The following is a 70,561-nucleotide window of genomic DNA, read 5'->3' as shown; positions in this document are numbered from 1 at the left end:
ATGTGCTGAGGCTCCGGGAGAGGGGCGAAGATGGGGTTGGGTCGGGCTGGGGCCGGGGAAGGAGCCTCAGCCATTCTCATGGGGGCTCCTGCAGAGCCTGGAGCCTGGGGCAAATTTCCCCACTTGTCCCCCTCTCTGGGCAGCCCTGCACTCCACCAGCCGCTCCGCTCTGCCAGCTGTCCCGTGAGCCACTCCAGCTGTTCCCACAAACTGCTCAGCTCCGCTCTGCTCACTGTTCCATGGGCCACTCCAACCATCCTGCAAACTGCTCCGCTCTGCCAGCCGCTTAGCAATATATCCTCAGGCTCCTCCAGTAGTTAACACAGCACTCAGTGATCTCAGCTCAATAAGTTTAGCTCTCTTAGCAATTTCAGCTTGTTGTAGGGGAGCCCTAGTGCTGGTGCACCATTGGCCCAAAGTGAGTTCAGCTCAGCAGCCTCTAGCTAGACTCCTGATAGAATCAAAATTGGCTCTGCTATTCAACAGTGGAGAGAGGAGAAGGAGAAGGTGTAATTGGTGTTCCAGACCCTCAAAAGGGGCCCATGCCATCAGGTACACATACCTGCCCCCAACCTGTCTCAATTTACTGGGTTTTGGAACCCACGTCCCTTGTCTAAAGAGTGCTACTTAGTTGATGGTGAGATCCTCTGTCATAAAACAGTTTCATAGTCCTTCATTCACATAATCAGGGCAACAACACTTTATTCCTCCTGCCCCAATAACAGAGAAATTGGGGATCCCACTGCTGTCAAAGTTACCATTTTGGGCTGCCGTGGACTCATGCTAGGCAGGTTGGGTGTGCCTATGCAAACAAGATCAGCCCCTGAAATTCTTTTCCACACTCGCCATTATTCACTACCGGATGTCAGTAGTTTGCTTACATCCTCCCTCACAGCCGAGAATTTGTCATCCCGACAAATCACATTCCCTACTATACCAACTCACTGGTCCCCTCCAAAGGGCCTCAGATAGCCCACTTTAGCTTCCACAAACCTGTGTGCTAAATGTATTGGTTCCTCACTAGTCACCCCAGGTGCATCACAAGTTAACCGTTTCACTGGTCTTTTTACCCTGTCTCACCTATTGAGAATCTCTGTTGCTGTGGCAGGGGGGACATCCTCTTGAGCGACGGATGGAGAGATGGTATTGCCTTCCATCTGTCAGCTATCTTGTGTTTGCCAGCAATACCCAAATTTTGCAGCAGGACTCTGTCCCCCGGCTGGAGGCCTTGCAGATGTACCCTAGCATCATATCGATGTTTGTTGCGGTCTGCGTTCTTCCGCACCACAGATGTAGCTAAGTGATAAGCATTCCACAGCTTTTCTCTTAGTCAGGATACATATTGCTGATGAGTTTCATGGCTATCTCCATCCTTGAATACACAAAAGCACAGGTCTATGGGTAATCTTGGTTCTCGCCTGAACATCAAGAGATATGGGGTGACTCCCGTAGCATCATTCTTTGTGGTGTTTTAGGTGTGCACCAGAAATGCAACATGTTGGCTCCAGGTTGCCTTCTGCTCTGGTTGCAAAGTCCCCAACATATCTAATAGAGTTTGGTTGAACCTCTTGGGTTGAGGATCACCTTGCGCATGATAAGGTGTTGTCCTCAACTTTTTAATTCCTGCTTTCCTCAGCACCTCCTTCAAAGTCTCGTCCCTGATCCAAATGTATCCGGGCTGGGAATCCATAAACTGAGAAATATTTTTCCCACAGTACTCGAGCGACAGTGGTGGTCCTCTAATCATGTGTGGGATATGCCTGCATATATCACCTAAAATGGTCAGTAACTACTCAAATGTTCCCAATATTCCTCTTGTCTACTTCTAAGGACAAGAAATCAATGCACACCAGCTCCAGAGGTTTGTTGCTGGTGGTGTTCTTCAGATATGCAGCCCTCGTGGGCAGAGTTTTCCTTTGAACACATTGAGCGCAGGTCTCATATTTCCTGCGAACATCTTCAGCCATCCGGGGCCAATAGAACCTACTGTGGATAAGTTCCAAGGTCCTCTCCAGCCCTAAATGTCCAAAGTCATCATGCAGGGACCTCATGGCCTCTGTACTCTTTCGGCAGCACTAGTTGAGTCCGTTGCTTTTGTAAAGGGTCTGTGGTCACGCGGTGTAGCACTCCCTGAATCAGTTTTAGTTTGGTCCATTCTCTCAATAGTAGTTTACCCTCCAGGTTAGGTGGGACAACCACAGCTGGGCCTCGCCCCTCCCTTTTGGCAAGTAGTGTATCACGAACGTCATTATCTTGAAGCTGGGCTTCCTGCCAGTCAGCCGCATTGAGCATGGGCAAGGGAGATTGGTCCAATGATATACAGTTCACTGAAGCAGAAGGCACGCATTCAGGGGGCAGGCCCAAAGCTTCTGCAGCACATCCATGAAGGCTCTCATGGGTCTCTGGGGTCTCGGCGACTCACACTGCAAATAGCTCTCACTCCATCTGTGGGTATCACAGCAACTCCTGGTGCCTGTGGACACCTGGACAATGCATCTGCATCTACTTTGCTTCTCCCTGACTGGTACTGAATGCTGAAGTCATAGCTACCCAAAGCGGCCACCCATCTTTGCCCAGTAGCATCCAGCTTAGCACTTGTTAACACATAGGTCAGTGGGTTGTTGTCTGTCCACACCTGGAACTGAGCACCATACAAGTTGTCTCGAAATTTCTCAATGATGGCCCATTTCAAGGCCAAGAACTCCAGCTTGTGGGTGGGATAGCGAGTTTCACTATCAGACAGTCCTCGGCTGGCAAAGGCTACAGGTTTACGTTTGCCTTGCACCTCTTGGTATAGTACTGCTCCCAGACCCTCCAAACTGGCATCAGTATGCAGGATAAATGGCTTGCTTGGGTCAGCAAAGACCAGGACCAGAGGATGAGTTAGGCAAGTAATGATTTCTCGAAAAGCCCTTTCACATCTCTCATCCCACCATGGCCCAAATGGTTCAAAGGGGCCATAGTTTCTCTGCATAGGAGACCCCTTATTCTTGGTCTTAGATTTGTTCTTGCTGGACTGGTTTCCCCTGGTAAGATCATTCAGAGGTTTTACAATTGTAGCATAGTTTTTCACAAATCTGCGGTAGTAGCCACTAAACCCATGAAAGGTTTTGATTTCTCTGTAGTAACTTGGACATGGCCATGTAGTGAGTGCTTCTATTTTATCGGGATCAGTACTCACACCCTCTTGGGACATGATGTGACCCACATACTTCACCGAGGTCCTGCAGAACTGGCCTTTGTCAATTGAAAGCTTCAAACCATAATCCTCCAACCTATCAAGCACTTTAAGAAGTCTTTCTTCATGCTCCTCTAAGATTCTTCCAAACACAATCAGGTCATTCAAATAAACTAACACTTGCAGTAAATTCATGTCTCCCACAACTTTCTCCATAAGACGTTGAAATGTGGCAGGTTCTCCAAGAATCCCTTGGGGCACGCGTTCGAACTGATAAAACCCTAATGAGCAGATGAAGGCTGTCTTCTCCTTATCTTCTTCTCCCAGAGGGATCTGGTAGTATCCACTCCGAAGATCCAACACAGAGAACCACTGGCTTCCCAGCAAATAGTCTAAGGCATCTTGGACTCGTGACATTGTGTACTAGTCAACCACAGTACGGTGGTTTAGGGTGCGGTAGTCAATACACATTCGGATTTTCCCATTCTTTTTACGGCCCACCACAATGGGTGAGGCATATGGGCTGCAGGACTCTGTGATGATGCCATTCACAGCCAGCTCCTGAAGATGTTGTTGCACATCTTCCATCTTGGAGAGAGCAATCCTCCTAGATCTCTCCCTGAAAGGTTGAGAGTCATGTAGTCTGATGTTGTGCTCTACTCCTTTTACACATCCCACATCCCACTCATGCAATAAGAACACTTTGGATCTTTCACAAAGGCCTGGTCTACACTTTGGGGGGGGTCAAACTAAGGTACGCAAGTTCCGCTACGCGAATAGCATAGCTGAACTCGAACTACCTTAGTTCGAACTACTTACCCATCCAGACGCCGCGGGATCGAAGTCCACGGCTCCCCCGTCGACTCCGCCACCGCCGTTCGTGGTGGTGGAGTTCCGGAGTCGACAGGAGCGCGTTCGGAGTTCGATATATCGCGTCTAGATGAGACGCGATATATTGAACTCCGAGAAGTCGATCGCTACCCGCTGACCTGGGCGGGTAGTATGGACGTACCCAAAGTTTCCTCCTCAGGTGATCTTTCCACTCCTCGGACAATGGTGAATCTCCAAAGTCAAACTTTGCTGGGTCTATTGTCGTAACTTGAGTCTCGCACTGGGGTTTTACAATTGATTCATGCTCGAAGAGGTCTTCTATCTTTTGTCCTTGCTTCACAACAACATCTCGACTTGTTTCATTAGCAATCAGTATAGTCACTTTTTCCTGGGCTTCAGCAGGTAGGGTTATGACTCCACTGGGGACCAGCACTCCTTCCGGGAGCTCTCCTTCAACCGGCTGCTCTATCATTGCTAATGCCCCTTTACTGCCTTTCAGCCTGGTACTCATGACAAGCACCTCTTGCTCTGTCCTTGCAGGCACTACTAAGGGGGTTGTGCCCATGTACTTCAGTGCCCCAATCGGTAGCTCAGATGTCTCTTTTTTAGCGCTCTCAATCTTCCTATAGGCTTCAGCACAAAGTGTATGGATGATCAGAGTATTCAGGTACTGGTCCCCAGCCCGTCGTCTGCAGTAATCCGCAAGCACCTTGAAGAGACTGGAGTTGGTCCCTATCAGCACAGACACATCAGAGGTCCCTTTAGGGTCAGGACATATTAAGGCTGCTCTGTCTACCTCTTCCCTTACCCCAGCAACATCCTCTGGGAATTCAAGGTGCACTATGACATACCCTTCGTAGGGGTATACATCCATACTGAGGCCATACAGACCAATGCCAGTCAGTGGCTGTATAGGCAGGTGCCTAAGCATCTGTTGATGGAATGACTGAAATATAATAGTCACTTGAGATCCAGTATCAAGCACGGCTTTACACTCCGCTCCTTCAATCCTCACTGTGACCTCTGCTCGAGGCCCTATCAGTCCTGCGGGGATCCCAGCTGGACGGCCTTTTCTGGGGGAATCTTCAAATCCTGCAGGCCTGGGTGGTCCCCATCCCCAGACCTTCTGGCAGCTACCGGATCTCTCCCAACTGATTCTCAGCTTTCCATACACTAAGGAGGAGTTTTCTTCATTATGGCACTTGGCAGCACTGTGCCCATCCTGACCACATCAGTAGCAGAAGAATTGTCCTTTCCACCTTTGCCTGGGTGGGAGGGTGGCTCTAAATGCTGACTTCATCGCCACAGTCTGAGGCTTCTTGTTCCTGGAAATCTTAGCTCGGTCAATGGTGCTTTGCAGCTCACCTATCCATTCTGTCAGGACCTGCATTTGTTGGGCAAGTTCCTCTGTGGTGCTCACCATCAGTACACTGGCCATTTGCAGTGGCGTTGTGCTGGCTGGCTGCAATGTTTGAGCTTCCCAAAACTCGCTGGCAGCCTGCCTTTCTTCCTCCTCCCTGACCTCCTTTATCAGCTAGGAGTAGCTTGGGGGATGTTCCTACCGTTCTCTTAGCCAGAGATAAAGTAGAATCGGGTTCTGATACTGAGTCCCTCTTACAACTTGAGCCAATCTGGTCCGATCCATCTGCACAGCAGTTACTGCTCCCCTCATGACAGCTCGCTGAAGCAGTCTCTCCAGCCTCTGTATATAGGCTGAAATCTTCTCGCCCCTTTGCTGTCAGGAATTAAGGAACTTACAGTAACTGTCTTCAGGGCCCTCTATGCTCCCAAAGGTATGATCAAGGGCCTCTAGGCAGTCCTTCACACTGATCCCAGGGTCAATGAGCTTTAGAATGCGAATCACATCTAATGCTGGGCCACTAAGACTCTCTATTAGACATCTTCACTTTTCTACATCGGGTACGGCCCACTCCCGCAGCATTTCAGTGGTATGCTCCAACCAGGGTTCAAACTCCTCTTCCCCACTAAATAACCTTAACTTACGACAATAGTTTGACGTAGCATAGGCCAACACAACCTTTGCCCCAGTGCTTTTGTCCAATCATTGGCTGAGGCTGCAGCCCCTGAGCTAGAGGCTGCAGGACCGGGGCCCAACAAACCCGACATATTAGCCATTATACAAACAGTAATTGCCTCAAAATATAAACACAATTGTTTCCCAATACAGTGGAACACTCAACAGGTGCTTGCGAGGGGTACTGACCCAGGGATCCCGGACAAGCCCAAAATGTAACCCTTCTGCCCCTCTGAGGTGGCAGCAACAAGGGCCGGGTTCAGTATCTAGGGGGTTCCGTTTCAATAACGCAATGCAAAACCGGCTCGAGCCCCCACCCAGTGACCTGGGACAATTACATACCACCCCCCCGGGCACCTCTAGGAGGCAATACTTCCCATCTCACAAGCACAGAGTCTGAGTGTAGCAAAATCCTTTTAATAAAGGAGGGAAACAATGGGCTAGTCTACACTTACCTGCCGGGTTGACGCGGTGAGTTCGACTTCTCAGAGTTCGAACTATCGCGTCTAATCTGGACGCGATAGTTCGAACTCCCCGTGCGCTCCAGTCGACTCCGGTACTCCACCGCTGCAAACGGCGGTGGCGGAGTCGACCTTGGAGCCGCGGACTTCGATTCCACGGCGTCTGGACGGGTGAGTAGTTCAAACTAGGGTACTTCGAATTCAGCTACGCTATTCACGTAGCTGAATTTGCGTACCCTAGTTCGACCCCCCTTCTTAGTGTGGACCAGCCCAATGTGGCATTTTGTTGGGGAAACACCACAAATAGGATTCATAACAAACCATGAGCAAAAGACCCACCAAGTAAGTTTTGGCAGTGTCCTTTTCCCCTTTGGGTCTTAAGTCCAATCACCTCAAAGTCCAACAACCCAAAAGTCTCAGTCCCTGGTCAGTGCCGCCCCAGAGTTCAAAAGTTTGTCTGCAGTTTTACACACACCCACCCAGCCTGGGTGGAAATGGGGGGGGGGAGTCACACAGGGTGTTAAGGGGCACCTTACGTGGTCCAAGGCCAACTGCCCCACCTCTCCGTGGAGTTCTGCTGCACCCTTCACCATGAATGGCTCCACTCCACCAGCAGCTCCGCTCCTCCAGGGGATGACACGGGGGCACCCGGGGATCCCCCCTTCCTTGCAATTCCAAACTTCATAGGGGGATCCCCACCCCCACTCCCAAGACCAATGCACCCCTACTGCAAGCATCTCAGCAAGGACAGGAGATGTCATTACCAGAGGGGGACACCAGCCTGGGGAGAATCTGGAGAGAGGCTGGAAGAGAAGAGAAGAGAAGAGAAGAGAAGAGAAGAGAAGAGAAGAGAAGAGAAGAGAAGAGAAGAGAAGAGCAGAGCTCTGGGAAGGGGATGGGGCCGAGTGGGATGGAGGGATGTGGATTGGGGTATCACTGGACAGACACACAGTGGGATGGGGGCCAAGGGAGGTCATTTACCCAGCAGAAGCAGAAGGAGAGTTAGTGCCATGCTGAGCTGGTCACTCTGAGCTGGGAGCTGGGGTCTCAATTCAGCCACTGGCCCCGTCTGGGCACACGGACGGTTATGGGCCCCACCCATCTGTTGGAGGCAGAGGAAGCCACAGCCTCATTTGCAGTCACCACTCAGCTGGGCAGCCGGACAGGCAGCAGCAGCTCAGGGAAGGAGGGGCTGAGGGCAGCTGACCACTAAGTTCCCTTCCCCTAAAACAAGAAGAGAAACAAGCACCTTGTACTTCGGTGGAAGGTCCTGAGTGAGACACAGTCAGCCAGGCTGGACCGAGCGGAATCACAGACCGAAACCATCTCAAACACAGACCAGGCCTTGCTACAGCGAGTACTCACCTCTCAGCTGCACGTTTTCACTTCCATTGACTTGTAACTGTCTCTGGCTTGGACTCTTCTCTTGGCATCACTGAACCCAGGGCCTGTTGTTAATGAACTTGGGTTATTTCAATCGAAACCAACCCAGGGCTGGGTTGAAATTCAAGTCACTGATAACTCCAGTTAATGTGGCCAGCAGCTGTGGACTGTCTCTTTAAAGGAACAAGCTGCCCTTATTATTTCTCTGGATGCTCCCGGAGAGGGCTGGACATTTCCGGGCAGATGGTTCAGGGGAAATTTGGGCTGGGCGGTGTTGGGGTCCCATCATTCACCCCATGATGAAGAGTTGAGCCCTAAGCCCAAATGACCAAGGTTGGTGGAGACCAGAGTGTGACGGGGGTTTACCAAGTAGGCTGCTGCAGTTGGAGTTGGCTGTTGATCACACAGACACTCAGTACACAGTTGTCTGCTGGCCGGGAATGTGCAGACACGGAGCTGCAGCAGCCGAGCATTTCATGGGACCCAGGGTTACAGGGCAGGTGGTTTTGGATCAAACCCCAAAGTGACACCCAGCGCTTCCATGCAGCCTCTCCCTCCCCACACTGTTGTCTGCATAGAGGCTTTTGCACAGTCAGTGACCAGTGATCCCAGCCAACATAGACTCATCCACCTCCCCTAGCATAAGACACAGGAGCTCTTGTACAAAGTCACAGGACCGATATCCATGAGCTCAGCAGAATGAGATTTATGTGCCCAGTCAAAGTGGAGGTGGGAATTTTGGGGATGAGAATTACACATGTGAAGAGCCAGTGGGTATTTAACGACCAGGAACGTCATTAGTTTCTATGACCAATCCAGCAGCACGATGCGCCCTAAGGAGACACTCACGCCCCTTCCTGATGCACAGCGCCCCCCTAGCAATGCACCCAGCATGGCAGCCAGCCCAGCCTGCCAGGGGAGAGCGCCCTCTGCTGAGCCCCTGCCCTGCTCCTTGCAGCACAGCACCCTCCAGTTAATGCACTGAACACGGTTGGGGTCACCCAACCTTGCTGATCCTTAGAGATCGGAGTGAATCACAGCTCACGAGGCAGGGCGCGTGAAATGGAGCCTGGGGGGATGATGACTCTGCATTGCTACTTGCATTTGTGTCCTCCAGGATGCTCCCAGGCAATGCCCACAAGGCTGTAGGACAACAGTGAAAATCTCTGACACCCTCCATCTCTGAGATACTCCACTTGTTTCACTGAAGTTCATGATGGAGAGTTGTCTACAGTTCTGACTCAAAGGGGGGAGAGATGTGACGAAGCAGGGGGGTTTCTTTTTTTCACTGGTTTTCATGCAGAGGGTGTGGGACTCGGTTTCCCTCTGTGTTACTGGTTGAATGAGGTGGTGGGAGAGGGAGTTTGTTGTTACAGAGGGACAGTAGTTGCACTAGGGACCCCGGACCAGGGCCTGGAGAATGGATTCTCCAGCGACTGGTGACCTGGTGACTGGGTGGCTCAGCTCAGAAGTCGCAGCTGGTTCTGACCAGTGGGAGGACAATGGGCTGTGGAGAGAGGACCCCAGTGACCTGCCCAGCTGGTTCCAGCCAGTGGGGAAACAAAGGATAGATGAGAGGAGAGGCTGAGAGGAGAGGAGGCCCAGGAAACTTGGGGGAAAGTGATATCGGATGCCCAGCTGGAAGGAGGGGGCTGCTGGACTGGGGAGAGAGAGCAGCCAGAGCCCCTCTGGATGCAGGAGAGACCTAGATATGCTGTGCTGTGGGTTGCTAGGCCTGAGGGCCCAGATTCAGCCGTGGGAAAAGGCCGCTCCCCTCCGCACACCCGGCACATGAGAAACCGGTGTCTCTCCAGCCCACAAGCTGAGCGGTGACCACGCCTGAGACTGTGACTTCCTTTGCCTCCAGCAGAGGGGAGGAACCTGTCGCCCCCCTTGCACCCAGATGGGGCTGGTGGCTCAGCTGAGAACCCAGCTTCCACCCCAGAGCGACCAGCTCAGCATGGTGCTAACTCTCCTTCTGCCTGTGCTGGGTAAGTGACCTCTCTCGTTCCCCATCTCTCCATCCGTTAATCTGTCTGGTGATTCCCCCATCTACGTCCCTCCAGCCCCCTACTCCCCCCATCCCCTCCCTGGAGCTCTCACCCCCTCTCGTCTCTTCTCTTACAGCCTCTCTCCAGATGCTTCCCAGGCCGGCGTCCTCCGCAGGTAACGACATCTCCTGTCCTTGCTGAGATGCTCGTGGTGGAGGTGGGGTTTGGACAATGGGGGTGGTGGCACGGATCCCCCTCCTCTCACACTGTGATGTTGGCCATTCCAAAGAAGGAGGGATCCCCGGGTGCCCCCCGTGTCATCCCCTGGGTGGGTCAGGCCGCCCCATTCACAGGTGTCTCCTGTGGAACCTGCAGCAGCAGCAGATCCACTCCAGAGTCACGTCCGTGGGGTCGGAAGAGCGACCCCAGCTGATGGTTGTTTGGGGGGGTCCATGGGTGGGTCCAGCCCAGGCCATAGGGGAGAAGATGCCCCCATCCCCATGGGAGCTACCCAGCCCCTCATTGGCAGCCTCGGCAGAGAGAGCGAGGGCTGGACGGGCCATGGAGACTGAGCACCCACCTCCCCATTTCACTGAGTCCCCCTGGTCAGGGTCCCATTTGGGTGGGGCTGTGTGTGGGGGGGAGCTCTCTCTGCCCCAGCTCTGGGCTCCCACACAGGACTCAGGGCCAGGGGCACAGACCCCGCACCACCCAGCGGGACATTAAAAACAGGTTCTGCAGAAACCCCAGAGTAAACACGGTGGGTTGAAAACTCCCCCCTCCCTTCCCCACATCCGCCTGAGCTTCCTCATTTCTCTTTCTCTTTGAAGCCTTCTAGCTACTGCTAGGCAGCTCTGATGGTCAGCGGCTGGGTTCTCCCCCCTCTCCTGTCTCTACTGCCCGGATAGAGAACTTGGGGTGAATACCCTGATGCGAATGGGGGTCTTGGGGTTGAAACATTTGCATTAACAAACCTCCCCCCTTTTTGCAACCCCCTTCTGCCAGGAGGGAAAGTGGTGGATCTTGGGGTGCCCCAGGTAAATAAAGGACCCTTCCCACCCCAGCTCCGCTCCTCATGCCTCTAATCCCTGGTGAGAAAGGCAGATTCTCACCTTGGCTCCTGCCCTTCTCCCTGAATTGCTTCTTGCAACTGTCTAGTCCCACCCACCCTGTCATCTCCTCCGCGCACAGGACAGAGGAGCAGCAGATTTGAGGTCAGTGGGAGGATATAGGGGAGAGCAGGCTGTGGGATGCGGGGTGTTAAGTTTCACAGATGGGGGGAGGTGTTAAAGGGCGGGTCCCTCTTATAGTGAGAGACTCCAGGAGCTGGAGGTGTTTAGCATAACAAAAAGAAGGTCTAGCAGTTCCTAGGTGGGAACAAAAATTGGACAATCGATGGTTCTTCAATAGAACAGACAAAGATCAAACATGGCCCAATGGCTGGGAGCTGAAGCTAGACAAATTCAGACTGCAAATAAGGGACAGATTTTAACAGTGAGAGGAATTAACCCCAGGGGTCATGTTGGATTCTCCATTGGTGACAATTTCTGAATCAAGCCTGAATGTTTCTCTCAGAGATCTGCTCTAGGTCACAAGGGAATCACTTCAGGGAAGTCCTAGGGCCTGGGTGACACAGGAGGTCGGACTCTGTCAGGGTTCTCTCCCCATTCTGAACTCTGGGGTACAGATGTGGGGACCTGCATTAAGACCCCCTAAGCTTATTTCTACCAGTTTAGGTTAAAAACTCCCCAAGGCACAAATCCTTCCTTGTACCTTGGATTACATATCACTGCCACCACCAAGTGATTTAAACAAACATTTAGGGAGGGCCACTTGGAGCCCTATCTCCCCCAAAATATCCCCCCAACCTCCTACACCCCCTTTCCTGGGGAGGCTGGAGAATAATCCCCCAAGCCTCTACATCCCCTTTCCTGGGGAAGTCTGGAGAATATATCCTCACCAATTGGTACAGGTGAACACAGACCCAAACCCTTGGATCTTAAAACAATGAAAAATCAATCTGGTTCTTAAAAGAAGAATTTTAATTAAAGAAAAAAGGTAACAGGAGTACCTCTGTAAGATTAGAATGAAAGATAATCTCACAGGCAATCAGATTCAAAACACAAAGGGTTCCCTTCTGGGCAAAACTTTAAAGTTACAAAAAGAAAACCAGGAATACCCTCCCTCTCAGCACAAATTCACAAGCCAAAATAAAAGTAAATCTAACGCAGTTCCTTGCTAAATACTTTCTAACTCTATAGGAGTTGGATCGTTTGCTTCTTTGATCTTGCTCCGGCCAAAGCCGCAGGGAACAGACTGACAAACAGGGCCGGCTCTAGGTTTTTTGCCGCCCCAACCAAAAAAAAATGTGGCTGCCCCCACCCCAGCCCTAGGCTCCCCCCACGCATCCCCCTGCTGCCCCAGCCCTGGGCTCTCCCCCACCCACCCACACCCCATGCCACCCCAGCCCTGGGCCTTCCCTCACCCACATGCCCCTGCTGCCCCAGCCCTGGGCTCTCCGACCCGCACCCCCCTGCCGGCCCACCCATGGATTCCCCCACACACACACCCTGTGCCGCCCCAGCTCTGGGCTCCCCCTTCTCCCCACCAGCATCCCCACCCACACACCCCCTGCCACCCCAGTCCTGGGCTCTGCCCGCTCCACCAGCACCCCCTGCCACCCCAGCCCCGGGCTCCCCCCGTCCCCATTTGCACCCTCCTTCCGCCCCAGCCCTGGGTCACTGGTAACTCGCTCCCAGGGCAGGTCATTCAGCAGGAATTTTGGATGTGCACAGAACACTGACAGGATTGGTTCCCATATGGTTACAGAGCTGTAGTAAAGTGGAACAATTTTCAGCTTGTGTGACTGGAGGATATCTGGATGCATATTATAAATGAGGAAAAGTTGAGGTGCCTTTATTATTCTTTTGTTCTGCTCTTTGTTTCTATGGGGAATTTGCCAGTGCAATATCACTGTCTTCCTTTTAAACAAACAAACAAAAAGGCAATGGCTGTTGAAAATAGCAATTCCAGTCCTAAAAACCACTGGGAAGCATTTCTTGCTAAATTTTATCCTACTTTTTCTACAGCTAATTACAGTGGATCAGTATATTTGATTTGGGAGAAATGAAGTAACAGCTGCCCAAATTTAGCTCGAGCACTCCTGAATTTTGAGGCGTTCAAATCTGGAAGGCAGGTGCTAGATTCCCTTTCTGAATATTAGCTATATCTGGAAAGGAAAAGTCAATTTCTGTTCCATGGCTCAGAAGTGGAAATCCTCCTAACTGCCTGGTATTGTATCTAAAACTGCCCAGGTCCAGAGTCTCCCCTCCCTTACTTTTCATTTTAAATTCTAGTGGGATCCACGTACCTCCCTTGCTACGCTTCAGATAGAGAGGAGCACTGTCCATTTAGTCCACCCAATTCCTTCTTTGGGAGCTGCAAGGTGAGGTCACACCAGTATCCCTAATCCTGTCTGGGGAAGCCTTCTGAAGGGAATATCTGGGCCAAAGCCTTCTACTCCTTGGGCACACTTGTTCCCATTCACAGTGCCACCCCGCTCTAGCAGGGAGCGCTCCATTCACAGCAAGCTGCAGCATAAGGTTTCAGCTATCATATTCCCTCCCCTTCCCTTTCCTGTTGATAGCAGCCAAGGGAATGCTGGGAAATGTAGTTCTTTCCCTGCTCCAGGGCTGGCTCTATAGGCAGGGAGCTAACCAAAGAACTACAGCTCCCAGGCCCCCTGTTGGTTCTCAGCTCCCAGGCCGGATCCCTGCCAGCTGCCGCACCTGCAAATGGGCTGCCCCAAGCACTTGCTTGCTTTGCTGGTGCCTAGAGCCGCCCCTGTGGACAAAGTCTTTCCCCCTCCCCCCTGATTTGAAAGTTTCTTGTCCCCTTATTGGTCCTATGGGTCAGGTGCTTGAGCTTCTTAACCCTTTATAGGTAAGAGGATTTTGTGCCTCTGGCCAGGAGAGACTTTATAGTACTGTATACAGAAAAGTTGTTACCCTTCCCTTCACATTTATGACAGACTCCATGATCACAGTGGTCCCTTCTGGCCTTGGGATCTATGAAAAGATCCCATACGGAGAGACAGAGAGAGAGATGGACTGCGGTTTATGTGCTGTCATGTATTTCCCAGTGTGGGGGGAGGATGCCAGGAGGTGAGATGATCCTGGTTTGTGATCATGTCTGTTCAGGACTCATTTCTGCCCCCTTCTCCTCATTCCATCATGGCCTCTCTCTCTCCACTGACTCCGCTGCCTCTGTTCCAGCTCACCCGCCGGTCCCCACGCTCTCTCCCAACCAGGGATAAACAGTTTATCTCATAGGGGCAGGGGTTGCCGTCAAGTGCTTGTCTCCTCGACATGAGCAGGTTTTGGGAGACAGATTCTTCTATCCAAAAGAGCAGCAGGATCCCAGTGGTAGTCCTCAGCCCTAATGCAGTGGATCCCACACAGAGAGGCCCTGTCTCCAGCTGGGTAACATATGGGCACAGTGCAGGGTTGGGGCTCAGTGAGGTACAGGAGTGCCAGGTGTTTCCCACAGAGAAGTCTCCAAACCCCTGTAATTTCTGAGATGAATTTGACCTGGAAACATCTGCCCCTAAAATCACAGGTCCTTCCAAAGATTCCTTCCGGGTGTGACCCTTCTTTTAAATCTAACACTGACCCCTGTTTTCCAGACCCTCTCTGGCCCAAACTCTCTCTCTGAGCACTGATGTCCCTGGGTACCTCTCTGGAGAGCCTGTTTCCCTCACACACAGGGCTGCCCCTGGGGTCACTAACTTGCAGGATTCCAATGTGCCAAGCTCTGCAGCTCCTGTTACCCCTTTTTGTGCCAGTGCAGGGTCAAAACCCAGCATACGGAGGCAGGTTTTGGGGATTGGAAACCCTCCCTGGGCCCATCACTCCTCATCTGTGCAAATGCTCCCTGAGATGCGAAGAAATATTAGTTTAAAAAACAGCCCAGGGCCCCACTGGAACCGGGGGGCTGGTTTCAGAGTCTTTGCCGTGAATGAGCAAGATCCCAGCTGGTGAGAATCAGCAAAATCTCCAAAAGAGTCTCTGGGTAGAGCCAGATGAATGTAAATGAGCCCGAGCTCCTTTGGAGTCACTGTGGTCAGATAACAGCTGGTGTGTGTGACGGTCCCCAGGGGGTGCCCAGGGCTCAGGGGCACGTCGCTACCACCTGCCCTTAGTGCAGGGAAGCCTGGTCTGTGCCTGCTGGGGGCAGCTCCCTGACACCCCCGGCCTCAGCCGCACAAGCCCTCCCCTCCCAGCCCCTGCAGGCTGAGCTGGCCCTGGGCAGGAGCTGCCCCCCTCAGGTACCAAGGAGGGGCACTGGTCCCACTGGGTTCCCCGGCAGTGAGATCTCTGCTGCTCAGTGTTTGCATGGCCCGATGGAGAAGTGGTCCCTGGGCACTGAGCTGGGGCTGGCTGGGGTCTGTGTCCAGGAACCCTCCCTCTTCTGCTCTTCACTGGCCCTTCCTCTGCTTCTGTGTCACCAGTCTCAAAAGTAGAAACCATCTCCTGCCCCAACTCCCTTGTCTTTTCCAGACCCACTCCCAGCTCCCAAGCTCACCGTGTCCCCAGAGTAGCCTGTCTACGTAACTGGAGAAGCTGTGACCCTGACGTGCTCAGCTGCCAGGGTGTCCACCGTGTCCAGGGTCCAGTTCATCAGAGACTACCAGATAATTCACTTCAAGGAACTCCCCTCACCTCAGTACAGATACTCTGGCTTTATTGGAGTGTCAGGGGGGTCTGGATTGCAAGCTGGAAAGTAAAGCTGTGTATCCTGGGAGACAGTTTCTGGGCGAGAAATCCCATCGGAGAGGAGCCAACCCATCTCCATCACAGTGACAGGTGAGACCCCCCCATCTCCTGCTGTTTGCTGTCCCTCTGGCGGGGTCTCTCTCCTCCATTCACGGGGTGAGACACCGCCTAGTCACTCAGCTTGTGACAGGGCACCCACCGGGTCAGTGTCACTCCCTGGCTCTCTGGATCCTGTGGTGGGTTTTCGGGGGCCCTTAGTGCTATTTTAAATGTTGGGGGATCCAAGGCAGAAGTAACATTTGAAAACTTGGAGACGGTTATTGAAACAAACCCCAAATCTCCCCCTTTCTGGTCAGTGTCAGGCCCTGGTGTCCAACACGCCGCGGGGGGAGAGGGTCCCAGCTGATCACTAAGAGGGCACTGCTGTGGGGGAAGCTCGCAGCCCTGTTCTCCTGGCTCACAGAGGACCCAACTCTGCAGCTTCTTTCATGATTATCATGATTATCTTTCATGATTATCATCAGGAGATGGATCCGTTTCTCTTGTTACCCGCTGCTGTCACCAATACACCAGGATCCCCTACTGCCCATGTCTTTGGGAGACAGAGGTGCACCCTGAGGTGCTCGGACCCCAAGGGTGAAAGCACCATAAGATCCAAATTCTTCTCTGAAAGCAGGGATCTGATCTGCAAAGAGGTCCCCGGTCCCAGTGGAGTGACCGGCTGATGCTCACACCTGAGACAGGGACCACCCGTCCCTTAGCCCTGCTGTGCACTGAGAAAACTATTCCAGCCAACAGATCCCACACCGGGAGGCCCTGCCTCTGTCTGGGTAAGATGTGAGCACAGTGCAGTGTTGGGGTTCAGTGTGGTACAGGGGTGCAGGGAGTTTCCCACAGAGAAGTCTCCATCCCCCTCTAATTCCTGAGATGAATGGAACCTGGTAACATCTGACCCCTCACCTCCCAGGCCTCCCAGAGATCCCGGCCGGGTGTGACCCTTCTTCTGTATCTAACACTGTCCCCTGTTTTCCATACGTCTCTGCAGCCCTGTCCCTCTCTCTGAGCCATGATCTCCCTGGGTACCTCCCTGGAGAGCCTGTTCCCCTCACGGGGGCTGCCCCCAACATCACAAAGCTTCAGGATTCCAATTGGACGTGGTGGGGTCATGGAGCATCTCAGCTGGGGCCTCAGCTGGGACTAGCTTCCCTCAAACTTTGAATGTCACAGAGCCAGGGGGGCTCTGGGTCATGCACCTGCTCATACTAGATACGCCCGTCTGAGTGGGAGAGCCCAGCAGGGAAGAACCAGCCCCTTTCCACCAGCCCAGGGGAGGCGGCACTGGGCAGGGAGATTGGGGTGGTGTGTGGGTGTTAGGGACTTTGTTCATGTATCTGCCCGTCCTCCTCACTTTGTGGAGGTTCCCCCCTCGATCTCCATTCCAAACCCTCCACCACCCCACGCTCTCTCTTGGCTCTCTGCACCCCATCTCTATCCGAGGGGAGTCAGTCACCCTCAAGTGCTCGGCTCCCAGGAGTGAGAGGGCGACAGTATACAGGTTCCTCAATCACAGAACACAGCAGATCCCCAAAGGAGTCTTCAGCCAGGGCACCTCAGTGATCAACATGACTTACTCAGCAGAGAGCGTGTGTGATGCTCCCCGGGGATACCCAGGGCTCTGGGGCGTGTTCCTGCCACCTGCTCTTAGTAAGAGGAAGCCTGGTCTGTGCTCGCTGGGGGCAGCTCCCTTTCTGCCTGGTCTCAGCCGCACAAGCCCTCCCCTCCCAGCCCCTGTAGTCTGAGCTGGCCCTGGGCAGGAGCTGCCCCCCCCCCACAGGTACCAAGGAGGGGACACTGGTTCCTCTGGGTTCCCCACCAGTAGGATCTCTGCTGCTCAGAGTTTGCAAGGCCCGGTGAGGACGTGGTTCCTGGGCATTGAGCTGGGGCTGGCTGGGGTCTGGGTCCAGGATCCCTCCCTTTTCTGCTCTTCACTGTCTCTTCCTCTGCTTCTGTGTCACCAGCCTCCCAAGTAGGAACCGCCTCCTCCCCCAACCCCCTTGTGTTTTCCAGCCCCCCTCCCTGCTCCCGAGCTCACCGTGTCCCCAGAGCAGCCTGTCTACGTAACTGGAGAAACTGTGACCCTGACGTGCTCAGCTATAGGGGCGCCCACCGTGTCCAGGGTCCGGTTCTTCAGAGACGGTCTGGAAATCCACTCCAAGGAACTCCCCTCACCTCAGTACAGTTACTCTGAATCGATTCGACTGTCGGGGGTGTCTGGATTGCGAGCCGGAGTATACAGCTGTAAATCCTGGAAGACAGTGTCTGGGCGAGAAATCCCATCGAAGAGGAGCCCACCCATCTCCATCACTGTGACAGGTGAGACCCCCCATCTCCTGCTGTTTGGTGGCCCAGTGGTGAGGTATCTCTGCTCTGTGCCTGGGGTGAGACACAGCCCGGTCACTCAGCTCCAGACAGGGCTACCAACTGGATCAGTTTCAACCCCCTAAGTCTGGTTAGTGTCATTTACTGAATCTCTGGCTCCTCTAGCGGGTCTTTGGGGTGGGAGGGTGTCTATAGTGCTGTTTTGGGTTTCAAGGACTCCGAGCCAGCAGTAACATCTGAAAATTGGGGGCCGTCTCATGTCAGTGTCAGGCCCTGATTTCAGACACACCCTGGGTGGGGTGTGGGGAGTTGGGTGCCCCAACAGCGGGGAGAGGCTCCTAGCTGATCAGTAAAATTTGTTACTTAGAGGACAAAGCTGTGGGAGAACTTTCAGCCCTGTCACAAGTCATCTAGTTCTACACCCTCAGCCGTGCAGCTTCATGCATAATTGTTATCAGAAGTGGGATCAATCTCTGATGTCACCCTAACCCCCTACCAGCACCAGCTCACCAGGATCCCTACAGCCCATGTGTATCAAGGGGAAGGTGCTGCCCTGAGGTGCTCGGGCCCCAGGCATGAAAGCACCATTGGGTACGAATCCTTCTCTCAAAGCAGGGATTTGGTCTTTGAAGAGGTCCCTGGTCCTAGTGGAGTGACCAGCTGATGATCACAGCTGAAACAGAGACCACCCATCCTGTACCCCTTTTGGGCACTGGGCAACCCTGTCCATCCATTGGCCCCAGTCAGAGATGTCTGGCCTCCTGCTGGGTAACGTGGGGCACAGTGCAGGGTTCCAGCTCAGTGAATTTCAGGGGTGCAGGGAGTTTCCCAGGGAAATTTCTCCATCCTCCTCTAATTCTTGAGATGAATGTAACCTGGTAACCTCTGCCCACCAGCTCCCGGGCCCTTCCAGTGATCCCTGTCAGCCGTTACCCTTCTTCTGTATCTAACGCTGACCCCTGTTTTCCTGACCCCACTGCAGCCCCATCCCTCTCCCTGAGCCCTGACCGCCCCTGGTACCTGCCCAGTGAGCCTGTTTCCCTCACATGCTGGGCTGCCCGTGAGGTCACAAAGCTGCAGAATCCAATTCAACATGGCAGCAGGATGGAGCATCTCAGCTGGGTGCTTATCCAGGGGCAGGGTCACTCACCCCTTGAGAATCAGAGCTCTGGGGTCTCTGGGTCATGCACCTGTCTGTACCGGGTACCCTATCCAGCCGGGAGATCGAACCTGGGAAGAACCAGCCCATCTCCATTGGCCTGGGTTCGGTGGCACTGGGCAGGGAGATCGGGGTGGTTTGTGTCTGTGTGTGTCAGGGACTTTTCTCATATATCTCCCTCTCTCCTGTTGTGGGGCTCCCCCTCTCTATCTCTATACTAGACACTGCACCTCCCCCCACACTCTCTCCAGACCCGCTTCACCCCATCTATATTTGAGGGGAGCTGGTCACGCTCAGGTGCTTGGGTCTAAGGAGTGAGGAATCAATGGGGGATATAAATTATTAAATCAAAGAAGGGGACAGATTCCAACGGGGTCTCCAGCCAGGGCACCTGGCTGATCAGCACAACTTACGCAGCAGACAGCGAAGGGCACACCTCTGTGTACTGGAGAGTGGAGCGTGGACGTAAGCTCCCATTTGAAAGGAGCCCTCCTGTCCTGGTGTCAGTGATGGGTCAGACCCCATTTCCACCTGCGGGTGGGTGAGACATGAGAGTCATCACTGGGAAGGACCCTTCTCCATCCCTTCCCAGCTGCAGCCAGGAACTGTGCTGCTCCAGCCCCAGACCATGATCCCAGTTCTCCCAGTGCCCCCTGCCTCTCCCCAGCCAGACTGCCCAGAGACCCATTACCAGAGCCTGAGACTTTCTCCTCTCCCCTCTGCACTGACCCCTCTGCCCCGGATGTTCCTCTCCACAGAACAATCGTCTTCCCCTCCCTCTGCTCTCCAGACCAGCCCCCAGACTCCCTGCTTTGCCCTTCCCCCAACTCATTGCTCTTAGGCACGGACCCCGCAGCCAAGGAAGGGAGTTGAACTCTGCCATGGCCCCCATCTCAGCCAGGAGGGGCCAGCCGGGGTAACAGCTGAGGCAAAGAAACCAGAGCCCCAGACCTGGATAATCCAGGCCAGTCAATGGATCATAGATCATACTTCATAGGTTGCCAGGCAGGCCTGGCTTTAGGCCAATTCAACCAATTCCCCTGAATCGGGCCCCGCCCCTAAGAGGGCCCCGTGCCAAGCCCCAGGACGGTGTACCGCTGTACCGGGGGGGCCGGCTTCCCCAGGGGGAATTTAAAGTGTGTGGGGCTCCCAGCAGGGGCTGGAGCCCCAGGCCCTTTAAATTGCCACCAGAGCCCCACTGCTGGAGCCCTGGGGTAGGGCTGCGGAGCTCTGGGGGCTATTTTAAAAAGTCCGGGGCTCCCATTGCTTCTACCACCCTGGCCCTTTAAATAGCTGCCAGAGCCCCACTGCTTCCCCAGGGCTCCCTCGGCTATTTAAAGGGACGGGGCGGTAGAAGCAGGGGAGCCTTAGGCCCTTTAAATAGCCCCAGAGCCCCGGGCTGCTGCTGCTACCCTGGTGGGGGAGGGGAGAGGAGGGGGCACTCACTGTGCAGGGTGGGCTGTACCCCCTGTATCTGCACCCCCTGCCCGCACCAGCCCCCCACCCCCTGCCCTGCCTGCACCACTTCCTGTCTGCAGCCAGCCCTGCACCCCCTGCCCACAGCCAGCCCGTCTCCAGCCAGCGCCTGCCGCACCCCCTGTCCTTCCCGCAGCCAGCCCCTCACCCCGTGTCCTGCCCTCAGCCAGCCCCACACCCCCTGTCCTGCCTGCACGAGCCCCTGCCACACACCCCTGCCTGAAGCCAGCCAGTCCTGCACTCCTCTGTCTCCAGCCCTGCCAACCCCTGCTGAACCCCCCTGCGGCCCTGCCTGAAGCCAGCCAGCCCACCCCACACCCCCTGTCTCCAGCCAGCCCCGCACCCCTTGCCCTGCCTGCGGCCAGACCCTACCGCCAGTCAGCCCCTGCCCTGCCTCCAGCCAGCCCTATGTCCATTGGTGCCCTGCAGTTGCCAGGGCAGTAACCCTGCACACCTGCTTCAATGAGGGGGGCAGGGAGCAACTGGGACCCACACATGTGCACACCCCATATAGGGTGACCAGACAGCAAGTGCGAAAAAGCAGGACGGGGGTGGGGGGTAATAGGATCCTATATAAGAAAAAGACCCAAAAAATCAGGACTGTCTCTACAAAATCAGGACATCTGGTCACCCTAGCACACCCCCAGGGAGTGGCGGGGACCCACCCATGTAAAACAGAGCTCATTTCTAGTTCAGGCCCATCTTTTTAAAAAAGAACTTTAGGTAGAGTTAACGTACATCTGTATTTTCCTGGGCATGTCAGGCTTTTTGGTTCTTAAATTGCCATCGGGGAGGAAAATATGGATGTATGGTAACTCTATTGGTACCAAAAATACATACTGTGGCACATCCCTTAAATCAGAACTTTTTATAGTGAACCAGTTGCTAAAAAATGAAAGGCATTTTTTACAATGTTTTTTTTTTTTTTTAGTCATCCCTGCCGGGGCCCCGCCGAAATATTTGAATTGGGCCTCACACTTCCTAAAGCCGGCCCTGTTGCCAGGCCAGAAAGGACCACTGTGTTCATCTTGCCTGACTTCCAGCATCGCACAGGCCAGAGAACTGGAGCAGGATGAGCGCTAACATCCCTCTAGCCCTGTCACAGGTCTCACCCCCACTCTGAACTTCAGGGTACAGATGTGGGGCCTGCATGAACACTTCTAAGCTCAATTACCAGCTTAGATCTGGTCTCGCTGCCACAATCCAGATTTCTGAGTACCTGGAACACTCGCTTTCCCCAAAAAACCTTCCCCTCCCTGGGTAGCCTTGAGAGACTCCTCCACCAATTCCCTGGTGAGTCCAGATCCAATTCCCTTGGATCTAAAAAACTGGGGGGGGGGGAAATCAATCAGGTTCTTAAAAAGAAGGCTTTTAATTAAAGAAAAGAAAGGTAAAAGCAAAAAAAAATCCTCTGGAAGACAGCATAACAGCTAATCTCACAGACAATAGATTGAAAACACAGGATGTTCCCCTGGGCAAAACCTTAAAACTCACAAGAATACCCAAATTTGATAATTCCCCTAATTGCACCAAGACAAGTTACAAAAGAAAATAAACATAAACCTATTTATTCCTATCTAAAACTTACTACTCTGATAAGAGGCTGGTTCCTTGATCTTTTTCACTCCGGCTGAAACTGAAACTGACCCTCAACAAAGGAAACTTCCCTCCTTCCTTTTGAAACATCTTGTTCCCCCATTGGTTCCTCTGGTCAGGTGTCAGCTAGGCTAGGTGAACTTCTTAACCCTTCACAGGTAAAAGAGGCATTAACCCTTAACTATCTGTTTATGACAGGCCCAGTATCTCTCTCTGAGCCCCGATCTCCCCAGTTCCCCTCCTAGATAGCAGGTTCACTTCACAGGCTGGGCTACCCTGGGCATCATCAACTTGCAGGATTCTGATGGGACAAGCTCTCCATCTCCTGTTACCTCTCTTAGTGCCAATGCCGGGTCAATACCCATCATATGGGCAGGGGTGGCTCCAGGCCCCAGCACGCCAAGTACGTTCTTGGGGCGGCGTGCCGCTGGGGGTGCTCTGCCGATCGCCGGGGGGAGTGGCAGGCAGGCAGCCTTCGGCGGCATGCATGCAGAGGGTACGCTGGTCCCGCGGCTCCAGTGGACCTTCCGAAGCCGCGGGACCAGCGGACCCTCCATAGGCACACCTGTGGGAGGTCCACCGGAGCCGCAGGACCAGCGGAGCGCCCCCCACGGCATGCCACCGTGCTTGGGGCGGCGAAATCTCTAGAGCTGCCCCTGCACATGGGGTCAGGTTTTGGGGACTGGAAACCCTCCCAATCCCCGTCACTCCCCGTCTGTGCAAACATTCCCTGCGATGCAGCACAAACATTAGTTAAAACACACCCCAAGGGCCCAGTGGGATCAGGGGGCTGGTTTCAGAATCTTCGCCATGAGAGACTGAGATCCCAGATGGTGAGAATAAAAAACCCCTCGGAATGAGTCTATGGGTTCAGCAAGACCAATGAAAGTGAGCCTGAGCTCCTTTGGTATAAATGGGGCCAGATCCCAGCTGGTGTGTGTGTGATGTTCCCCAGGTGGTGCCCGGGGCTCAGGGGCACCTCATTACCATCTACCCTTAGTGCAAGGAAGCCTGGTCTGTGCCTGCTGGGGGCAGCTCCCCGACACCCCCGGCCTCAGCTGCACAAGCCCTCCCCTCCCAGCCCCTGCAGGCTGAGCTGGCCCTGGGCAGGAGCTGCCCCCTCAAGTACCAAGGTGGGGACACTGGTCCCACTGGGTTCCCAGGCAGTGAGATCTCTGCTGCTCAGTGTTTCCATGTCCTGGCGGGGACGTGATCCCTGGGCACTGAGCTGGGGCTGGCTGGGGTCTGTGTCTAGGATCCCTCCCTCTTCTGCTCTTCACTGGCTCTACCTCTGCTTCTGTGTCATCAGCCGCCCAAGTAGGAACCGTCTCCTCTCCCAACCCCCTTGTCTTTTCCAGACCCCCTCCCAGTTCCCCAGCTCACCGTGTCCCCAGAGCAGCCTGTCTACGTAACTGGAGAAGCTGCCTTATCCAGCTCTCAACCAGCCTCGGCAGAGGGTGTGGGATCGCCAGACGCTCTGGGCCCTCCCTATCTACAGAAATATCTGAGCTGGGGCATTAGTAACAGAGATAAAACAAAAAACAAGTCATGTCCTGGTGACGCCGGCCTCCTTCTGATCCCACATCGAAGCCCCATATACAGGGCCGGCTCTAGGTTTTTTGCCACTCCAAGCAAGAAAAAATTTGGCTGCCCCCATCCCAGCCCTGGGCTCCTCCCTATACCCCCCTGCTGCCCCAGCCCTGGGCTCTCCCCCCCACACACACACCCTGCCGCCCCAGCGCTGGGCTCCCTCCTTCCCCCCCAACACTGCCCCCCACACACACCTCCTGCCGCCCCAGCCCTGGGCTCCCTCCCCCACCTGCATCCTCCTTCCGCCGCAGCCCTGGGTCACTGGTAACTTGCTCCCAGGGCAGGTCATTCAGCAGGAATTTTGGATGTGCACAAAACACAGACAGGATTGGTTCCCATATGGTTCCAGAACTGCAATAAAGTGGAACAATTTTCAGCTTGTGTGACTGGAGGATATCTGGATGCATATTATAAGACTGTCTTTCATGAATGAGGAAAAGTTGAGGTGCCTTTATTATTCTTTTGTGCCACTCTTTCTTTCTATGGGGAATTTGCCAATGCAATATCACTGTCTTCCTTTTAAACAAACAAACAAAAACAGGCAGTGGTTGTTGAAAATAGCAATTCCAGTCCTAATAACCACTGGGAAGCATTTCTTGCTCAATTGTATCCTATTTTTTCTACAGCAAGTTACAGTGGATCAGTATATTTGATTTGGGAGAAATGAAGTAACAGCTGCCCAAACTGAGCTTGAGCACTCCTGAATTTTGAGGTGTTCAAATCTGGAAGGCAGGTGCTGGGTGTGTGGGGGGGAGGCTGTGGGCTCCGTGGGGGAGCACGACAGCACGTATGCAGCAGTGTGTCTGGTGCTGTCCGGAGCCAGACACACTGGTCTGAGTGGCACGGTAAGGGGGCTAGTGGGTTGGAGAAGGGGTAGGGAGTTCCGAGGGGGCAGTCAAGGGACAGGGATCGGGGGGGGGGGTTGGATGGGATGGAGGTTTGGGGGGGTAGTCACAAGTCTTAGAGGCACAGACACAGGGACATCATGTGCATCACACTCAGCAGTGATGTTAACTTGCTGGTTCCATTCAAGCTTCTCTTCTCTCTGCAGCTCAAAGCTTCTTCTGGGTCCGTGAGCTGGTGGTAGGTGGCTCTTTCTTCCTCATTAATGGTCTCATCTCCCTCGTCTCCCACTGCTGCTTGTAGATTCAGGTAACTGGCTTCCTCTGTGAAGGGGGCCCTTCATTCTGTGTCTTGGATTCTCTCCACAAGGTGACCCATTTGATTTTCAATCTCTCCCCTTGAATTATAGCCCGGAGGGGGAGGTTCCAGTGAAAAGTCCAAGAGTGAGCTCTGGGAAACATCCACAGGGTTTGAAAGGATTTTAGGCACTATGAATGCTTCAGCAACCAACCAAAATGCCGCAATATCTGGGGTGGGGCACAGCCGCTGTTTCACAGCTGCACAACCCTTGTGCACATAATTTGCTTGCCCAGTGTGAACCCAGGCACCCCTGTATTCACACCCTACACACAGCTGCAATGACCTATACAAACTCTGCCTTCTGAGGTATCATTTGAAAATCCCACCACACTGGTCAATAATATCACTGTGGAGCATAGGTGAGAACGCAGCAGGTGGAGATATGGCCGACCGCTGTGAGTCGGTTTTAAAGTCTGTATTTGAACACGGGGGAACCAGGTCTGCCCAGGGCTTGAATAGAAATGAATCCGGGTGGCCAGTGACAAGAGAATTAGGATGTACATGGGCGTTAAACAAAGCCATTGAGCCACCAAGACAGGAGGTGACGACTCAGCTATCGACGGGGTGGGAGAAGGCATCCCCAGGAGACCTTCCTTCCTGAAGCAGCCTCAATGAACACAGAGTGACCTGCTCTCCTGGACTATTGAGAGAAGGGCAGTGAACCCCAAATTCTCTTCCTCCTAAGACAACAAGGGAAACCAGCACCTCACACTTCCCAGGAAGGTCAGGATCGAGAGCCAGTTGGACAGGGCTGACAAAGAATAATCGGAAAGTGAAATCACCTTCAACGCAGACTGTGCCTTGCTGCCTTGAGTTTCAGCCTTTCAGCTGTTATGTTTTCCCTTTGATTTACTTGTAACCATCTCTAACTGGGTTTCTTTTCATTTGGAATCTCTTAACCTATTGCCTCTAGTTAATATACTTGGTTTATTCTAATCTAAACCAACCCAGGGCTGGGTTTGAATTCAAGTCACTGGTAACTCCAGTTAACGTGGAGAACAGCTGAAGTTTGTCTCTTAAGCAGAGCATATGACCACAATTATTTCTCTGGATGCTGCAGGAGAGCGCTGGACATTTCAGGGCAGACGGTTTGGGGGAAATGCAGATGAGGGAGGGTGTTGGGGTTCCTTGACTAGCAATTACCGAGGCTGCTGGGGACCAGGGCATGGCGGGATCTACCAAGCAGGCTGCTGGAGTCAGTGTTGCTAAACCAGGGCTGTTAATCATAGACACTCAGTAAATGGTCGTCTGCTGGCCGGGAATGTGCAGACATGGAGCTGCAGCAGCCGAGCATGTCAAGGCACCCAGGGTTACAGGGCAGGTGGCTTTGAATTTAACCCCAAAATGTGACACCCCCCTGCTGTAGGGCATAGCGGCGTTTGCGCCACATCAGTGAGCAGCGATCCCAGCCCACATCAACCCATCCAAAATCCCCTGCTGTAGCACACCAGAGCTGTTGTAAAAAGGCGCAGACCTTTATCCACGAGCTCAGCAGAGCGAGATTTATGTGCCCAGTGGAAGAGGAGGTGGGAATTTTTGGGACAAGAATTACACATGTGAAGAGCCAGTGGGTATTTAACGACCCTCCATGTCATTAGCCTCTGTGCACACCTTCCGTGAGGTGACAAGTCCAGCAGAACAATGCACCCTAAGGAGACACTCACGCCCCGTCTTGAAGCACTGCGCCCCCTAGCACTGTGCAGGGCATGGCAGCCAGCCCTGCCTGCCAGGGGAGAGCAGCCCCTGCTGAGCCCCTGCCCTGCTCCCTGCAGCACAGCACCCCCAAGGCAATGCACCGAGCATGGTTGGGGTCACCCAGCCTTGCTGAGCATGAGAAATTGGAGTGGGTCACATCTCACATGGCACAGCCACAAGGGCTGCAGGACAACAGTGAAATTCTCTGGCACACTCCATCTCGGAGACACTCCATTGGTTTGACTGAAGGTTCATGATGAAGAGTTGTCTCTGGTCCTCCCGTGTGTTCTTTTCAGGCAGCCAGAAGGGGGACTGGGAACCAGGCTCCTGGGTTCTATTCCGGGCTCTGGGAGTGGTGTGGAGTCTCATGGGTTCGAGCAGAGGGGAGCTCAGAGTCAAAATGCCTCTGTTCTAGTCCAAGCTCTGGGAGGGAATTGGGCTCTAGTGGGTTGGAGATGGGAATTGTGATGGGTTGGATCACAGAAACCACTTGGGGCTGCCAACTGATGTGCCAAGACTACTTCTGCCCCTGCTTTCCTGCCCTGCCTGCTTGGGACTCCAGTGCCCTGCCTGGTTTGAGCCAGACCCGCTAGCCTGCTGCAAACCCAGACCCAGGTCTGAACCATGTCCCCTAACAGCTGCAGACTTAACTAAAAGCAAATTACAGAAGTGTTCTTGCCTTTAACACTCAGATGCCCAACTCCCAACGGGGTCCACACCCCAAATAAATCCATTTTACCCCGTATAAAGCTTATACAGGGTAAACTCATCAATTGTTCACCCTCTGTAACACTGATAGAGAGAGATGGACAGCTGTTCCCCCGCCCCCACCAGGAATTAATACACACTCTGGGTTAATTAATAAGTAAAAGGTGATTTTATTAAATACAGAAAGTAGGATTGAAGGGGTTCCAAGTAGTAACACACAGAACAAAGTGAATTACCAAGCAAAATAAAATAAAACACACAAGTCTATGCATAATACAGTAAGAAAACTGAATACCGATAAAACCTCACCCTCAGAGAAGTTCCAGTAAGCTTCCTTTTACAGACTAGTCTCCTTCTAGTCCGGGTCCAGCAATCACTCACACCCCTGTGGTTACTGTCCTTTGTTCCAATTTCTTTCAGGTATCCTTGGGGGTGGAGAGGCTGAGAGGGGTCTCCCAAGGGTTTAAATAGACTATCTCTTGTGGGTGGATACCCCTTCCTCCTCCTGTGTAGAATCCAGCTACAAGATGGAGTTTTGGAGTCACATGGGCAAGTCACATGTCCATGCATGACTCAGAACTTGCAGGTAGCAGCCATGGTTCACATGCTACCTTGAACATCCTCATGTAGACTTCTTATGTGGATTGGAGCCTTCCAAGATCCATTGTCCATTAATTTTTTCTTGACTGGGCACTTAACTTGCAAATTCCTTTCTCAAGAACCTGACCAAATGCCTTACTAGGTTATTTAAAATCAAACAAGTACACAGCCAATATTCATAACTTCGAATACAACAATGACACATGCATACAAATAGGATGAATATATTCAGTAGCTCATAACCTTTACATAGATACATTACATGGCATATGTAGCATAAAACATATTCAGTTATTTCATACACCTCTACCCCAATATAATGCTGTCCTCGGGAGACAAAAAATCTTACCGAGTTATAGGTGAAACCGTGTTATATCGAACTTCCTTTGATCCTAGGGTGACCAGACACAAATGTGAAAAATCAGGACAGAATGTGGGGGGTAATAGGAGCCTATATAAGAAAAAGACCCAAAAATCAGGACTGTCCCTATAAAATCGAGACATCTGGTCACCCCATTTGATCCGCTGGAGCACACAGCTCCACCCTCCCAGAGCACTGCTTTACTGCGTTATATCCAATTTGTGTTATATCTGGTCGTGTTATATCGGGATAGAGGTGTATATACATTCATAAGCATATTTCCATAAAGCCTTATGGGGTGCACCGTCACAGGAATAACACAGTTGCTCTGCCTTCAGTTAACCTTCTTTCCAGCACTGTTTATAAATTGTAGGGCTGGAAGGGACCTCGAGAGGTCATCGAGTCCAGTCCCCTGTCCTCATGGCAGGATCAAATACTGTCTAGACCATCGAACTGCTCTACTGCGTTGTCATTGCACCTAGGACTCAGAACAGCAGGGAAATGTATCACTGTACAGTAAATCGGCTGCAAACACGCTTTGCAGGAAAAGCACAGAGGTGAAAGTGGGCCAGTACGGACTTGTAAACGTCCGCTGTTGGGGGTTCGCCCCTCCCCGGGGCGGCTGGGAGCCAGGCCGCCTCACTACACGAGTCCGGTGCGTTGGTGGATTAGCCTGGTGGGTCTGGAAACAGCCAGGAGCTCAGGCCCTCAGGCAGGGGCTGAGCCAATAGTCTCATTTTGGAAGCCCAGGCCCTAGGTCAGGGCAGGGGAACAAATGACAGTTCAGGGCTCAGACCCTCAGGCTGGGGATGAGCAAAGTAATTCAGGACTTAACAAGCCCAGGCTCCTGGGCCTGAAAGTTGGGGCGAGGGGGAGATGCCACCCATGAGTGGGGTGGCAGGGGGGACGCAGGACCGCCCACTCCTCTGCGTCCCAGCCCGGGGCCCTAACAGCGGCAGGCAGCATGCTGCTGAGTCAGTGGGGATCCTGGCCGCAACACACTGACATTGGCTCTGGGTGTGCTGCAGCCAGACTAGGGTCGGCTGCCCCCGGGCTACTTCCGACCTCCCCCTCTACCAGTACCTGCATTTCAGCGGCATCTTCCAGGGCGTCTAGCACCATGGGCTCCTTGGGATACCGAGCGAGGGGTAAACTGGGCAGCTCCTCTGGGTCCCTTTGTACCGGTTGGCTTACTGGATCTTCCGGCGTCTGGTCGGCGTCCAGCCTCCGCAGGTATGGCCAGTCCTCAGGTCAGTCACAGGAGGTCGAAGTCTCCCCAGCGGGAGCTGGGGCATCAGCGTCTGGCCTCTCCGGCAGCCAGGCCATTTCTGAACCCTGGGGCTGAGCTTTTATACTTCCTGCCCTGCGCCTTGACCTCTGGGGGGTGGGCGCAGGCTCCAGTGACTCCGCCCACTTTGGCGTCCGTAAGGGCTCATCCCTCTCTGGGGTGGCTGGGAGCCAGGCCAGCTCACTACAGGGCTGGTACGGCGCATCGGTAAGAAGTGGCAGCCGGGACAGGCCTGTATGCAGCCCATGTTAAAGTGCTGCCATCGCCGATTGCTCTTCTCTTTTATCCTTTTTCCTTCTGTAAAATGTCCACAAAGCTTGGAAAATTACATCCATGGTGTTTATGGGCCGTGCAAGGGAAGACAAAGAAAATCCCTAAAGCTCTTTGTCACTGGGTTAATTGAAATCTCTAACTCTTAAAAAGGCTTGAAACTCACAATGCTCAGAGGGTGGAACCGGAGAGCAAAGCCGCAGCAGGTTCAATGCTGGTCAGTAGATGGCAGGTTCATGAGGAACTGAAAATGATGGATTTTCTCATCAGGGGACATGAAAATTTCACCCTGGAAAGAAGGTCGGGCCCCAGGTCAAGGGTCTGGCTAGGTGGGGAAGAGGGGAGTCACCGCTGGAGCTTCCCCTTGTGGCAGGGCCTGGCATAGCACCACTGCTGACAGCTCCTCATGCCCTGCGGTGATTTCTCCCCCCAGGATGCACCCTGCAGCCGGCTCTCTCCTAGGGGATCAACAGAGTCCAGAAAATTAAACTCAAATCAACATAATTCTCCATCTTTCCCCACCCTCCCCTCTTCCCCCAGACCATGCAGCCCCTTCACCACTCCCCAGCTTCTGCAATGTCGTCGTCGTACTCTTGCACAGACTAACGCCAACTAGAACTTTCTATCCAGAGACCCTCCCCCAAATTCAGCAGTTCCTTCTTGTGCCGGGGGATCTCGCCCGCCGGTCCCAGGGGCCGAGAGGGAACCCAAACCCAGGGTGCTGTGCTGAGCAGCTAAGATCTGCTCTCCCAGACACCTCCCAGCTGCCTCCCATCCTCCTTCCTACCTTGGCTTTCCTTTGGGCTCTTTTCCCAGCCCTTCCCTGGGCTGTCTGCACAGCTGCTTCTCTCCAGACCTTCCCTCCAGCCTCCAGTGACCAGAGAGAAATGGGGGAGCTTCTCTTCACAGCCCCCATCTTGTCTGGTCCACCTCCCTTTCTGCTCACTGCCCAGCCCTTCCCCAGCTAAGCTCCATCTCCAACTGGGCCAGGCCCACCCTCCAGCTCCAGTTCCCCCTCTTAGTGCCAGTGCAGGGTCAATTCCCATCACACGGGGTCAGGGTTTGGGGACTGGAAACCCTCCCCAGCCCCGTCACTCTCCGTCTGTGCAAAACCTTTGTGTGCCGCAGCAGAACCTCCAAATTTTAGATGAAAACACTCCCCAAGGACACAGCTGGACCTGGAGGCTGGTTTCAGAGTCATCGCCGTGAATGAGCGAGATCCCCAGGTGGAGTCAATGGGCCGTAGCTCCGCTGGAGTCAAGGGGGCCAGATCCCCGGCGGGTGTAATACACTGTAACTCATCTAAGGTCCATTCACTCCAGCTCAGTCCCTGGCCCAACCCTGGAGGTATCAGTCACCTGGGGCTGCTGCTCCGGCCTCCTCACCATTGTTGGCCCTGGAAAATGACCAGCTCCCTTCCACATACCCTGCACACGAGGCTCAGGTGAGTCTCCAGCCCCTGAGCTGAGCAGTGACCACGCCTGCGGCTGTGACTTCCTCTGCCTCCAGCAGAGGGGAGGGGCCCATCCCCCTCCCTACACGCAGACAGGGCCCAGCTCTCAGCCCAGAGCGAACAGCTCAGCATGGGGATTATTCCTGCTTTGAGCAGAGGGTTGGACTAGAACCTCCAGAGGTCCCTTCCAACCCTGATAGTCTATAATTCTATGGTGCTAACCCTCCTTCTGCCTCTGCTGAGTAAGTGACCCCCCTCAACCCCCATCCCACTGTGTGTCTGTCTGATGATCTCCCCGCCCCAGATCCCTCCATCCCCCTAACCCCAATCTCCTCCAAGGAGCTGCGATCTTCTCTTCTCTTCTCTTCTCTTCTCTTCTCTTCTCTTCTCTTCCAGCCTCTCTCCAGATTCTCCCCAGGCTGGTGTCCTTGCTGAGATGCTTGGGGTGGGGGTGGGGTGCTCTCGGGCAGTGGGAAGGATCCCCCTTCTCTCAGACTGTGATGTTTGCAACTGCAAGGAAGGTGAATCCCCGGGTGCCCCCTGGTTGGGTCAGGCTGCCCCATTCACAGATATCTGCTGTGGAATCTGCCCCTGCAGCAGCAGCTCCAGTTCAGAGTCATGTCCATGAAGGCCGAAGAGTCCCCCATGCCCCCATGCCCCCCCCGAAGAGTCCCCCAAGATCCCAGCTCATGCCTCCTTGGGGGGGTCCCTTTCATGGGTCCCAGCATAGGCCATAGCGGAGAAGATGCCCCCGTCCCCATGGGCGCTACCCAGCCCTTCATTGGCAGCATCAGAAGAGAGAGCAATGGCTGGACAGGCCATGGAGACTGAGTACCCACTACACTAATTCCCCCTTGGGCAGGGGCCCCTCACTGTGGGGCTGCGTGTGGAGGGAGGGAGCTCTCTCTGCCCCAGCTCTGGGCTCCCACACAGGACTCAGGGCCAGGGGGCACAGACCCAGCACCACCCAGCAAGACATTAAAACCAGGTCCTGCAGAGACCCCAGAGAAAATGCGGCGGGTGGGAAAACTCCCCTCTCCCTTCCCCTCATGCAGCCAAACCTCCTCATTTCTCTTCAATGCCTACTAGCTAGTGACAGGCAGGTCTGATGGTCAGCTGATGGGTTCTCGCCCCTATTCTGCCCTTGCCTCCCGGAGCGAGGAAGTGTGCTGAATTCCCTGCTTGCAGTTGAACCAGTTGCATCAACAAGCCTCCCCCATGTTTGCATCCCACTTCCCTCAGGATGCACAGTGTGGTGATCTGGGTGCACCCCAGGTGGATGAAGGATGTTCCCATGCTCAATGTGCCCTCACCCGCTCTCCTGGATGGACAGAGTGGGGATCCTGGGGTTCCCGAGGCACATGAAGGATCCTTCCTTCCCCAGATCCACTTCTGATGCCCCTAGTCCCCAGTGGGAAAGGGAGATTCTCTTCTCGGCTCCTGCCCCGTCTCTGAATTGCACCTCGACTTAGTCTGCTTCCCATCCACCGTGTCATCTCCTCTGTGCACAGGACGGGGAGCAGCTAACAGTGGAAGCATGCTGTGGGATGCAGGAGGTGAAGTTGCACTTTGGCTTTGTGAACAGGGGCTGCTAACAGGGAGTTTCGCAAGGGAGTTCTCCAGGTGAAGGAAGAGCAAATACAGCATCTATGGGGTAAGGGACTGTCTGTAGTGCGTGTTTGTTTGTGTTTGGGGGTTACTTGCTGTGTGCTGAGTTTTTATTTGTCAGTCTGTTTGTTTGGTTGGTTGTTTGAAGGACTGTGTGCTATGGCTGGCAGTTGGAGGCCGTGAGCTTCAAAGGAAGGTTTGAAAGCTAGAAGCCTCTGGTAATTCGCTGAGCCTTAATCAGTGGGCGGGGCATTCACTCGGGCCAGGGCTTTATAAAGCCACACACAAGCGACCAGGGAGCTTTGCGAAAAGGGAGTTTGACAGGGGAGTGGGAAGGGAGCGGGGGTCCCTTGTCGGTTATATTTGTGCCTCTTTAGTCCCCTTAAAACCTATAAACCAAACTACATTCAAAACCTCTTCTTTAAACCACCCTTTCATTAACTAGGAGACAATGCAGGCAGAAGCCCAGCAGCAGAGTGGGGGCTATTCAGTTTATTGCACTGAGTGTTGCATGTATGATTACCTGCCCTGTGGGCGGGTGGCGTATGTGTGTAGTCGGTGCAAGGAGCTCCTGGCCCTCAGAGACCACGTACGGACTTTGGAGGCCAGGGTGGCGGAACTGGAGGAGCTGAGAAAGGCAGAGAGGTATGTTGATGAGGCTTTCCAGGACACTGTAGAATTGTCCCACCTCCACTCAGACAGCCCCTGCGCTGTTGAGGAGGATGAAAGGCCCAGGGAAGCAGAGTAATCAATGGGAGCAGAGGGAAACCTTCCCATAGTTGGGACCCTCCTTCCACATGGTTCTGGGGTTGCCTCTCGCACTGATGTTACCTCTCCAGGGGAGGGAACTCCAGTTTCTAGGAAAAGACAGGTGTTAGTAATGGGAGATTCGATCATTAGAAACGTAGATAGCTGGGTTTGTGATGACCGGGAGAACCGTATGGTGACTTGCCTGCCTGGTGCAAAGGTCGCGGATCTCTCGAGGCATCTAGACAGACTCATGTGTAGTGCTGGGGAGGAGCTGGTGGTCGTGGTACATGTAGGTACGAATGACATAGGGAAGGGTAGGAGAGATGTCCTGGAAGCCAAATTTAGGCTGCTAGGGAAGAGACTGAAATCCAGGACCTCTATGGTGGCATTCTCAGAAATGCTCCCAGTTCCACGCGCAGGGCCAGGTAGGCAGGCAGAACTTCAGAGTCTCAATGCGTGGATGAGACGATGGTGTAGAGAGAAGGGGTTCACGTTCGTTAGGAACTGGGGAAACTTCTGGAATGGGGGAGCCTATACAGGAGAGATGGGCTCCACCTAAACCAAAGTGGAACCAGACTGCTGGCACTAAACATTAAAAAGGTTGTAGAGCAGTTTTTAAACTAGGAGATGGGGGAAAGCCGACTGCTGCAGAGGAGCATGTGGATCAGACACAGACTTCTCTTAGGGGAGAGTTTGATGATGGATAATCTCCAGGTTATAGTCAGGAGCAGAGGACGGAAGAGGATAATGTACGGGCCGGATCAGATGATAAACAGTCTCATAAAAAAGAATCTGGCACATCAGAAAAGGGAAGACAAATAAACAGGGACAAGTTTTTAAAGTGCTTGTACACAAATGCTAGAAGTCTAAATAATAAGATGGGTGAACTAGAGTGCCTTGTGATAAAGGAGGATATTGATATAATAGGCATCATAGAAACCTGGTGGACTGAGAGAAGTCAATGGGACACAATCATTGCAGTGAGAGATAAAAAGACTTCCTTTAAAAAGTGGAAGTCAAATCCCAGTGAGGCAAATAGAAAGGAGCACAAACACTGCCAACTTAAGTGCAAGAGTGTAATAAGAAAAGCCAAAGAGGAGTTTGAAGAACGGCTAGCCATAAACTCCAAAGGTAATAACAAAATGTTTTTTAAGTACATCAGAAGCAGGAAGCCTGCTAAACAACCAGTGGGGCCCCTTGACGATGAAAATACAAAAGGAGCGCTTAAAGATGATAAAGTCATTGCAGAGAAACTAAATGGATTCTTTGCTTCAGTCTTCACGGCTGAGGATGCTAGGGAGATTCCCAAACCTGAGCTGGCTTTTGTAGGTGACAAATCTGAGGAACTGTCACAGATTGAAGTGTCACTAGAGGAGGTTTTGGAATTAATTGATAAACTCAACATTAACAAGTCACCGGGACCAGATGGCATTCACCCAAGAGTTCTGAAAGAACTCAAATGTGAAGTTGCGGAACTATTAACCAAGGTTTGTAACCTGTCCTTTAAATTGGCTTCGGTACCCAATGACTGGAAGTTAGCTAATGTAACGCCAATATTTAAAAAGGGCTCTAGGGGTGATCCTGGCAATTACAGACCGGTAAGTCTAACGTCGGTACCGGGCAAATTAGTTGAAACAATAGTAAAGAATAAAATTGTCAGACACATAGAAAAACATAAACTCTTGAGCAATAGTCAACATGGTTTCTGTAAAGGGAAATCGTGTCTTACTAATCTATTAGAGTTCTTTGAAGGGGTCAACAAACATGTGGACAAGGGGGATCCGGTGGACATAGTGTACTTAGATTTCCAGAAAGCCTTTGACAAGGTCCCTCACCAAAGGCTCTTACGTAAATTAAGCTGTCATGGGATAAAAGGAAAGGTCCTTTCATGGATTGAGAACTGGTTAAAGGACAGGGAACAAAGGGTAGGAATTAATGGTAAATTCTCAGAATGGAGAGGGGTAACTAGTGGTGTTCCCCAAGGGTCAGTCCTAGGACCAATCCTATTCAATTTATTCATAAATGATCTGGAGAAAGGGGTAAACAGTGAGGTGGCAAAGTTTGCAGATGACACTAAACTACTCAAGATAGTTAAGACCAAAGCAGATTGTGAAGAACTTCAAAAAGATCTCACAAAACTAAGTGATTGGGCAACAAAATGGCAAATGAAATTTAATGTGGATAAATGTAAAGTAATGCACATTGGAAAAAATAACCCCAACTATACATACAACATTATGGGGGCTAATTTAGCTACAACGAGTCAGGAAAAAGATCTTGGAGTTATCGTGGATAGTTCTCTGAAGATGTCCACGCAGTGTGCAGAGGCGGTCAAAAAAGCAAACAGGATGTTAGGAATCATTAAAAAGGGGATAGAGAATAAGACTGAGAATATATTATTGCCCTTATATAAATCCATGGTACACCCACATCTCGAATACTGTGTACAGATGTGGTCTCCTCACCTCAAAAAAGATATTCTAGCACTAGAAAAGGTTCAGAAAAGAGCAACTAAAATGATTAGGGGTTTAGAGAGGGTCCCATATGAGGAAAGATTAAAGAAGCTAGGACTCTTCAGTTTGGAAAAGAGGAGACTAAGGGGGGGACATGATAGAGGTATATAAAATCATGAGTGATGTTGAGAAAGTGGATAAGGAAAAGTTATTTACTTATTCCCATAATACAAGAACTAGGGGTCACCAAATGAAATTAATAGGCAGCAGGTTTAAAACAAATAAAAGGAAGTTCTTCTTCACGCAGCGCACAGTCAACTTGTGGAACTCCTTACCTGAGGAAGTTGTGAAGGCTAGGACTATAACAATGTTTAAAAGGGGACTGGATAAATTCATGGTGGCTAAGTCCATAAATGGCTATTAGCCAGAATGGGTAAGAATGGTGTCCCTAGCCTCTGTTAGTCAGAGGATGGAGATGGATGGCAGGAGAGAGATCACTTGATCATTGCCTGTTAGATTCACTCCCTCAGGGGCACCTGGCATTGGCCACTGTCGGTAGACAGATACTGGGCTAGATGGACCTTTGGTCTGACCCGGTACGGCCTTTCTTATGTTCTTATGTTCTTATCATTCTGGGGTACAAAATATATCGGAAGGACAGAACAGGTCGTGCAGGGGGGGAGTGGCATTATATGTGAAAGAAAGTGTAGAATCAAATGAAGTAAAAATCTTAAGTGAATCCACATGTTCCATAGAATCTCTATGGATAGAAATGTCATGCTCTAATAAAAATATAACATTAGGGATCTATTATCGACAGTAATAGTGATGATGAAATGCTAAGGGAAATTAGAGAGGCTATCAAAATTAAGAACACAATAATAGTGGGGGATTTCAATTATCCCCATATTGACTGGGAACATTTCACTTCAGGACGAAATACAGAGATAAAATTTCTCGATACTTTAAATGACTGCTTCATGGAGCAGCTGGTACGGTAACCCACAAGGGGAGAGGCAACTCTAGATTTAATCCTGAGTGGAGCGCAGGAGCTGGTCCAAGAGGTAACTATAGCAGGACCAGAGTAGCAGCCGTGTTAGTCTGTATCCGCAAAAAGAACAGGAGTACTTGTGGCACCTTAAAGACTAACAAATTTATTTTAGCATAAATTATTTATTTTATTTTAACTATGTTAAGTTCTCCTCACACCTTCTATGGGCCATCTTAATTATCACTTCAAAAAGTTTTTTTTCCTCCTGCTGATGATAGCTCATCTCAATTGATTAGACTTTTCCTGTTGTTATGCATACTTCCACCTTTTCATGTTCTCTGTATGTATAAATATCTCCTGTCCTTATGTTCCATTCTATGCATCCGAAGAAGTGAGCTGTAGCTCACGAAAGCTCATTCTAAAATAAATTTGTTAGTCTTTAAGGTGCCACAAGTACTCCTGTTCTTATAGCAGGACCGCTTGGAAATAGTGACCATAATACAATAGCATTCAACATCCCTGTGGTGGGAAGAACACCTTAACAGCTTAATTTCAAAAGGGGGAACAATGCAAAAATGAGGGGGTTAGTTAAACAGAAGTTAAAAGGTACAGTGACTAAAGTGAAATCCCTGCAAGCTGCATGGGCGCTTTTTAAAGACACCATAATAGAGGCCCAACTTCAATGTATACCGCAAATTAAGAAACACAGTAAAAGAACTAAAAAAGAGCCACCACGGCTTAACAACCATGTAAAAGAAGCAGTGAACGATAAAAAGACTTCCTTTAAAAAGTGGAAGTCAAATCCTAGTTAGGCAAATAGAAAGGAGCATAAACACTGCCAAATTAAGTGCAAGAGTGTAATAAGAAAAGCCAAAGAGGAGTTTGAAGAACGGCTAGCCAAAAACTCCTAAGGTAATAACAAAATGTTTTTTAAATCCATCAGAAGCAGGAAGCCTGCGAAACAACCAGTGGGGCCCCTTGATGATCGAGATACAAAAGGAGCGCTTAAAGGCAATAAAGTCATTGCGGAGAAACTAAATGGATTCTTTGCTTCAGTCTTCATGGCTGAGGATGTTAGGGAGATTCCCAAACCTGAGCCGGCTTTTGTAGGTGACAGATCTGAGGAACTGTCACAGATTGAAGTGTCACTACAGGAGGTTTTGGAATTAATTGATAAACTCAACTTTGACAAGTCACTGGGATCAGATGGCATTCACCCGAGAGTTCTGAAAGAACTCAAATGTGAAGTTGCAGAACTATTAACTAAGGTTTGTAACCTGTCCTTTAAATCGGCTTCGGTACCCAATGACTGGAAGTTAGCTAATGTAACGCCAATATTTAAAAAGGGCTCTAGAGGTGTTCCCGGCAATTACAGACCGGTAAGTCTAACGTCGGTACCGGGCAAATTAGTCAAAACAATAGTTAAGAATAAAATTGTCAGACACATAGAGAAACAAACTGTTGAGCAATAGTCAACATGGTTTCTGTAAAGGGAAATCGTGTCTTACTAATCTATTAGAGTTCTTTGAAGGGGTCAACAAACATGTGGACAAGGGGGATCCAGTGGACATAGTATACTTAGATTTCCTAAAAGCCTTTGACAAGGTCCCTCAGCAAAGGCTCTTACGTAAATTAAGCCGTCATGGGATAAAAGGGAAGGTCCTTTCATGGATTGAGAACTGGTTAAAAGACAGGGAACAAAGGGTAGGAATTAATGGTAACTAGTGGTGTTCCCCAAGGGTCAGTCCTAGGACCAATCCTATTCAATTTATTCATCAATGATCTGGAGAAAGGGGTACACAGTGAGGTGGCAAAGTTTGCAGATGATACTAAACTGCTCAAGATAGTTAAGACCAAAGCAGATTGTGAAGAACTTCAAAAAGATCTCACAAAACTAAGTGATTGGGCAACAAAATGGCAAATGAAATTTAATGTGGATAAATGTAAAGTAATGCACATTGGAAAAAATAACCCCAACTATACATACAATATGATGGTGGCTAATTTAGCTACGAGTCAGGAAAAAGATCTTGGAGTCATCGTGGATAGTTCTCTGAAGATGTCCATGCAGTGTGCAGAGGGACACTGTAGGGAGAACCCAGCCCCACAACTCCCTGGGGTGAGCGTGTTACTGCTGAGACTCCAGCACCCACTGGGCAGGAGGGGAGAGTCCAGCAGGGACCGGAGGCTGCTCATTTCTTGGTCGGTCCCATCCCACCTGTTCCCCTCCCCTCTCCCATCCAAGTGGGGTGGGTGTAGGGCTCAGGCACTGGAAGAGGATGTAGCCATGCTGTGCTGGGCCCAGCAGGTACTGGGGAGGAGGTGCTATTCCCACAAGTTTACTGGAGAGCTCCCCCATGTATATCTGCCATCAAGTATGTCATAGGCACTGGGGTACGAAACAAGGCAGGTGGGACTAGGCTGAGGCCCTGTGTTGGGGCCTTGTTCCCCTGTCTGCTCTTCCCCTCACTCCCTGGGGGTCTCTCCCCTGCCTTTATTCCAGACTCCCTGCCGGCCCCACGATGTCTCTGCTCCCCCACACACACTGTGTATCTCCGAGGGGAGCTGCTCACCCTCATCTACTCAGCTCCCGGGTCCTGTCCGAGGGATGAAATCCAGGTTCTACCGGCACTTGTGTGAAATCCCAACCCCAATAACTGGGACCAGATGGAAATCAAGGCTGAGCCGGGACCCTACTCCTGAGATTACAGAATAAACCAGGCTCCAGCAGAGGCCACATCCATGCATCGTGACCCTCTCTCAATATCAGCGCTGGCTGAGGCCTCTTTCTCTCTGTATTTAGCCCTGGGCCTGACCTACCTGATCTCCTACATCACACACAAGTCACACGGTACATTGGGTTTCAGGTCAGTGCTGCACTGGGTGCAGTGTGGAGGTATCTAGGGCTGCAACTTCCTCTCCTATTGGGTTGCAGTGAGATCCTGGGGTGCGGTGCGGGGTATGTCAGGGTGCAGTGTAATATTGGAGTGCGGTGTGATGCCAGATTGAGGTGCAGGGTCAGATTGGGGTGCAGTGGAATTGCCGGGGGCAACACCCAAGGCCACAGCAGGACCAGAGGGCTGATTTCCGACTCTTCGCTATGAATGAGCGAGATCCCCAGCTGGGGTCAATGGGCCGTAGCTCCATTGAGTGAATGGGGCCAGATCCCAGCTGAGGTCAATGGGCCGTAGCTCCGTGAGAGTCACTAAGGCAAGATCCCAGCGGGTGTGAGCCAGTGAAACTCATCTGAGGCTCCTTTGCACCAGCTGAATCCCTGGCTTACCCCTGGGGGTGTCAGTAACCTGGGGCTGCTGCTCCACCCCCCTCCCCCCGCCACTGTCAGCCCTGATAAATGGCCACCTCCCCTACGCATGCGACGCTGGTGTCTCTCCAGTCCCTGAGCTGAGCAGTGACTCTGCCTTCGTCATTAAATGCTGGTTCTGCAGAGACCCCGGAGGAAACGCAGTGGGTGGAAAACTCTCTCCTCCCTTCCCCACATCCGCCTGAGCTTCCTCATTTCTCTTTCGCTTTGATGCTTTCTAGTCATGCTAGGCAGCTCTGAAGGTCGGCTGATGGGTTCTCCCCCCTCTTACACTTCGTTCCCCCAGATGGAGAATGTGGGGTGAATACCCTGATGGGAATGAGAGTCTTGGGGTTGAACTATTTGCATCAACAACCCTGCCCCATTCAATCCCCTCTCTGTACCCCACTTCCCCAGGTGGGGAGAATGTGGGGCAGTGAGAACCCAGCCCCACAACTCCCTAGGGTGAGCGTGTTACTGGCTAAGACTCCAACACCCCTCGGGAAGGAGGGGAGAGTCCAGCAGGGACCAGAGGCTGCTCATTCCTCGGTGGTATCCAAACCCAGCTGTCCCCAGCCCCTCTCCCGTCCAGGGGGGTGGGTGTAGAGCTCAGCCACTTGGAGAGGATCCAGCCATGCTGCGCTGGGCCCAGCAGGTACTGGGGAGGGGGCGCTGTTCCCACTGGTTTACTGACAGCCCCCCCACGGTATATCTGCTGTGAGTTATTTCACAGTCATGGGGCAGGAGGCAGGAAGGTGGGGCTGGGTTGAAGCCCTGTGTTGGTGCCTCCTTCTCCCATCTGCTCTTCCCCTCACTCCCTAGGAGTCTCCCCACTATCACTATTCCAGACTCCTTGCCCGGCCCCCACACTCTGTGCCCTCCCCCCCACACACACATACACACCGCGTATCAGCTTGGCTCCCGGGCCTGTCCGAGGGATGAAATCCAAGTTTTACCAGCACTTGGGTGAAATCCCCGACCCCAATAACTGGGACGAGGAGGAAACCAAGACTGAGCCGGGGCCCTACTCCTGTGACTACGCAATACACCAGGCTCCAGGAGAGGCCATATCCTTGCTGAGTGACCCTCTCTCAATAGCAGTGCTGCTCTTTGTGTTTAGCCCTGGGCCCGACCTACCTGATCTCCTACATCACACACAAGTCACACGGTACATTGGGTTGCAGGTCAATGCTGCACTGGGGTGCAGTGTGGAGGTATCTAGGGCTGCAACTTCCTCTCCTCTCCTGGGGTGCGGTGCTATGTCAGGGTGCAGTGTAGATTGCGGTGTGGTGTGATGCTAGATTGGGGTGCAGGGTCAGGTTGGGGTGCAGTGGAATTACCAGGGGCAACTATTCCTCCTGTGGGATCCCCACATCGCTCCAGTTAGTCAGTAACAACCTTCTCCCCGGCATCTCCTCCTTCCGGCTCTCTGAGCCCCTTCTCCTGCAGTGAAATCTCACCTCTTGTCTTTTCTGGTGTGATATTTTAGGGTTACGTATAACAATAAGCTGCTAATGTGCTGACATGGCATTAGGGGACAGAGACACATGTAGGCAATATTTTTGTGTCTAATACATAAGTTGCAAATTCTTCAGTATTTCTTTGTCTAAAATATAAATTGCCAGATTCTTCCCTTCTCTGTTGCTCATAAAGATTGATAAGGATGTGGCTGCGAAAGCTGCAGGAGAAATGCCCTTTGTGTAAAAGAAGGAAAAAGGAATGTTATCTTCCCCTCCCTCCCTTTCCCATATACAAAAACAAGCCCTGGCTTGGGACCCCTTCCACCGCTCCCCTGAGAACTGCTAATGAGAAAGATTTATGGCAACAGAGTGTTGCAAAGAAAGGTATCTTCAAAGTGAAAGTGGTGTGTAATGCTATGAGTAATAGACAGAGGTGTGTTTACTAACAGTAGGTGTTTCTGTTACTTAATAAGGGTTTTGGCATGTTGTAACGGATGTAGGCATTTACATACTAACTTAGACAAAAAAAAATGTGCTGTAACTAATTCAGCGCTTACTGGACAATTGGGTCCAGGGGAACAAGTATCACAATAAAGAATCTTGTTCTCAAATCTGCCTTTGGGTCAACCTGCTCCTTCTTCTAGCATTTTCCAGACACCCTGGCGGCTCCCACTCTCTCCCTGAGCCCCCCCATGCCAGCTGTACCTCTCTGGGGAGTCTGTTCGGCTCACATGTTCAGCTCCCCGTGGAGATGAGGCAGTTACAAGATTTCAGTTCTACAAGTACAGGGGAAGCCACATCTCACCTGATGTCTTATCCAACTACTGGGGCACAGACTTTAAATCAGGGGTCCCCACACCCGCGGAGGCATCTAAGTGCGTCCGCATACTGGCCGGCAGACGAGCATCTGCCGAAATGCCGCTGTGCATCCTCCAGGGGAGGGGAGGGGGGAACCTGGTCTGGGGAGCAGACCCTGGGCACGGGTGGCCCTGGTCTATAAAGGCTTATTGGGATTTGCCCCTCAGTGAACTGATGTGCAAGGATGGGGGGGTCGCAAGATGGAAGTTTCTCCTAATGAACTTAAAAACCTCTAAGGAAGGAGATGGCACCACATCCCTAGGTGACCAATTCCAGAGCTTCACCACCTTCCAAGTGAAAAAGTTTTTCCTAATATCCAGCCCCAGCAGACCCTCTCTGTCCATCCAGGGGAGTGGCTGAGGGCATGTCGGGTGTGGGAGGGTCCTTCATCAACCCAGGGAACCCCAAGATCACCACACTCTGCATCCTGGGGGAAGTGGGGTACAAAAAGGGGGGAGGGTTATTGATGCAAATGGTTCAACCCCAAGACCCCCATTCCCATCAGATTATTCACCCATTTTCTCCATTCAGGAGGTAGAGGCAGAAGAGCGGGGAGAGCCCATCAGCCGACCAGCAGACCTGCCTGTCAGTACCTAGAAGGCATTCAAGAGAAATGAGGAAGCTCGGCTGGATGTGGTAAAGGGAGAGGAGAGTTTTCCCACCCGCCAAGTTTCCTCTGGAGTCTGTGAAGAACCTGCTTTTACTGTCCCGCTGGGTGGTGCGGGGTCTGTGCCCCTGGCCCTGAGTCCTGTGTGGGAGCCCAGAGCTGGAGCAGAGAGAGCTCCCCCCTCCACAGAGCCCCACCCAGTGGTGAGCTGGAGCCAGTTCCCACAGGTTCCCAAGAACCGGTTGCTAAAATTAGACCTCCATGGAGAACCGGTTGTTAAAGGGCCAAGAGGTGGGCAAAGAACTCCGGTCCGCGGGCCGGACCATCCTGTTGCTCCCAGGATTCCCAGCTGGGGAGGCTGAGGCTCCCCCAGCCCTTCCCCTGCTTCCCCCCAGCTGCAGCGTGGCCAGCCGCCGGCACCAGCTGGGCAGCTCAGCTGAGCTCTGGAGTCATCCTGCTGCCACTTTTTGAGAGGCCTGGCAAGGTGTGAGGGGGGTCCTGCTACAAGCTCCAGGGCTGGCCAGAGGGGAGGGGAGGGGAGGGGGAAAGTGAGGCAATTGGCCGAGGTCCTGCAGGGGCCCCTGGCCCCATGAGGATGTCTCCCCCAGGCCCTCCCCTGCTTCCCCCACTCTGAAGAGCTGCAGCATGGCCAGGGGCTGCCGGCAAGGTAAGGGGGCTGCAAGCTCTGGGGCCATGGGGTGGGGGAATTGGGGCAATTTGCCCCAGGCCATGCAGGGGCCCCTGGCCCCACGGGTATGTCTTCCTCCGGCCCGGCCCCTCCCCCGCTTCCCCCCCTTAAATCAGAACTTTTTATAGGGAACCGGTTGCTAAGATTTTGGCAGGTCATCACTGGCCCCACCCCACCCCCAATGGGCCCCTGACCAGGGGGACTCAGTGTAATGGGGAGGTGGGTGCTCAGTCTCCATGGTCTGTCCAGCCCTCGCGCTCTCTGCCATGGCTGCCAATGAGGGGCTGGGTAGCACCATGGGGACAGGGGCATCTTCTCTCCCATAGCCTGAGTTTGGACCTGCCCACAGACATGGCTTTGGACTGGAGCTGCTGCTGCTGGGGCAGGTTCCATGGGAGACGCCTGTAAATGGGGCAGCCTGACCCACCCAGGGGATGACAGGGGGGCACCCAGGGATCCCCCCTTCCTTGCAATTTCAAACATGACAGTGTGAGAGGAGGGGGATCCCCACCCCCACTCCCAGGACCAACTCTACCCTACTGCGAGCATCACAGCAAGGACAGGGGATGTCGTTACCTTCAGGGGACACCAGCCTGGGGAGAATCTGGTGAGAGGCTGGAAGAGAAGAGAAGAGAAGAGAAGAGAAGAGAAGAGAAGAGAAGAGAAGAGCTCTGGGGAGGGGATGGGCGAGTGAGATGAGGGATGTGGGGCAGGGTTGGGGAGAAGTCTCTGGACAGACACACAGCGGGATGGGGGCCGAGGTAGGTCACTTACCCAGCACAGGCAGAAGGAGAGTTAGCGCCATGCTGAGCTGGTTGCTCTGTGGTGGGAGCTGGGGTCTCAGCTCAGCCACCGGCCCCATCTGGGTGCAAGGAGGGGCATGGGCCCCTCCCTCTCATGGAGGCAGAGGAAGCCGCAGCCTCAGTTGCAGTCACCACTCAGCTGGGCGGCTGGACAGGCAGCAGCAGCTCAGGGAAGGAGGGGCTGAGGGCAGCTGACCACTAAGTTCCCTTCCCCTAAGACGAGAAGAGAAACAAGCACCTTGTACGTCGGTGGAAGATCCTGACTGAGACACAGTCAGCCAGGCTGGACCGAGCGGAATCACAGACCGAAACCATCTCGAACACAGACCGGACCTTGCTACAGCGAGTACTCGCCTCTCAGCTGCACGTTTTCACTTCGATTGACTTGTAACCGTCTCTGGCTTGGACTCTTCTCTTGGCACCACTTAACCCAGGGCCTGTTGTTACTGAACTTGGGTTATTTCATTCGAAACCAACCCAGGGCTGGGGTGAAATTCAAGTCACTGGTAACTCCAGTGAACGTGGCCAGCAGCTGCGGACTGTCTCTTTAGAGGATCAAGCTGCTGTTATTATTTCTCTGGATGCTCCAGGAGAGGGCTGGACATTTCCGGGCAGAGGGTTCGGGGGAAATTTGGGCTGGGGGGTGTTGGGTCCCTTAGCTAGTAATGACCAAGGCTGGCGGAAACCAGAGTGTGGTGGAGGGTTTACCAAGTAGGCTGCTGCGGTTGGAGTTGGCTGTTGATCACACAGACACTCAGTAAATGGCAGGGCCGTCTCCGTCTTTTTTGCCACCCCAAGTGGCGAAGTCAAAAAAAAAAAAGAAAAAGCCGCGATCGGCGGCACTTCGGCGGCAGCTCTACTGCGCCGCTTCATTCTTCAGCGGCAATTCCCTGTGCTGTGCTGAGGGTTGCTTGGCCGGAGGGCTGGAGAGTTTCCTGTGCTGTGTTCAGACATTCAATAAACCCTTCAGCTTTACACTGGCTGAGAGTCACTCTGGTCAAGAGATCGGGGGGCATTGCTGCCTCTGGGTGTGGAGGCCCCGGGGGGCCAGAGCGAGTAGAGACCCTGAGGGGGCCCAGGCGAGCGACAGCCGTGCTGAAGGCTCAGAGAGGTGCGGTTCCAGCAGGCAGAGAGGCCTACGGCTTAACCCCCAAGAGAGAGTGGGCCCCCGAGAAGGGCTGTGACTCTGAAGGGGGTTGCCCCAGGGACCGTGCGGAGCCAAGAAAGCACGAGTCCTGCGAGTCCGTGACAGAGGCACAGAACCTCTAAATGTTAGTTTAAAACACACCCCAAGGCCACAGCAGGACCAGGGGGCTGGTTTCCGAGTCTTTGCTATGAATGAGTGAGATCCCCAGTGGGTATCAATGGGCCGTAGCTCCACTGAGTGAATGGGGCCAGTTCCCAACTGGGTGAGTGGGACGTAGCTACATCAGAGTCAGTGAGGTCAGATCCCAGCTGGGGTCAATGGGACGTAGCTCCATCAGAGTCAGTGAGGTCAGATCCCAGCTGGGGTCAATGGGACGTAGCTCCACTGGACTCAAAGGGGAAGGTCCCCAGCTGGTGTAAACCGGTTTAACTCACTTTAGGTTCCTTTAGCCCCGCTGAGTCCCTAGCCCACCCCTGGAGGTGTTGGTTACCTGGGGCAGTTGCTCCAGCCCCTCCCACCAGTGTCAGCCGTGGGAAAGGCCAGCTCCCCTCCGCATGCATGGGGAACCGGTGTCTCTCCAGTCCCTGAGCTGAGCAGTGACCACGCCTGAGGCTGTGACTTCCTCTGCCTCCATCAGAGGGGAGGGGCCCGTTCCCCTCCCTGCGTCCAGACAGGGCCAGCGGCTGAGCTGAGAACCCAGCTTCCAGCCCCGAGCGACCAGCTCAGCATGGTGCTAACTCTCCTACTGCCTCTGCTGGGTAAGTCACCTCCCTCGGTCCACATCCCTCCCTCTGTCAGTCTGCCTGGGGATCCTCCCACCCACATCCCTCCATCCTTCTACTCCCTTCATCCTCTCCCCAGAGCTCTCACCCCCGCTCGTCTCTTCTCTTCTCTTCCAGCCTCTCTCCAGATGCTCCCCAGGCCGGTGTCCCCTCAAGGTAACAACGTCTCCTGTCCTTGCTGAGATGCTCGCGGTGGAGGTGGGGTTTGGACAATGGGGGTGGTGGCACGGATCTCCCTACTCTCACACTGTGATGTTTGGCCATTCTAAAGAAGGGGGAATCCCCGGGTGCCCTCATGTCATCCACTGAGTGGGTCAGGCTGCCCCAGTCACAGGTGTCTCCTGTGGAACCTGCAGCAGCAGCAGCAGCTCCACTTCATGGGGGTGGGAGAGCGACCTCAGCTGATGGCTGTTTGGGGGGTCCATGTGGTGGGTCCCATAGGGAAGAAGATGCCCCCATCCCCATGGGCGCTACCCAGCCCCTCACTGGCAGCCTCAGCAGAGAGAGCGAGGGCTGGACGGGCCATGGAGACTGAGCACCCACCTCCCCATTACACTGAGTCCCCCTGGTCAGGGGCCCATCGGGATGGGGCTGTGGGGAGGGGGGAGCTCTCTGTGCCCCAACTTTGGGCTCCCACACAGGGCTCAGGGTCAGGGGGCAGAGACCCAGCCCTGCCCAGCAGGACATTAACAGCAGGGTCTGCAGAGACCCCCAAGGAAATGCAGTGGGTAGAAAAACTCCCCCCTCCCTTCCCCACATCCGCCTGAGCTTCCTCATTTCTATTTCTCTATGAAGCCTTCTAGCTACAGCTAGGCAGCTCTCATGGCTGGCTGATGGGTTCTTTCCCCTATTCTTCCCCTCCCCCCTGACAGAGAACTTGGGGTGAATACCCTGATGCAAATGGGTGTCTCAGGGTCGAAACATTTGCATTAACAACCATGCCCCCATTTGAACCCCCTTCCCCAGGAGGGTGAATGGGGGATCTTGGGGTGCCCCAGGTGGATTAAGGATCCTCCCATGCGCATCATCCCCTCACCCACTCCCCCAGGATGTGCAGAGAGGGGATCCTGGTGACCCCCAGGCACATGAAGGACCCTCCCCCCCCCCAGCTCTGCTGCTCATGCCCCTAATCCCTGGCGAGAAAGGCAGATTCTTTTTTTGGCTCCTGCCCTTCTCCCTGAATTGCTCCTTGTAACAGTCTTGTCCCACCCACTCTGTCATCTCCTCCATGCACAGGATGGAGGAGCAGCAGATTTGGGGTCAGTGGGAGGATATGGGGGGAGCAGACTGTGGGATGGGGGGTGTTAAGTTTCACAGATGGGGGGAGCTGGAATTTGCCCAGCCGCACAAAGGGCGGGTCCATCTTATAGTGAGAGACCCCAGGAGCTGGAGGTGTTTAGAGTAACAAAGAGAAGGTTAAGAGTGAGTTGGTCACAGTGCAGCAGTTCCTACATGGGAACAGAAATTGGGCAATCGACAGACAAAGATCTAACATGACCCAGCGCCTGGAAGCTGGAGCTAGACAAATTCAGGCTGGAAATAAGGTGTAGATATTAACAGTGAGGGGGATTCACCACTGGGACCGTTCCCCAGGGGTCGTGGTGGATTCTCCAGCGCTGGCAACTTCTGAATCAAGCCTGAGGGCTTGGCTACACTTGCAAGTTAGAGCATAATAAAGCAGCCGTGGGTGCCCTAACTCCCGATGTCTCCACACTGGCAAGGCACATAGAGGGCCTGGACTCTGCAGCTGGAGCGCTCCTAGTAACCCACCTCTACGAGAAGCAGAAAGCTTGCTGCGCCCCGACTGAAATGCCCATGTGTCAGTGTGAATGAGGTGTTCCATTACTGTGCTGTGATTGGTCTCTGGAAATGTCCCATAATCCCCTGAAGTCAAGTGGCCTCTCTTCTCATTGTTTTGAAAGCTCTGTTTCTGACAGCCCACATGCTTATCTGCTCCAGGATAAAGCAACCATTAGTGTGGAATGCTCCTGTTGTGAGTCTGTGTGAGGGGGGTGATGAGGGAGTCTCCTGCTGTCTGAACTTACAAGATAGCATGGTGACACACTCTCAGCCCCCCAAAACACACTGTCTCTCCCCCCACATACACACAACACATTCCCTGTTACACTCCACCCCCACCCCACCACCATTTGAAAAGCACGTTGCAGCCACTTGCACACTGGGCTAGCTACCGCAATGCACTGCTATTTCTGGCATTGCAAGAGCTGCTAATGTGGCCACACCAGTGCGCTTGCAGCTGACAATGTAAACACACATCAGCGTTTTCCCTGCTGTGGTCTCTGAAGGCTGGTTTACCTCTCAGTGCTCTACATCTGCAAGTGTAACCAAGACCAAAAAGTTTTTCTCAGAGATCTGCTCTAGGTCACAGAGGAGTCAGTTCAGGGAAGTCCTAGGCCCTGGGTGACACAGGGGGTCGGACTCCATGATCACAATGGTCAATTCTGGTCTTGGGATCTATGGAAAGATCCCAGAGAGAGAGAGAGAGAGAGAGATGGGCGGTTGTTTATTTGCCGTGGTGTATTTCCCAGGACGGGTGCCGGGCAGTGAGATGAGGCTGGTTTGTGATCATGTCTTTCCAGGACCATCTCTGCCCCCTTCTCCATTCTCCTCATTCCATTGTGGCCTCTCCCTCTGCACTGACCCCTCTGCCTCTGTTCTAGCTCGCCCGCCAGCCCCCACGCTCTCCCAACCACGGGTACACAGTGTATCTCCCAGGGGAGCGGGCTACCCTCAGGTGCTTGGTTCCTCAGCGTGAGCAGGTTTCAGGAGACAGATTCTTCTATCAGAAAGGGCAGCAGGGTCCCAGTGTGGTCCTCAGCACTAATGCAGGAGCCTGGCTGGAGCTTTGTTCTCCAGCTGGTCAATGCTGGCTGCCTTCCTGCAGAGGGTGGGACATCCCTGGGCATTAGTTGCTAGGCACCAAATGTCCAGGCAGTTGGAGTGATCACTGTCTTCTCGAGCTCTCCATGGGAATGGGGCCCTGAGCTCCAGGCCACTAGGCCTTACTCACACCCAGATCTCTGCAAAGACTAAACAACATTTTCCCTCAACCTAGTTAGCCATGCAGCACGTAGGGGAAACAGACATGCACAGTAATCAGAGGCAATATTATGGAAAAGCCCCATATGGTCGCAAACCCCAACACTTCAGCTTCACCCCTTCTCTGGTCAGGGCCACTCCCGGCATCTTAGACATTCTGTAGTGGGCAGAGGTGTCCCACCTGATCAACAAGAAATGGCACTGCTGCAGGGAAGCTTACAACACTGGGGTCCCAGGTGGGCACTGCTGTGGGGAGGCTCACAATGCTAGAGACAAGGCTGGGCACTGTCACAGAATCACAGTTGGAAGGAACTTCAGGAGATCATCTAGACAACTCTCCTGCTCAAAGCAGGATTAATCCCCAGACAGATTATCACCTCAGATCCCTACATGGCTCCCTTAAGAATTGAATTCACCACCTTGGATTTATCAAACCACTGAGCTAGCCTCCCTACTGTAAGTCTTTAGCCCTGTGGCTGCCTGGATTCCTCGGTCATGGTTTCTATCGAGAGAGGGATTGGTTTCTATCATGTTACAACAACCCCCTGCTGGCGCCAATATGCCAGGATCCCCTATTGCCACGTGTATTGAAGGGGTAGGTGCTCCACTGAGGTGCTCAGCACCTGGCAGCCAAAAAACAGTAGGATACAAAGTTCCTCTATCAAGTCAGGGATTTGGTCTCTGAAGAGGTCCCTGGTCCCAGTCGAGTGGCCGGCTGATGCTCACAGCTGAGACAGACACCACCCATCTCTTACCTCTGCTATGCACTGGGCAACCCAGTAAAGCCAGTGGATCCAACACAGAGAGGCTCACTCTCCTGCTGGGTAACATGTGGGCACAGTGCAGGGTTGGGGTTCAGCGAGGTACAGGGGTGCAGGGTGTTTCCAACAGAGAAATCTCAACACCCCTGTAATTTCTGAGATGAATTTGACCCTAAAGTCCCAGGTCCTTCCAGAGATCCCTGCTGGGTGTGACTCATCTTCTGTATTTAACGCTGACCCCTGTTTTCCAGACCCTCTGTGGCCCCAACCCTCTCCCTGAGCCCTGATCTCCCCGGGTACCTCTCTGGAGAGCCTGTTCCCCTCACACACAGGGCTGCCCCTGGGTTCACTAACTTGCAGGATTCCAATGTGACGAGCTCTGCAGCTCCTCTTACCCCTTTTAGTGCCAGTGCAGGGTCAATACCTATCACACGGGGTCAGGGTTTGGGGACTGGAAACCCTCCCCAGCCCCATTAGCCCCTGTCTGTGCAAACGCTCCCTGCGCCACAGCAGAACCTCCAAACCTCCAAACATTGGTTTAAAACACCCCAAGGGCCGGACCAGGGGGCTGGAATCAGAGACTTTGCTGTGGATGAGCGAGATCCCAGCTGGTGAGAATCACCCAGACCTCCAAAGGAGTCTCTGGGTAGAGCCAGATCAGTGTCAATGTAGCTCCACGATAGTCAAGGGGGACAATCCTCAGCTGGTGTCCATAGGCCATAGATCCACTCAGTCAATGGGCCAGACCCCAGGTGGCCACATGGATGATGGTCCACAGCAGTACCCAGGGCTCTGAGGCACAAAGCAATGACCTGCCCTTAGCGTGAGGATGCCTGTTCTGTGCCTGCTGGGGGCAGCTCCCCGACACCCCCGGCCTCAGCCACTCAAGCCCTCCGCTCCCAGCCCCTGCAGGCTGAGCTGGCCCTGGGCAGGAGCTGCCCCATAAGGAGGGGACATTGCTCCCACCGGGTCCCGGGCAGTGAGATCTCTGCTGCTGACTGTTTGCATGGCCCAGCGAGGACGTGGTTCCTGGGCACTGAGCTCTTTCCCTCTAGTGCTCTTTCCTTGGCTTCTCCTCTGCTTCTGAGTATCCAGCCTCCCAAGTAGGAACCGTCTCCTCCCCCGACCCCCTTGTCTGTTCCAGTCCCCGACCTGGCTCCCCAGCTCACCGTGTCCCCAGAGCATCTTGTCTATATAACTGGAGAAGCTGTGACCCTGACGTGCTCAGTGTCCAGGACGTCCATTGTGTCCGGGGTCCGGTTCTTCAGAGATGATCAGGAAATTCAACGGGAGGAACTCCCCTCACCCCAGTACAGTTACACCACTTCTATTCAGCTTTCGGGAGTGTCTGGATTGCGAGCTGAAGTGTACAGCTGTGAATCCTGGAAGACAGAGTCTGGGCGAGAAATCGCATCGGAGAGGAGCCAACCTATCTCCATAGCATTGACAGGTGAGTCCCTCATCTCCTGCTGTGTACTGGCCCCGTGGTGGGGTTTCTCTGCTTCACGCATGGGGTGAGAGAGCCCGGTCACTCAGCTCTGGGCTGGGTACCTCCCTGGAGAGCCTGTTCCCCTCACAGTCTGGGCTGCCCCTGGGGTCACAAAGATGCAGGATTCCAATTCAACATGGTGGTGACATGGGGCATCTCATCTGGGGGTAGCTTCCCTCAAACCCTGAATGTCACAGGGCCGGGGGGGCTCTGGGTCATGCACCTGCTCGTACTGGATACGCTCGTCCGACCGGGTGATCCCAACTGGGAACAGCCAGCACCTCTCCACCAGCCTAGGGGAGGAAGCACTGGGCAGGGAGATCAGGATGGTGTGTGGGTGTTAGGGACTTTGTTCGTCTATCTGCCCGTCCTCCTCACTTTGTGGAGATTCCCTCCTCAAGTTCCATTCCAGACCCTCCATCACCCCACGCTCTCTCTTGGCTCCCTGCTCCCCATCTCTATCCGAGGGGAGTCAGTCACCCTCAAGTGCTCGGCTCCCAGGAGTGAGAGGGTAACGGGATACAGGATCCTCAACCCAGTCCAGCCAGCAGATCCCACACAGAAATGCCCGGCATCCTGCTGGGTAACATGTGGGCACAGTGCAGGGTTGGGATTCAGTGAGGTGCAGGGGTGCAGGGAGTTTCCCACAGAGAAGTCTCCATCCCCCTCTAATCCCTGAGATTAATGTAACCTGGTAACATCTGCCCCTCACTTCCTAGGCCTTCCAGAGTTCCCAGCTTGGTGTGACCCTTTTTCTGTATCTAACACTGTCCCCAGTTTTCCACACCTCCCTGCAGCCCTGTCCCTCTCCCTGAGCCCTGATCTCCCTGGGTACCTCACCAGAAAGCCTGTTCCTCTCGCATGCTGGATGGCCCCGGAGGTCACAAAGCTGCAGGAATCCAATTCGATGTGGTGGGTGCATGGAGCAGCTCAGCTGGGGGCTCACCTGGAAATAGCTTCCCTCAAACCCTGAATCTCACAGGGCCACAAGGGCTACGGGTCATGCACCTGCATGTACTGGATACGACCGTCTGACTGGGAGAGCCCAGTTGGGAAGAACCAGCCCCTCTCCACCAGCCTGGGGGAGGCGGCACTGGGCAGGGAGATCGGGGAGGTTTGTGCATGTTAGGGATTTTGTTCATCTATCTCCTCGTCCTCCTCACTTTGTGGAGGTTCCTCCTTCGATCTCCATTCCAAACCCTCCACCACCCCACGCTCTCTCTTGGCTCCCTGCACCCCATCTCTATCCGAGGGGACTCAGTCACCCTCAAGCGCTCGGCTCCCAGGAGTGAGAGGGCGACGGGATACAGGCTCCTCAACCACAGCACGGAGCAGATCCCCAAAGGAGTCTTCAGCCAGGGCACCTCAGTGATCAGCACAACCTACTCAGCAGAGAGCGTGTGTGACGCTCCCCGGGGACAGCCAGGGCCTGGGGCATGTTCCTACGACCTGCCTTTAGCTAGAGGAAGCCTCATCTGTGCTTGCTGGGGGCAGCTCCCTGACTGCCTGGTCTCAGCCGCACAAGCCCTCCCAGCCCCTGCAGGCTGAGCTGGCCCTGGGCAGGAGCTGCCCCCCACAGGTACCAAGGAGGGGACACTGGTCCCACTGGGTTCCCCAGCAGTGAGGTTCCCTTCTGCTCAGTGTTTGCATGGCTCAATGGGTAACAGGTGCCCCTCACCTCCCAGGTCCTTCCAGAGATCTCTGCCGGTTGTGACCATCTTCTGAATCTAATGCTGACCCCTGTTTTCCAGACCCCTCAGTGGCCTGGTCCTGCCCCTTGAGCCGTGATCTCCCCTGGAGAGCCAGTTCCCCTCACAGGCTGGGCTGCCCAGGATCACCAACTTGCAGGATTCAGATGGAACAAGCTCTCCAGCTCCTGTTACCCCTCTTAGTGCCAGTCCAGGGTCAATACCCATCACACGGGGTCAGGGTTTGGGGACTGGAAAAGCTCCCCATCCCCATCACTCCCTGTCTATGCAAATGCTCCCTCTGATGCAGAAAAAAAAATTGTTTAAAACACACCCCAAGGGCCCAGTGGAACCAGGGCTGGTTGATGCTTCCCAGGGGCTGCCCAGGTCTCTGAGGAACCTCCCTACCACCCGCCCTTAGTGCAGGGAAGCCTGGTCTGTGCCTGCTGGGGACAGCTCCCCAACACCCCCGGCCTCAGCCGCACAAGCCCTCCCCTCCCAGCCCCTGCAGGCTGAGCTGGCCCTGGGCAGGTGCTGCCCCATCAGGTACCAAGGAGGGGATGCTGGTCCCAAGAGGTTCCCTGGCAATGAGATCTCTGCTGCTCTGAATTTGCAAGGCACGGTGGGGACGTGGTCCCTGGGCACTGAGCTGGGGGAGGAAGCACTGGGCAGGGAGATCAGGATGGTGTGTGGGTGTTAGGGACTTTGTTCGTCTATCTGCCCGTCCTCCTCACTTTGTGGAGATTCCCTCCTCAACTCCATTCCAGACCCTCCACCACCCCACGCTCTCTGTTGGCTCCCTGCTCCCCATCTCTATCCGAGGGGAGTCAGTCACCCTCAAGTGCTCGGCTCCCAGGAGTGAGAGGGTAACAGGATACAGGGTCCTCAATCACAGAATGGAGCAGATCCCCAAAGGATTCTTCAGCCAGGGCACCTCTGTGATCAGCATGACCTACTCAGCAGAGAGCGTGTGTGACGCTCCCTGGGGAAAGCCAGGGCCTGGGGCATGTTCCTGCCACATGCCCTTAGCATGAGGAAGCCTCATCTGTGCCTGCTGGGGGCAGCTCCCCGACACCCCCATCCTCAGCCGCACAAACCCTCCCCTCCCAGCCCCTGCAGGCTGAGCTGGCCCTGGGCAGGAGCTGCGCCCTCAGGTACCAAGGAGGGGATGCGGGTCCCACGGGGTTCCCCGGCAGTGAGATCTCTGCTGCTCAGTGTTTGCATGGACTGGTGGTGACGTGGTTACTGGGCGCTGAGCTGGGGCTGGCTGGGGTCTGTGTCCAGGATCCCTCCCTCTTCTGCTCTTTCACTGGCTCTTCCTCTGCTTCTGTGTCATCAGTCTCCCTAGTAGCCATCTCCTCCCCCGACCCCTTTGTCTTTTCCAGACCCCCTCCCGGCTCCCCAGCTCACCGTGTCCCCGCAGCAGCCTGTCTACATAACTGGAGAAGCTGTGACCCTGACGTGCTCAGTGTCTAGGACGTCCATTGTGTCCGGGGTCCGGTTCTTCAGAGATGATCAGGAAATTCAACGGGAGGAACTCCCCTCACCCCAGTACAGTTACACCACTTCTATTCAGCTTTCGGGAGTGTCTGGATTGCGAGCTGAAGTGTACACCTGTGAATACTGGAAGACAGAGTCTGGGCGAGAAATCACATCGGAGAGGAGCCAACCTATCTCCATAGCATTGACAGGTGAGTCCCTCGTCTCCTGCTGTGTACTGGCCCCGTGGTGGGGTTTCTCTGCTTCACGCATGGGGTGAGAGAGCCCGGTCACTCAGCTCTGGGCTGGGTACCTCCCTGGAGAGCCTGTTCCCCTCACAGTCTGGGCTGCCCCTGGGGTCACAAAGATGCAGGATTCCAATTCAACATGGTGGTGACATGGGGCATCTCATCTGGGGGTAGCTTCCCTCAAACCCTGAATGTCACAGGGCCGGGGGGGCTCTGGGTCATGCACCTGCTCGTACTGGATATGCCCGTCCGACCGGGATATCCCAGCTGGGAACAGCCAGCACCTCTCCACCAGCCTAGGGGAGGAAGCACTGGGCAGGGAGATCAGGATGGTGTGTGGGTGTTAGGGACTTTGTTCGTCTATCTGCCCGTCCTCCTCACTTTGTGGAGATTCCCTCCTCAAGCTCCATTCCAGACCCTCCATCACCCCACGCTCTCTCTTGGCTCCCTGGCCCCCATCTCTATCCGAGGGGAGTCAGTCACCCTCAAGTGCTCGGCTCCCAGGAGTGAGAGGGTGACGGGATACAGGGTCCTCAATCACAGAGCGGAGCAGGTCCCCAAAGGAGTCTTCAGCCAGGACACCTCAGTGATCAGCACAATTTACTCAGCAGAGAGCGTGTGTGACGCTCCCCGGGGACACCCAGGGCCTGGGGCATGTTCCTGCCACCTGCCCTTAGCGTGAGGAAGCCTCATCTGTGCTTGCTGGGGGCAGCTCCCTGACTGCCTGGTTTCAGCCGCACAAGCCTTTCCCTTCCAGTCGGCCCTGTGCAGAAGCTGCCCCCTCACATGCCAAGGAGGGAATGCTGGATCCACTGGCTTCCCCAGCTGTAAGATCTCTGCTGCTCAGTGTTTGCATGGACCGGTGGTGATGAAATTCCTGGGCACTGAGCTGGGGTTGGCTGAATTGGGTGTCCCAGTCACCTCCCTCTTCTGCTCTTTCACTGGCTCGTCCTCTGCTTCTCTGTCACCAGCTTCCCATGTAGGAACCATCTCCTCCCCCAACCCCCTTCTCTTTTCCAGACCCCGTCCCATCTCCTCAGCTCACCATGTCCCCAAAGCAGCCTGTCTACGTAACCAGAGAAGATGTGACCCTGACGTGCTCAGCTACAGGGGCGCCCACCGTGTCCGGGGTCAAGTTCTTCAGAGACAAGCAGGAAATCCAATCCAAGAAACTCCCCTCACCTCAGTACAGATACACCGACTCTATTAAGCTGTCACGGGTGTCTAAAGCGGAAGCCGGCGTGTACAGCTGTGAATCCTGGAAGACAGAGTCTGGGCGAGAAATCGCATCGGAGAGGAGCCAATCGATCTCCATAGCAGTGACAGGTGAGTCCCCTGTTTCCTGCTGTTTGCTGGCCCAGTGGTGGGGTATCTCTGCTCTGTGCCTGGGGTGAGACACAGCCCGGTCATTCAGCTCTGGGCAGGGCCACCAACCTGGTCAGTTTCAACCCCCCATGTCTAATTAGTGACACTCCCCGCAACTCTAGCTCCTCTAGTGGGTTTTCGGCGGGGTATACTGCTGCTTTGGGTTTCAGGGGCTCCCAGCCAGCAGTAACATCTAAAGCTTGTCAGTGTCAGGCCCTGATGTCAGACACACCATGGGTGGCGGGGGGTGTTGGGTGCCCCAACAGCAGGGAGAGGCTCCTAGCTGATCAGTAAAGTTTGTCACTTAAATGGCACAGCTGTGGGGCAACTTTCAGCCCAGTCATCCTGGCTCACAAGTCATCTAGTTCTATGCCCTCAGCCCTACTGCTTCATTCATAATTGTTATCAGAAGTGGGATCAATCTCTGGTGTCACCCTGACCCCCTACCAGCACCAGTTCACCAGGATCCCTACGGCCCATGTCTATGGGAGCGGAAGATGCTACCTTGAGGTGCTCGGGCCCCGGGCATGAAAGCACCATTGGGTACGAATCGTTCTCTCAGAGCAGGGATTTGGTCTCTGAAGAGGTCCCTGGTCCCAGTGGAGTGACCAGCTGATGCTCACAGCTGAGACAGAGACCACCCGTCCCCTACCCCTATTGGGCACTGGGCAACCCAGTCCAGCCAGCAGATCCCACACAGAAATGCCCGGCATCCTGCTGGGTAACATGTGGGCACAGTGCAGGGTTGGGATTCAGTGAGGTGCAGGGGTGCAGGGAGTTTCCCACAGAGAAGTCTCCATCCCCCTCTAATCCCTGAGATTAATGTAACCTGGTAACATCTGCCCCTCACTTCCTAGGCCTTCCAGAGTTCCCAGCTTGGTGTGACCCTTCTTCTGTATCTAACACTGTCCCCAGTTTTCCACACCTCCCTGCAGCCCTGTCCCTCTCCCTGAGCCCTGATCTCCCTGGGTACCTCACCAGAAAGCCTGTTCCTCTCGCATGCTGGATGGCCCCGGAGGTCACAAAGCTGCAGGAATCCAATTCGATGTGGTGGGTGCATGGAGCAGCTCAGCTCGGGGCTCACCTGGAAATAGCTTCCCTCAAACCCTGAATCTCACAGGGCCACAGGGGCTATGGGTCATGCACCTGCATGTACTGGATACGACCGTATGACTGGGAGAGCCCAGTTGGGAAGAACCAGCCCCTCTCCACCAACCTGGGGGAGGCGGCACTGGGCAGGGAGATCGGGGAGGTTTGTGCATGTTAGGGATTTTGTTCATCTATCTCCTCGTCCTCCTCACTTTGTGGAGGTTCCTCCTTCGATCTCCATTCCAAACCCTCCACCACCCCACGCTCTCTCTTGGCTCCCTGCACCCCATCTCTATCCGAGGGGACTCAGTCACCCTCAAGCGCTCAGCTCCCAGGAGTGAGAGGGCAACGGGATACAGGCTCCTCAACCACAGCGCGGAGCAGATCCCCAAAGGAGTCTTCAGCCAGGGCACCTCAGTGATCAGCACAACCTACTCAGGAGAGAGCGTGTGTGACGCTCCCCGGGGACAGCCAGGGCCTGGGGCATGTTCCTACGACCTGCCTTTAGCTAGAGGAAGCCTCATCTGTGCTTGCTGGGAGCAGCTCCCCGACTGCCTGGTCTCAGCTGCACAAGCCCTCCCCTCCCAGCCCCTGCAGGCTGAGCTGGCCCTGGGCAGGAGCTGCCCCCCTCAGGTAGCAGGAACCTGGTCCCACTGGGTTCCCCGGCAGTGAGATCTCTGCTGCTCAGTGTTTGCAAGGCCTGGCAGTGACGTGGTCCCTGGGCACTGAGCTGGGGCTGGCTGTGGTCTGTGCAGGAGCGCCGGCAGCCTTTTTGAAGCCCTAGGCGACAGAAGGTCCTGCTCCCAAAATGGCGCTCCCGACGGAGGCAGTGAAAGATCCCGCCCCCGAAATACCACCAATGACCGCGGCAGCCAGATGTTCAGACGCCGCGGTCGCTGCCCCCCAAATGTCAGTGCCCTAGGTGACCGCCTAGGTCACCTAATGGGTTGCACCAGCCCTGGGTCTGTGACCAGGATCCCTCCCTCTTCTGCTCTTCACTGGCCCTGTGACGAAGTGGGACTGGTCTTACTGGGGGCTTGGTACAGATCCTAAGTGTCTAGCAGCAAAAGTCCATGCAGCAAATGCCTGACACTCTGTCTCCTAGCAACTGATGGCCCGAGCACCTTCCCTGCAAAGGTGCTGGCTAAAGGTGTTGGAGACAAAGGGGTCAGGTGACCTCCTGGCCCGGGAAAGAAGCTGAGCAGAGGGGAGGGGCCGGAGGGGGTTGGGCAGACTGAAGTTGGCTGGGGAAAAGAGGGGAAGCAGAGCAGAGAGAAAGGGCTCTGATCCCCGATGGGGGTTATGGGGCCCCAAGATGGACCTAACAGGGGGGGATCCGGTTATCTGTGCCTGCAAGACCTGTGTTGGACTGTGTTCCTGTCGTCTAAATAAACCTTCTGCTTTACTGGCTGGCTGAGAGTCCTGGTGAATCGGCAGGGAGCCCGGGGGTGCAGGGCCTGACTCCCCTATACTCCGTGACAGGCCCTTCCTCCGTTTCTGTGTCACCAGCCTCCCAAGTACGAACCATCTCCTCCCCAACCTCCTTGTCTTTTCCAGACCCCCTCCCAGCTCCCCATCTCACCAAGTCCCCACAGCAGCCTGTCTACATAACTGGAGAAGCTGTGACCCTGACGTGCTCAGCTGCCAGGGCACCGACCGTGTTTAGGGTCCGTTTCTTCAGAGACTACCAGATAATCCACTTCAAGGAACTACCCTCACCTCAGTACAGTTACACTGACTTTATTGGATTGTCGGGGGAGTCTGGATTGCGAGCTGGAAAGTACAGCTGTGAATTCTGGCAGACAGTGTCTGGGCGAGAAATCCCATCGAAGAGGAGCCAAACCATCTCCATCTCAGTGACAGGTGAGACCCCCCCATCTCCTGCTGTTTGCTGTCCCTCTGGCGGGGTCTCTCTCCTCCATTCACGGGGTGAGACACCGCCCGGTCACTCAGCTCCAGACAGGGCCACCAACCCCCCCATGTCTGGTTAGTGTCACTCCATGGATCTCTGGCTCCTCTAGTGGGTTACGGGAGGAGAGGCTATAGTGCTGCTTTGTGTTTCAGGGACTCCCAGCCAGCAGTAACGTCTGAAAATTGGGGGCTGTCTCTTGTCAGTTGGGATTGGGCACCCCAACAGTGGGGAGGGGCTCCTAGCTGATCAGTAAAGTTTGTCACTTAGAGGGCACTGCTGTGGGAGAACCTTCAGCCCTGTCATCCTGGCTCACAAGTCATCTACTTCTATGCCCTCTGCCCTGCCACTTCATTCATAATTGTTATCAGAAGTGGGATCAATCTCTGGTGTCACCCTGACCCCCTACCAGCATCAGTTCACCAAGATCCCTATGGCCCATGTGTACGGGAGGGGAAGGTGCTGCCCTGAGGTGCTCGGGCCCCAGGCATGAAAGCACCATTGGGTACAAATCCTTCTCTCAAGTCAGGAATTTGGTCTCTGAAGAGGTCCCCGGTCCCAGTGGAGTGATCGGCTGATGCTCACAGCTGAGACAGAGACCATCTGTCCTGTACCCCTGCTGTGCACTGAGCAACCCAGTCCATCCATTGGTCCCACACAGAGATGTCTGGCCTCCTGCTGGTAATGTGGGCACAGTGCAGGGTTCTGGCTCAGTGAGGTTCAGGGGTGCAGGGAGTTTCCCAGGGAAATTTCTCCATCCCCATCTAATTCCTGAGATGAATTTGACCTGATAACATCTGCCCCCAGCTCCCGGGCCCTTCCAGAGATCCCTGTTGGGTATTACCCTTCTTCCGTATCTAACCCTGACCCCTGTTTTCCTGACCCCACTGCAGCCCCATCCCTCTCCCTGAGCCCAGACCACTCCCGGTACCTTCCCAGAGACCCTGTTCCCCTCACATGCTGGGCTGCCCCTGGGGTCACAAAGCTGCAGAATCCAATTCGACATGGCAGCAGGATGGCGTATCTCAGCTGGGTGCTTAGCCGGGGGCAGGGTCACTCACCCCTTGAGGATCAGAGCTCTGGTGTCTCTGGGTTGTGCACTTGTCTGCACCGGGTACCCCATCCAGCCAGGAGATCGGACCTGGGAAGAACCAGCCCATCTCCATCGGCCTGGGTTCGGCGGCGCTGGGCAGGGAGATCGGGGTGGTTTGTGTCTGTGTGTGTCAGGGACTTTTCTCATATATCTCCCCTCCTCCTGTTGTGGGGCTCCCCTCTCTATCTCTATACTAGACACTGCACCTCCCCCCACACTCTCTCTAGACCTGCTTCACCCCATCTATATTTGAGGGGAGCTGGTCACGCTCAGGTGCTTGGGTCTAAGGAGTGAGGAATCAACCGGGGATATAAATTATTAAATCAAAGAGGGGGACGGATTCCAACGGGGTCTCCAGCCAGGACACCTGGCTGATCAGCACAACTTACACAGCAGACAGTGAAATGTGCACCTGTCTGTCCTGGACAGTGGAGCGTGGAGTAAGCTCCCATTTGAAAGGAGCCCTCCTGTCCTGGTGTCAGTGATGGGTTAGACCCCATTTCCACCTGCGGGTGGGTGAGACATGAGAGTCATCACTGGGGAGGACCCTTCTCCATCCCTTCCCAGCTACAGCCAGGATCTGTGCTGCTGCAGCCCCAGACCATGATCCCAGTTCTCCCAGTGCCCCCTGCCTCTCCCCAGCCAGACTGTCCAGACAGCCATTACCAGAGCCTGAGACTTTCTCCTCTCCCCTCTCCACTGACCCCTCTGCCCCAGATGCTCCTCTCCGCAGAACAATCGTCTTCCCCTCCCTCTGCTCTCCAGACCAGCCCCCAGCCTCTCTGCTTTGCCCTTCCCCCAACTCATTCCTCTTAGGCACGGACCCCACAGCCAAGGAAGGGAGTTGAACTCCAGCGTGGCCCCCATCTCAGCCAGGAGGGGCCAGCTGGAACTCACAGCTGAGGCAAAGAAACCAGAGCCCCAGACCTGGATAATCCAGGCCAGTCAATGGATCATAGCTCATACTCCATAGGTTGCCAGGCCAGAAAGGATCACTGTGTTCATCTTGTCTGACTTCCAGCATCGCACAGGCCAGAGAACTGGAGCAGCACGAGCGCTAACGTCCCTCTGGTCCCCATTCCTGCCTCTTCTGATTCCACTTCTGCTTATTATCCTCTCTTCCTCCTTCCATGCTGGACTCTAGTCTTTAAATTTACATCTGCTCCTTTTACTCCCCTCCTCTTCTGCCCCCTCTTTGCTCTTTCATGCTCCTGATGAGCCTCACGCTACAACATTCAGGCCTAACATGGCTGCCCAACTGGGAAAATGGCCTTCTCACTGCCCGACATGACCACATAACTGGCAACATGGCTGCTATTCTGATGCCAACACAGCCACAAAATGAGGCTGCTCAGCACGGCCCAGGACACATTTATCCAATATGGCTGCCTGATTTCCAATATGGCCGCCCTTCAGAGAGCAGCACAACCTATGGCTACTCAACATAGCCAGGACATGGCTGCCAAACAGAAACAGATCTGGGCATCCAACATGGCCATCTTGTGCCTCTCCCCTCTGGGATGGTAGAATCCCACCAGGACCACCCAGCTCTCAGTCAGTCTGGCCAGAGTGGGCAAGATCTGCAGAGAGAACTGTGCCCTCCCTATCTACTGAGATCTCCGTAAATATCAGGGGCTGGAGCATTAGTAATGGAGGGGTGAGAGAAAATGAGTCATGGCCAGGTGCCCCGGCCACCTTCTGACCCCCATGTCACAGCCCCACATTGTATCTGAAGGAAGCAATTCCCACCCCAGCCCAGCTCTCACTTATTTGTGTGGGGAGCCCCTCAGGATCCTGAAGAGAAGCACGAGACACTGGAGAGAGAATAAAGTTCAGCTGTAAATAAACTGAATTCTGGGCACCCTCTCCACTTTCTCCACTGCCATGCCGCTGCTGACCCCTGTCCTTTTTTAATCCCCACAGATCCCCCTCCCCAGCCTTTGTTGAGCATGGATCCCCCATCTGGAGTGGTGAGCGAAGGGCTCCCCCTGCACATCACCTGCACGGCCCCCTGGGATGCTGGTCAGCGGAGGTTTCACTTCTACAAGGACAGTGTCAATCTCGTTCCTGGGGATGCAGGGTCTGACGTCAGCACCACAGAGTCTGGCACCAACTCTGTGAACATCTCTGTGCTCAGCATCCCTCAGGCTGGTCCCAACAACACTGGGGAATTTACTTGCGGGTACGAGAAGAATGTGGATGGGAGGTGGATCCCATCTCCCAGGAGCCGGGCCGTGACTGTCACTGTGACAGGTGAGACTTCCCTAATTTCTTAATCCAGCTCCTGGTTTGCTCCCATTGGAGGGGAACCATCCCCAGGAGCTCTCCTGGGAAATGGGGTCTGATGAGGTGACAGATTTCACATGGAGATAGAAACCAAAGTAGAGATGAACCCCCCCCCACACACACACCCTTTCTATCTATCATACGTCAATGGTGACGTGACCTATTATCTGAGCACCTCACAGTGTTGTTAATGGATTTTGCCCCTCAGTGCCCTTTTCAGAGATGGGGAATGGAGGCAAAGAGAAGATGAGCCACCACACGGGGGCTGCAGGATAGCAGGGAATTGAATCCCCATAGCCAGTGCTGAAGAGCAGCCCCATAACCACTGGACCATCCTTCCCCTCTTTGGAAGGGGAGCAGCCTGTTACAGATGGAATGTGTGTAGACAACATAGTGAGAGGTTGTCGTCACAGCAAATTTGTTTTAAGGGCGGATTCCTCTGTGGGTCCCAGACCTTTTGCCAGGGCTGCCTGGCTGTTCTCATGTCCCTTTCCCTCCCTTTTCTTTGTCTGCAGCATTAACAGCCTCACACTATACCCGTGATATTCTGCTGAGAACTGGTGGTGTCTTGCTTCTGGGTGGAGCCCTGGCTGCTCTCATCTGCTATTGCCATAGGAAGAAAAGAGGTGAGTGATCTCCCTGTGATCACCCACCTGCTCCTGCGATATGGTCTCCTCAAAAACTATTCTGTAGTGATCAGTGTAAATAATTTTAAACCATTAACAACCACAAAGAGTCCTACCACCGTTTGGGTATGGAAACCAAATTCTAAAATATGCCTGGTAAACAAGGTATGTACCTTTCAGTGAGAAGACAAAGTACAATAAGAAGCTAGAGTCAGGGCTGGCTCCAGGCACCAGCCGACCAAGCACGTGCTTTGGGCGGCACCTAGTAAGGGGCGGCCAGTCTTCGGGTGGCAGGGCGGCGCTCAGGGTTTTTTTGTGGGTTTTTTTTTTTTGGTTCAGTGGGGCGGTGCTTAAGGTTTTTTTGTTTGTTTGTTTGTTTCGGCCGGGCAGTGCTCGGGGGTTGTTTGTTTCAGCAGAGCGGGGCGGCGCTCAGGGGGGTTGTTTTGGCGGGTAGTGTGCGGCGCTGGGGAGGTTGTTTCAGTGGCTCGGTGCTCGGGGGGGTTGTTTTGATGGGGCAGCGCGGTGTGGCGATCAGGGGGGTTGTTTCGGTGAGGGGGGATGGCGCTGGGAGGGCTTATTACAGCACGGAAGGGCGGTGCTTCGGAGGGGTTGTTTCAGCGGGGTAATGCGGCGCTTGGGGGGATTGTTATGGCTGAGTGGCGCTTTTTTTTTATTTATTTATTTTGCTTGGGGCAGCAAAAAAGTTAGAGTCGGCCCTGGCTAGAGTTCTAAAAAAATATTTATAGGCTTTCCACTGTGTAGTGATACATGTTCGACATGTCAAATAACCAACTCAGCTGCAGTTTGATTGAAGACAAATCGTTTCATTTGATGTGAGCACTAAGACCTTTGGTTGTGGTTAGGGCAAAGTGAGGGGTAAAATAATTTAAAATGTGCAGTCATCTTCATGCCTCTGGGCTACGAAAATATAGATTTAAACAAATTCAGATAAATTGTTGGACCATTTTCCCACTGTGTCCTGGCAGAAGCCCCAAAATCACACACGCACTGAAATCAATAGTTACAAAGCTGAGTTTACCTTCTTCTTTCTCAAGGTTGCACATTGTAGCTAGGCATTTCCTCACAATCTCTCCCCACTTCAGCTCTGTTCTCATCTGGTTCTGTTTTAGTTCCAAAGCCTCTGAGAAGCACCAAGGGATCTGAGCCCAGAGAACACACCAGGAACCTGGATCCTGGTTGCGATAATAAGGGATCAAAAGCCACAGGTGCCGGAGGAGAGCGGATGGAACAGGTAACGTGAATGGATTTATAGGCTAAGCTTCAAACCTCAGCACAGTCCAACCACCTGGAAACGGCAAGGCCTGAATCTTTTGCCCAGTCCTGAGATGCAGCTGCCTTTCTGGGGTGGGGCAGCCAGGTAACAGCCACAAAGAGATGCTGCACAGGGTTTGCTCACACAGGAGGCAGGGCTGGGAATTCATCATCCCTTTCCCCATGACCCCAAACCTCCACTGAATCACAGAAATGTGGGGCTGGAAGGAACCTCAAGAAGCCATCTAGTCCAGCCCCCTGTGCCGAGGAAGGATTACTTCAACCTAGACCATCCCAACAGGTGTTTGTCCAACTGTTCTTTAAAACCTCCAGTGATGGAGACTCCACAACCTCCCTAGTCACTACCCTTAGAGATTGAAAGTTTCAATCAATATCTAACCTAAATCTCCCTTGCCACATATTAAGCCCATTACATCTTGTCCTACCATCACTGGATACAGAGAACAATTGAGCACTGTCCTCTTTATAATGTCATGTTAAAAGATGGTTATCACGTGTCCCCCCCTCCCCCCCATCAGCTTTCCCATCTCTGGACTAAACATGCCCGATTCTTTCACCATTTCCACACAGGTCATATTTTCTGAACTTCTGATAATTTTTGTTGCTCTTCCCTGGACCTTCTCCAGTTTGTCCACATCTTTCTTAAGTGAGTCACACAAAACTCAACACAAGTCTCCAGCTGAGGCCACGCCAGTGCCGAGTGGGACAACAGTTACCTCCTGTGTCTTACACACGACAATCCTGTTCATATACCCCAGAATGAGATTAGCCTTTTTCTCAGCAGCATCTTGTGCTGTTACTGATCTGCAATTTGTGCTCCACTTAGAACTCCTTTACTGCAGTGCTGCTTCCGTACAAGTTAAACCCCTTCTGTCCTGCTGCCTTTAATTTTTCCTTCCTAAAGGGAGTATTTTGCACTTCCCTGAATTCCATTTTACTGATTTCAGGAGAATTCTCCCTTTTTTTGAGATCACTTTGATCTTGTCCTCCAGTGTCTTTTCAGCCACCTATTTAATAGGCGTACTCTCCACTCCAGAACCCAGGTGTTTAGCGTCTGTGCACCCCCCCCCATCCGCCCTTCACCATGTCTCTTTCCTCTCCCACCAGGGCTCAGAAGTCGCCTACGTGCTCATAGAATTCCCGGCCTCACAGGCCCACAGGACCCAGAAGACAAAAAAACCAAAACCTGCTGAAGCTGAGCATGTGCTGTATAGCGAGGTGGTGACAACGCCCACCTGGAAGGCAACTAAATAAGGAGGGGAAACCCTCTGTATGTCTCTCTGCATCTTCTCCCCCTCCTCCAGGCATCCATATCCTTAACCCTTTATGCCCCAAGAGGCCTTTTATGCCTCTTGGGGATGGGCACACCCAAAACACCATTGATAGAATATTTAGCCAACCAGCATCTTGTCAGGTATCATGTAAAAACTGGTAACCCATTGGTCATGAACACCACTGTGTGGTGTATGCGCAGATTGTGTAGAAAGAGTTATGTCTGTATGCTGGAAATATGCTCTGGAGGTAGTTGATAAAGAAGCCGGCCCTAGACAAAGGAATGTGGATTCATGCGTCTGCGTGAATCAGGATAACTGGCGGATGAGAAAAACAGCCTGGCTTGCGTGCTGCTGGCCGGTCTGTGCCCACTCTTACCCAGGCTGCAGGCATTAGCTGAGAACTTACAACCTCACAGCTGGAGACCAGACCAGGTCACCTGTGTGTTAGATTTGCTCTAAAGAGGTATTAGTCTTATAAGAATGTCTTTCATGTTTAGACTCTCTGAATTGCTTGTATGTTGCTGCCTGCATTAATCTCACTGATAACATCAATATCCCGTGTTATAAGTGTTTGCTCTGAAACTGTAAACGCCCACAGTGCAGAGAGAAACAAGACCAAGTGTGAAATACGAGTTTGCCACAAGAGGGGTTATTTCCTGCCCAGCAAAAGCAGACACCTGACAAACCATTGTGGGACATCAGAGGACAAAACCCTTTGTTGATTGCGTCTCCCCATCCATATAGAGGCAACGTGGATGGGAACTTGTCCCCTGCTCTTGAACTCTGGGGGAAGGGAATAAAAATCCCTAAGAAGAAATTGCGTCATTTTGGCTGTCTGAACTCAGAAGGGCCAGAGACTCTGAACTGTAGCCAGAGATCTCCAGGGGCTGCCTCTGATGTCTGTCCTGAAAGACTCTTTGAATTCACAGATCACTAAAAATCTATCACTCTTCAGATTTACATGGTGACTCATTGGCGTGTGTCTATTTGATTGCTTTTACCTGCAGGTAACTCTCTTATTCCTTTTTCCTAGTTAATAAACCTTTATAATAGGATTGGTGACAGGTGTTGTTTTTGGCGTAGGATCTAGGGTACCAGTTGATCTGCGGTAAGTGACTGGTCTCTTGGGCTTGGAAGCAACCTAAGAACGATGTGATTTTTGGTGTGACCATTGTGACAGGATCCCCGGGGTGCAGCCTGGGACCATGGGATCCCTGTGCCCCTTGAACTCTCTCCAGTCTGGGCTGTCTCTCACAGGTGCTTTGCTAGCGAGAAGCAGCAAGCCGCTCCAGGACCTGTTATCATGCAGCATAACCACATGTGAAGTCCCACCCCCAGCTGTATTGCATTAATGGTCGCAGAGCCACTCATGAATCACACAGGAAAGGCACCAGCCAGATCCCCCCAGCTCCCACCATTGTACCTCAGGAATAGACCCCTTTTTTATTTTATAATATACCATCTCATATCCAGTTTCAAAAGCCCATGAACCTCTTGTTGTAAACAACTTTCTGCATTTTCCTAAGGGTTTTTGTCTCTATTTGCCACTGATTTTTGTTCCTTATGACAGAGGGCTGCTGCACCGCTATCTTTTTTGAGGTTTTTTCTCGCAGGCCCATGCAATAGTCCAGGATTAGATCTTTCAAACAGTCAAAGTTGATCTTCCAAAGTTTGCTACGTTCAGGATAATCCCTTTGACTTTCTTACAGGCCTTCCCTCCCGACAGCTTATCCCCTATGTTTTCGGGCCTGCAGAGACAAACACAGATAGTCACAGATAGTCACTTTTCAACAGATTTTTTTTTTATTGACAGCTACCAAGTTTTATATCACATGTTTGTCCCCTCACCATTCTCTAACTTAATCCTTTTAGATTTCTTACAAATAGTCTTTTTCTTAAGCAGGGTCCTGTAACTTTGTGTGCAGACCAGATGGTCAATAGAACGCTGTAAGCAGGCATCTTCCAGTTTGGTCAATTTCTTTAAAACACGGCCAGGGCATCCACTGAATTGCACAGCATTTATCAAGGTCACCCTTGCGATAAATGTTCTTAAGTTAAGCACAGACATTGCATAGCATAACCTGTGGCAATAACAGTGTTTAATAAACTTGCCAAACACAGCTCAGCACACAGGCTTGCAGTTTATATCCACTGAAGTCCAAGGCACACCGTCATGGTGTCGCTGGCCTGGCGCATCTATGACGCAGCCCTCACAATCTTCGAAAAACTTTCCCTTAAGACTGTGATTAAGGACAGCATAAACAGCAATGTGTAAAATAGTCCACATGAATTTTTTACACTCACGACGTGGCACTGGCTCAGTTAGCTCCATGCCAAGCCTTCTCCTAAACTCCTCATAGTCATCATCCCCGGAGTCCACTTCAACAATTTGTAGCGGCGTTGAGCAAAAACAAGGAGGGCCTGGTTCATCTTTACTGTTTGATCCAACGCTGTCCAGGGCCTCCTCTAGAAAGGCATCATCAAGCTGTTGAGAGATTTTCAGACAAGAAACAAGTGTAAGTTCCCACTGCTTGTTTTTACATGTAAGCAGAGTCAGAATGAGCTCTACCCTGACATCTAGTGGTGAATTGTGGCAGGTTGTGGAAAAGAACTTCAGGGGCTGATCTCATTTGCATAGGCACACCCACTCTGCCTAGATGGTCACTTTGGCTCCTGTTGGAGTTCCAGTTTCTCTGTTATTGGGGCAGGAAGAATAAACTGTTATTATCCTGATTATGTGAATCAAGGACAGTGGAACTGTACTTGGCCTTTTGTTATGATGGGGGGACTCGCCATCAATGGGCAGCACTTGCCAGGCAAGGGACACGGGTCCCAAAACCCAGTGAACTGAGAGAAGTTGGGGATAGCCACTGTTAGATAATGTTTTTAGTGCATGGGCTGGGGCTAAAAAATACAGACAAGGTTTTCATCTTGAGGCTAAAAGGGCAAAAATATCAAGATGCTTGATCATAGCCCTTGACAGGCCAAGAAACTACTAACACTTGTAGTACCTGGTGGTGTGAGTACTCTTGTGAGGGCCTGAAACACCGATTTTTCCTTTTTTTCTCTCCCTTGTGGAATATCAGAGCTAATTTTGATTCCATTAAGAGTCTAGTTACAGGCTGCTGATCTGAATTGACTTTGGGCCAATGGTGCACCATCACTGAGACTCCTCTACTACAAGCTGAAATTGCTAAAGAGCTAAAGTTATTGAGTGCTGAGTTAAGTGGGGGTGGGGCTGAAGATATGTTGCTGAGCAGCTGATGGAGCAGTTTTTGAGACAGCTGGCGGAGCGGGGCAGCTGGTGGAGCGGAGCAGTTTGTGGAATGGCTGGCAGAGTGGAGCGGCTGGCGGAGCGGAGCAGTTTGCTGGACGGCTGGCAGAATGGAGCAGCTGGTGGAGAGGAGCAGTTTGCGGGATGGCTGGCAGAGTGGAGCAGCTGGTGGAGAGGAGCAGTTTGCGGGATGGCTGGCAGAGTGGAGCAGCTGGTGGAGAGGAGCAGTTTGCGGGACGGCTGGCAGAGTGGAGCGGCTGGTGGAGCAGTTTGCAGGACGGCTGGCAGAGTGGAGCGGCTGGCGGAGCACAGCAGTTTGCAGGATGGCTGGCAGAGTGGAGGGGCTGGCGGAGCGGAGCAGTTTGCAGGATGGCTGGCAGAGAGGAGCGGCTGGCGGAGCGGAGCAGTTTGTGGGACGGCTGGCAGAGCGGAGCGGCTGGTGGAGCAGTTTGCGGGACGGCTGGCAGAGTGGAGCGGCTGGTGGAGCAGTTTGCAGACCGGCTGGCAGAGTGGAGCTGCTGGTGGAGCGGAGCAGTTTGCAGGACGGCTGGAGCAGCTCAAAGGACGGCTGGCGAAGCAGAGCTGAGCCGCGCGGAGAGGCAGGGCAGTTGGCCTTGGGCCACATAAAGTGCCCCTTAAAACACCCCCCTCCCCATTTCTACCCAGGTTGGGAGGTAAAACTCTGCAGATGAACTTTTGAACTCTGGGGCTGCAGTGACCAGGGACAGAGACTTTTGGGTTGCTGGAC

At 53.3% G+C, this 70,561-nt stretch overlaps 1 protein-coding gene across 2 annotated transcripts; it reads left to right on the top strand.

Moving 5' to 3' along the window:
- The first annotated feature begins 46,748 nt into the window (after positions 1-46,748).
- Positions 46,749-67,571, top strand: LOC120380204 (alpha-1B-glycoprotein-like). Of its 2 annotated transcripts, XM_039497714.1 has the most exons (10): positions 46,749-46,855; positions 46,997-47,035; positions 51,845-52,150; positions 55,263-55,568; positions 56,625-56,930; positions 59,616-59,921; positions 62,984-63,313; positions 63,862-63,972; positions 65,103-65,224; positions 66,373-67,571. In XM_039497714.1, the coding sequence occupies exons 1-10, from the start codon at positions 46,825-46,827 to the stop codon at positions 66,517-66,519; spliced, it is 2,004 nt and encodes a 667-aa protein (XP_039353648.1). In that variant the 5' UTR covers positions 46,749-46,824; the 3' UTR covers positions 66,520-67,571. The 2 variants fall into 2 exon arrangements, with proteins under 2 accessions (XP_039353648.1, XP_039353649.1); XM_039497715.1 differs by lacking the exon at positions 59,616-59,921.
- The last annotated feature ends 2,990 nt before the right edge of the window (positions 67,572-70,561 follow it).

This window comes from Mauremys reevesii, linkage group 13 (genome assembly GCF_016161935.1).
Source record: "Mauremys reevesii isolate NIE-2019 linkage group 13, ASM1616193v1, whole genome shotgun sequence".
Classification (NCBI taxonomy): Eukaryota; Metazoa; Chordata; order Testudines; family Geoemydidae; genus Mauremys; species Mauremys reevesii.
This window is presented reverse-complemented; position numbering and strand designations above follow the sequence as displayed.

Coding starts and splice junctions, on each gene's coding strand:
- LOC120380204 (XM_039497714.1), top strand. CDS start 46,825: ATGGTGCTAACTCTCCTACTGCCTCTGCTGG. Junction 52,151..55,262: donor TATCTCCATAGCATTGACAG/GTGAGTCCCTCA, acceptor TGTCTTTTCCAG/ACCCCCTCCCGGCTCCCCAG. Junction 63,314..63,861: donor CGTGACTGTCACTGTGACAG/GTGAGACTTCCC, acceptor CTTTGTCTGCAG/CATTAACAGCCTCACACTAT.